Source organism: Triticum aestivum, chromosome 6D (genome assembly GCF_018294505.1).
Source record: "Triticum aestivum cultivar Chinese Spring chromosome 6D, IWGSC CS RefSeq v2.1, whole genome shotgun sequence".
NCBI classification, from domain to species: domain Eukaryota; kingdom Viridiplantae; phylum Streptophyta; class Magnoliopsida; order Poales; family Poaceae; genus Triticum; species Triticum aestivum.
Window position 1 is genome coordinate 454,533,300 of NC_057811.1, and position 72,089 is coordinate 454,605,388.

The window sequence follows — 72,089 nt, forward strand, 5'->3', positions numbered from 1 at the left end:
GTTGATAGTTATTTGATCTTGCTGAAAATTCCAGAAACTTTCTGTTCAGGAAAACAATTGTTAAAAATGGCCAGAACGTGATAAAATACTGATTCCAATTGCAGCAGATCATTAAAAAAATTGTCTAGGTCTTCCTATTTTGGTAGAAGTTTTGGAGTTCCAGAAGTTTGCGTTAGTTACAGATTACTACAGACTGTTCTGTTTTTGACAGATTCTGTTTTTCGTGTGTTGTTTGCTTATTTTGATGAATCTACGGCTAGTAAAAGAGTTTATAAACCATAGAGAAGTTGGAATACAGTAGGTTTAACACCAATATAAATAAATAATGAGTTCAATACAGTACCTTGAATTGGTATTTTGTTTTCTTTCGCTAACGGAGCTCACGAGATTTTCTGTTAAGTTTTGTGTTGTGAAGTTTTCAAGTTTTGGGTAAAGATTTGATGGATTATGGAACAAGGAGTGGCAAGAGCCTAAGCTTGGGGATGCCCAAGGCACCCCAAGGTAAATCCAAGGACACCAAAAAGCCAAAGCTTGGGGATGCCCCGGAAGGAATCCCCTCTTTCGTCCTCAACCATCGGTAACTTACTTGGAGCTATATTTTTATTCACCACATGATATGTGTTTTGCTTGGAGCGTCTTGTATGATTTGAGTCTTTGTTTGTTAGTTGCCACAATCATCCTTGCTGTACACACCTTTTGAGAGAGACACACATGATTCGGAATTTGTTAGAATACTCTATGTGCTTCACTTATATCTTTTGAGCTATATAGTTTTTGCTCTAGTGCTTCACTTATACCTTTTAGAGCACGGCGGTGGTTGTATTTTATAGAAATTATTGATCTCTCATGCTTCACTTATATTATTTTGAGAGTCTTAAACAGCATGGTAATTTGCTTTAATTGTGAAATTAATCTTCCATATTGAGTTCATTGAATGTTATGAGAAGTTAGATACTTGATAAGTGTTTTGAGATATAAAGGTGGTAATATTAGAGTGTGCTAGTTGATTAATTGTGAAATTGAGAAATACTTGTGTTAAAGTTGGCAAGTCCCGTAGCATGCACGTATGGTAAAAGTTGTGTGACAATTTTGACACATAGGTGTTCTTTTATTGCTTTCCTTATGAGTGGCGGTCGGGGACGAGCGATGGTCTTTTCCTACCAATCTATCCCTCTAGGGGCATGCGTAGTAGTACTTTGCTTCGAGGGCTAATAAACTTTTGCAATAAGTATATGAGTTCTTTATGACTAATGTGAGTCCATGGATTATACGCACTCTCAACCTTCCACAATTTTCTAGCCTCTACGGTACTGCGCATTGCCCTTTCTCACCTTGAGAGTTGGTGCAAACTTCGCCGGTGCATCCAAACCCCGTGATATGATACGCTCTATCACACATAAGCCTCCTTATATCTTCCTCAAAACAGCCACCATACCTACCTATCATGGCATTTCCATAGCCATTCCGAGATATATTGCCATGCAACTTTCCACCGTTCCGTTTATTATGACACGCTTCATCATTGTCATATTGCTTTGCATGATCATGTAGTTGACATCGTATTTTGTGGCAAAGCCACTATTCATAATTTTTTCATACATGTCACTCTTGATTCATCAGATATCCCGGTACACCGCCGGAGGCATTCACATAGAGTCATATTTTGTTCTAAGTATTGAGTTGTAATTGTTGAGTTGTAAATAATAAAATTGTGATGATCATCATTATTAGAGCATTGTCCCATGTGAGGAAAGGATGATGGAGACTATGATTCCCCAACAAGTCGGGATGAGATTCCGGACTAAATAAAAAAAAGGCCAAAGAAAAAAAAGGAGAAGGCCCAAAAAAAATGAGAGAAAGAGAGAAGGGACAATGTTACTATCCTTTTTCCACACTTGTGCTTCAAAATAGCACCGTGATCTTCATGATAGAGAGTCTCCTATGTTGTCACTTTCCTATACTAGTGGGAATTTTTCATTATAGAACTTGGCTTGTATATTCCAATGATGGGCTTCCTCAAAATGCCCTAGGTCTTCGTGAGCAAGCAAGTTGGATGCACACCCACTTAGTTTCTTTTGTTGAGCTTTCATATATTTATAGCTCTAGTGCATCTGTTGCATGGCAATCCCTACTCCTCTCATTGACATCAATTGATGGGCATCTCCATAGCCTATTGATTAGCCGCGTCAATGTGAGACTTTCTACCTTTTTTGTCTTCTCTCATAACCCCCATCATTATACTTTACTCCACCCATAGTGCTATATCCATGGCTTGCGCTCATGTATTGCGTAAGAGTTGAAAAGGCTGAAGCGCGTTAAAAGTATGAACCAATTGCTCGGCTTGTCATCGGGGTTATGCATGATAAGAACGTTTGTGTGACAATATTGAAACATAGCCTAACTATATGATTTTGTAGGGATAAGCTTTCTTTGGCTATGTTATTTTGATAAGACATAATTGCTTGGTTAGCATGTTTGAAGTATTATTGTTTTTATGTCAACATTAAACTTTTATCTTGAATCTTTCGGATCTAAATATTCATACCACAATAAAAAGATTTACATTGAGAATTATGCTAAGAAGCATTCCACATCAAAAATTCTTTTTTATCATTTACCTACTCGAGGACGAGCAGGAATTAAGCTTGGGGATGCTTGATACGTCTCCAACGTATCTATAATTTTTGATTGTTCCATGCTATTATATATTCTGTTTTGGATGTTTAATGGGCTTATTTATACACTTTATATTATTTTTTGGGACTAACCTGTTAACCGGAGGCCCAGCCCAATTTGCTATTTTTTTGCCTATTTCAGTGTTTTGCAGAAAAAGAATATCAAACGGAGTCCAAACGGAATGAAACCTTCGGGAACGTGATTTTTGGAACAAACGTGATCCAGAGGACTTGGAGTGGACGTCAAGCAACAGACGAGGAGGCCACGAGGTAGGGGGCGCGCCTACCCCCCCCCAGGCGCGCCCTCCACCCTCATGGGCCCCTCGTGGCTCCACCGACCTACTTCTTCCTCCTATATATACCTACGTACCCCCAAACCATCAGAAGCGACCACGAAAACCTAATTCCACCGCCGCAACCTTCTGTACCCGTGAGATCCCATCTTGGGGCCTTTTCCGGCGTCCTGCCGGAGGGGGCATTGATCACGGAGGGCTTCTACATCAACACCATAGCCTCTCCGATGATGTGTGAGTAGTTTACCTCAGACCTTTGGGTCCATAGTTATTAGCTAGATGGCTTCTTCTCTCTGTTTGGATCTCAATACAAAGTTCTCCTTGATTCTCTTGGACATCTATTTGATGTAATCTTCTTTTGCGGTGTGTTTGTCGAGATCCGATGAATTGTGGGTTTATGATCAAGATTATCTATGAACAATATTTGAATCTTCTCTGAATTCTTTTATGTATGATTGGTTATCTTTGCAAGTCTCTTCGAATTATCAGTTTGGTTTGGCCTACTAGATTGATCTTTCTTGCAATGGGAGAAGTGCTTAGCTTTGGGTTCAATCTTGCGGTGTCCTTTCCCAGTGACAACAGGGGCAGCAAGGCACGTATTGTATTGTTGCCATCGAGGATAAAAAGATGGGGTTTATATCATATTGCATGAGTTTATCCCTCTACATCATGTCATCTTGCTTAAAGCGTTACTCTGTTCTTATGAACTTAATACTCTAGATGCATGCTGGATAGCGGTCGATGTGTGGAGTAATAGTAGTAGATGCAGAATCGTTTCGGTCTACTTGTCACGGACGTGATGCCTATATACATGATCATACCTAGATATTCTCATAACTATGCTCAATTCTATCAATTGCTCGACAGTAATTTGTTCACCCACCGTAATACTTATGCTATCTTGAGAGAAGCCACTAGTGAAACCTATGGCCCCCGGGTCTATTTTCCATCATATTAATCTCCCGTTATTTCCATTACTGTTTACTTGCTTTCTTTACTTTTACTCTTTATCATAAATATACCAAAAATATTATCTTATCATCTCTATCAGATCTCACTCTCGTAAGTAACCGTGAAGGGATTGACAACCCCTTTATCGCGTTGGTTGCGAGGTTCTTATTTGTTTGTGTAGGTGCAAGGGACTTGAGCGTGACCTCCTACTGGATTGATACCTTGGTTCTCAAAAACTGAGGGAAATACTTACGCTACTTTACTGCATCACCCTTTCCTCTTCAAGGGAAAACCAACGCAGTGCTCAAGAGGTAGCAGACCTTTGAGCTTCAGTGGTAGGTATTTCATGGCGTGAAGGTCGTCGCCTCGTGTCATGTGCATGTGTAGTAAGAAGTCTTCTATCCATACGGCCGGATCCGTCGTTCCGTCGTAGGGCTTGATATTTACGGGCTTGAAGCCCTCCGGGAATTGGTGTTGCATCACTCTATCTGTGAAGCACAGAGGGTGAGCGGCACCCCTGACTCGGGCTGCGTCACGCCGAAGACCATCTGTCATTCGGGCTCGCTGTTGTTCCCGAGCTTTGTCGTTTCGGTCTAGCCAAGCTTGGTAATTGTCTTGACGAACATGAGAGTTGTCCTTGGGTCCATAGATGGACCTTGTGAGACCTGCGCGAGTATCTAGGTCGCGTCGTAGGTCGTACTCGTAGGTACGCCGAACTGGCTCCTTGCCTAGACGGCGAGGTGGAGCGAGAGGCTGTTCAGTTTTATCGGCCGGCCTATCCCGTCCTCGAGGGGACGGTCCGGCTGGTCCGCCCGAGTGTGCCGTGCAGGTGCTGGCTCTGCGGCCTCATCGTTAAATTGTGGCAGAAGCTTTCGCATTGGGTAACTTTTGGTCGTCCGCTCGTAGCCGTACCCTTCTTCGGCGGCTAGGACTTTAGTCCATCTGTCATTGACGGTGTCTTGCTCGGCCTTTATTCTCTGTTGTTGTTTCTTCAAGCTATGCGAGGTGGCAATGAGCTGCCGTTTGAACCGCTCTTGATCCAGCGGGTCTTCGGGGACGATGAAGTCCTCTTCGCCCAAACTAACCTCCTCTTCGGAGGGGGGAGGTAGTTGCTGTCTTCGGAATCGCCGAGGTCTTCTAGGTTGAGCGGGTCTTCCTCCTCGTGGTTGGCTTGAGGTTGCTCGTCGGCGCCATGGTCCTCGAGGTTATCCACGTTATCCGAAGTGTCGTTCTCTCCAATGTCTATGTTGCTCACATGGCTTCGGCATGCCTTGGAGCGACGGAGTTGTCTACGGCGCTTGTGCGTCTCATCGGCGGGCTTGCCGCTATCCTTCCTGGGGGTGTCGTCGTCCTTCGGAGTGTCCACCATGTAAATATCATAAGTGGACGTGGTTGTCCAGCGGCCGGTGACGGGGGGTGCGGCGTCGGTGTTGGCGGTGGCTCCGCTATCATCGTCCATGGAGTAGGCGTTTTCCGAAGTGTAGTCCAACATGTCGGTTAAGTCCTCAGTTGTGGCCACAAGGTGGGTGGTGTGTGGGACGCAAAATTCCCCAAGATATGCCTTAAAGGGCTGCTGAACGCAAGTCGAAGGCGGGTCCTCCCGAATAGCCATCATCTGGATTCGGTCCAACGCCTCGTTTAGTAAGGCGAGGGTAGTCGGACCGGTATGCGGTGGCCGCCGGGGGCCAGTTTCCGATGTGGCAGGGCAAGGGAATGATCTGGGCCGGGTCCGGGTCTTCGAGGGCCGAGTTAACCTCGAGGCCTGGGGCCGAACAGTTGTAAGAGATCGAGGGCAAGACCTGATCTTCGGATACTGCTTCCGTACTGGGGCTCAAAGCCAAATTGCCGAGGGGGAGTTCGGTTAGGGATGACTCCAGGCCGCCGAACATCGACCCGTCGCTGGGGCTCAAGGCCATAGGCGTGTTGCAAGGAGAGGGTTCGGCCAAGAGCGATTCTCGGCGTCCGAACATTGTTTCCGCACTATGGCCTGAAGATGAGTCTTTGGCGATCATTGCGGGAGTGGTCGAGAGGGATTCCTGGCCTTCGTTCAAGGCGGAGATGTCCGCGCTCAAGGCTGGCCGAAGGATGGGGGTCGATCATAGATTGGATCGAGGAAGGGTGCTGGAGCGGGTGCAGCAAATCCGGCGAAAACCAGATCGCCTCGAGTGTCCGCAACGTACTCCAGATTGCCGGTCGAATCCGGTGCTCGGGTGCAAAGTTGTTGATCTGATCTAGACGACCAGTTGGGTTGGCGTGCAGCACGATGTTGCCGAACGCGAAGAGTTGGCCAGGGACAAAGAGGTCCCGCAAGCCGACGCCTTCTCCGATGATCAGGCGAGCCATTGATCCTCTGGCGACCCAACAACGGAACTCTCAATGAAAGCACCAATGTCGGTGTCAAAATCGGGGGTATCGGGTAGGTGGTCCCAAGCTGTGGATCTAGGATCGATGGGGAACAGGGGACGATGAACACGGTATTACCCAGGTTTGGGCCCTCTCGAAGGGGTAAAACCCTACGTCCTGCTTGATTGTATTTGATGTATCGTATGGTTACAGAGTAGATCTACCTCGAGATCAGGTGGGCTAAACCCTAAGGTATGAGGTGATGAATGTAGCCCTCCCTAAAGCCCTAAACCCCCTAGTTTATATAGACACCAGTAGGGTTAGGGTTACAATCCATTAGTTACAATGAAGGAAAGATCACGCTAAACCTGACTTGGAGGACACACCACGACTCCGAAGATCTCATGTCCGGTCGCGAGTCCGCACTCTAGCTTGGGCCCCTAGTGGCCCATCAGTCCAGCCCATGTGTAATAGGTCGACGGCCCAGGGACCCCTTAGCCCAGGACTCCCTCAGTCATGCTAGCACACTTGCCCAGCATACAAAAAAGGGATGGCGCTCGCCTCCATAGATCACTCGTCGTCGAACTTGAGCATGTCGGTCTGCATCTTCTCGAACCACGGCCTCTTCCTCGGCGACACGGTGTTGAGGTCCACCTTCATGATCTCCACTCCTGTCATCATACTAGCGAGAGCCACTTCGCCTTGGTCTTGGCATTGGCGGCCTCGATCTCTAGCATCTTGGCTTGCTTCTCCGCCTCCATCTCAAACATCCTTGATTGCTTCTCCGCCTCCATCTCAAACATCCTCGCTTGCTTCTCCGACGCGCGGGGTGACTCTCGCAGCACCATCCGAGGAAACACGGAGCCGGTGCTGGCCGCGGCCACGGCGGCGTTGACGATCCCGTGCTGGCCAAGGTTAACCCTAGGTAGATCAGGGCCTCCCTCGTTGCCGCCGCGACCTGGGCGTTGGTTTCCTCTTGCTGCGCAGCGGCCGCTGCTTCGTCCCTTGCGCCCACCACGTGCCTCCGTCCCTTCCTCTTTGCCGACTTCGCGGCCTGCTCCTCGGGCATCAGCTGCTACTTCTTCTTGGGCGCCGCGGCGGTCTTGCAGGAGGCGGGGCTTGCCTTTGCTGGAGGCGGCGGAGGTGATGCCGAACGAGGCGAGCGAGGCGAGGCCGACGGCGGCATCGTGGGCATCGTCCATGGCGAGCGGCCGGGAGCGCGCGTGGGGCGGGATGGTTTTGGGGAAAGTGGAGGGAAATGATGGATGCTTCGCTACCGACTGGCGAGCCAGGGGGAGTAGTTGGCGCGCGCCACGCGCTTCCGTCTCGTGTCCGCGCCGACGCATATGAGGCTCAAAATTGGATCAGGAAAGGATCGGCACGTGGACGCGCGTCCGTTTGAATCGGCTCATTGGGCCGACTTTTCTGTCTGCGCCGACCCAAACGGACGTGGACGGACGAACTGGGTCGGCTCATTGGAGTTGTTTTAACATCCCTAATATTAATGTTCACGGTGGGACCTTGAATGCGCCACTGCTTTGCATACTACTGAAACTCTACGAAAGCACAAGTTTTACTGTTATAAAGATTCACGCGCAAACATAATAAAAATTACACCGAGGTCTATGGACAACCGAACGACCATTGCGGCCGCCAGAACGAGCCGCCGACGCGCCACTATCGCCGCTCCCATACTGGAGCCGGCCTGACCTTGTCGATGACAGCCGGAAGTCTTTGTGGACGTTCCCTAAGGACCAACGTCCCGGAGCCGCAGTCGTCGCCATTGAATCCTTGAATCGATCGGAATAATTTGACACCAAATATCGCCGTTAGATATGCACGGCGAGAAACCTTAACCTCGTTGCCGTGAAGAGCTGGCAGGAATCTACACCGGAATTCCGTCTAACCCATCCCAATGAACGAATTTGAGGAGGATCGGAGCCCGGAAGACTGACTTGAAGAAGAAGTGTCGTCATCCGTCCAAACACCGCCCCTACGAGGACTAAAACTCTACCTATCTGCTAGCCGGTTCTGAGGCACCAGAAACCCCCTCCCGCCGACGGCCGCCAGAGAGGCAGGTGGAGGGGAGGCGAATCCATGGACTCACCTGCAGAGATTGAGGGGAGAAAGGCTTTCCCTAGTCGCCTTGCGAGAGGGGAAAGAAAAGAAATATCTAGTCTAGCTGGTGTTGTGGGTTGAACGACCAGGACAATAGCAATTCAGAGAGAGAATGTTCCATCATAATTCATTTCCTCAAGATTCACGAACTGACATTCATCATTTTGTTCCACCTTCACGCTTCAACATTTATTTACAAATCAACTCCGCCATTTTCACATATTATATATATGGTTCCAAGATTATCGTAAAAACAAGAACTAGTCAAATAGTTCATTATGTATGCATGAAGGCACAAGAGGCGGCACAATTAACAGTCTTCGAATGATATAGCTAACACAAATTCTTCATAAATCTTTATATATGGGGCATAATTTACATTGTATTCATTGAACTCATGGAACATGAAATACTATACAAGACATATGTTTTTACATAATTTAGATACACATACAAACTATACTTAATTAAAGTGGACGTGTGCAATTATGTAATATTTTTGTTCATAGAAGTATATGCGGCATATGGCACTTCTTCTATGAAGTGGGGTAAGAAGGCTCCATCGCAAGGCCACACATGCCCCTCTTGTCGGTAATGTCCTTCTCCATTCTTAAATATCCGTTCTCGCCCCATGTTGTTCCCCATGAGTTCTTTAACAACCAATACTTTGTGCCATCGCTGGTCTTGCCATAACCAATAGCTGCAATTCCATGGTCTAGATCAGTGCCACATGAGCCAGTCATTACCCCACCTTTGTAAAACTGGAACGTCATATCTCCTCCATCTACGGCCACTGAGACAGGTTGACTTGCGACGGCTTGCATGAGGGCTCCCTCGTTGTTGGCTGGAACATCCTCATAGCTTTTGATGGTTGCGGCATCATTGGTTCCACTCTTGCACTTGTCATTTGCCGCAGTATATGGGTAGTTGGACTCGGTGGTGAGACCACCATTCTTGATTATGAACTTAAAGGCATCATCCATGAGACCTCCTTCACAACCTTGGTCTTCACCATGGACATCACAATCCACCAACTCTTGCTCTGACAGTGAGATAAGCTTGCCAGTTTTGAGTTTAACGATGCCCTCTGTAGCAGCGACCGCAGAAAATGCCCAACAACAACCTACACATGGTTATGTTTTAGTAGATACTATCAGACGACATTCTAAAAAAATAAACATATATGCAATACATATTATCCTTAATATACTCACCACATTGGCCCTGGTCCTTGATGGGAGTGACTGCACCTTTGGTCCTCCAGTCTACGGTTGCCGGAAGTGCATCGAGACTTAGATTCTCGTACCTGAATCCAGTAGGAACCCGCTGCAAGCTTGGTTTGTACCCCTTGTTAGCCTTTGTCCCCTTGAACTCCTCATTGGTGAGGTCGATGAACTGATTGATGCCCAAATAGAACTTGTGATTCTCGGCGTTAAACGACTCAATGAACCTGACATTGGCCTTGAAGACCTCAAATCGGTATGCCTTCTCAGTAGCATCTTTGTACACACGGTTGTACTGCGCCATCCAGCTCTCATGCCTTGCCACCATCGACAAGTCATCGTTGATCTCGCGAGCTGCTAGGACCGAACTATAGAAGCAAAGGCATCCGAGGAGGCCAATGATCAAAGATTTTGGGATGGCCATGGTATATTTGATGGATTGCTTGCAAGTACTAGTGTGCAATGTGTGCTCTGCTTTGTTTCTACGAATGGAACTGGGTGTCTTATATAGTCCATGCATGTATTTAGTTATAAATGATGGAGAAGGTCTCCAACGTAGCGGTGAAGTACGTCTAGTGGGCGGATGTTGTAAATCAAAGGTACTTACCGTCTGGTGTGGGGATGGTGGTATAAATCAAACAGACTTAGCTGGATGTGTTTGCACGGTGATGTTGACGGATTTTTCTGTCAATGCTATTCCTATGTATCTTTATAGTGTAGGGGGGGGGGGCAAAATATATAAGTGTGCTACCGTCTATGCAATGCATGTATAATAATTTGGAGTGTAACAATTTTAGATTCTGTATTTACATATTTGTGGGTACCTACCCCGCAACGAAAATATGGGTACCTACAAAGAATATAGGTAAGAATCCTTGTAGCATGCCAATATAAAATGATTAGATGTGCCGCTTGTAAGGACTAGGAGGGCAACACGGACATAATAAGTTGATTAAGACAACTTAGCTAACCATATCATCGTATATTAAAAATAACTAAAAATAGTTAACCGATCTTAAGTAATTTTATTCGGAGTCCAAACAATGCTTGGTACTCATCTTCTATTTTAAGTTCTATATGGACTGCGTGAGCCCCAAACGTACGTCTAGTGCAAGAATTTTAATACCACCGGACGTACTTCCCGACCACGCAGACGCTCCTATCGACTAACAATTTCACAGAAGTATTGTATCTCACAATCCCTGCGGCGGTCGTGGTGTGTGGGCGGTCACCCTAAGAAGCGTATGGTGCGGGTTGTTGGGTTGTGCGGCATTGCAGCTCAAGGCTGAACGGTAGTATGTAACGCCCTGCAAAGTAGACACACCGTGCAAAGCACCAAGCGACACACACAACCAACGCAGACAACACTTTTCTCCTCCTCCCCTTGATTTGTAGGGCTATGAAAATGATACGCAAGAACCGAGCAGAGTACACACACATGGATAGGTGGGCCAAGGCAAGAGAAACATTGGTGGGTAGTTGAGAGCCAAAGTGACCACATGACACACGCACATACAGATGGGACCAATGCAAGAGGAAAGGGAGATGGCCAACTGTAAAAGGCGACATCCACGCAAAAGAGTTACGAGGGCCTACAACCCTCGATTTCTGTCGTGCATAATAAGTTGGGATCCTTTGGCACCCCGAGCTTCATCGCCAACACCCCGGGTTGCCTTGACCTCATTGCTCCCCTCTTCGAGGGCCAGGTTTCCATCTTTGGGGGCCTGCATTTCATCATCGACGGAGTCGGTGAGACACGTCTCTACAACACGGCACTGCATTGGGCACAAGATCCAACGGCCATGCAATGTTTATGATCTGCATCAACAATCCACCAGCCCTCCTCAACTTGCCAGCTTGTGGCGACAGTGGAGTCCAACTTCCCTATCTTGGATGAATATGAGGCCGAGGGGACGAGAGCTTGAATAGCCAACTATTGCAAATATGATCTAGAGGCAATACTAAATGTTATTATCTATTTCTATGTTTATAACTAATGTTTATATTTCTATGCTAGAAATTGCTATGGTTCTTGAATGTAAGATTCAGAGGAAAACTCACATGCATGTGTGGAAACATAAACGCAAAATTGGTTCCTAGTCTCGCCTCTAAGGCTAGCTCATGTGTTGCATGATGATCCTATTTTCTTGACCATAGGACATTGTTAAAGTAACAAGGATGCCGGCAACAACGAGAGCACATTGTGAACGGAACAATGGTGTTGAACAGACCAACCGAATGATATACTACGAGAACACATCGTAACAATGTTATAAGTATAATCATAAAAGTGTTATCGTATCCTCACATCCTTAAACCATGAGAGTATCAAGTACATTCATGTCGGACGGTACACTTTGGTGTTTGTCAAACGCTACCCGTAATAGGGTGATTATAAAGGTAGCTTTCGGGCACACCAAAAAACTATGTCTAGAGATTTGATAGCTCAAGATTTGGATTTGCTCCTTCGACGATGGATAATACTCTCCGGGCCCACTCAATATTGCAGTATCCATCATCGTCTGGTTAGACATGGTGTGATTTGATCACGAGGGTACAAGAATACAGAAACGAGAAACAAGAACAAAACCGTAACGAGGATAACTTAGTATTGTGATCAAGTTTTTTATTCACAAGGATACTGACAAAAGTCTCGCCATGGATTTTGTTAAATATCATGAAGCAAAGGGACTTGTGTACGCAAAAAGAAGTGTGTATGTAGGAATCAATATGGGTGTCAGAATCACACTATTGATTATTGACCAGAAGGTGTTCCAAGTCATGTATGCATATTACCGAACCTGTAGGGTCACACACTTAATGGTTAGTGGTTTGTAAGAGAACTAGGAGATAACGGAAAATAGAGAATTGGCGTTGAAAGAGTTTCGTGTGGTTCTAGAAGTGCTCCGGATATTCCCGGAAATGTTCTTAGAGATCCTAGAGGGTCCCTGGTGCACGGTAGCCCGTAACCTTGTGGACAAATCCAGAGGGTCCTTGGAGCAAGGTGGCCCGCAAGGCCTTAGGTCGGTGCGCCAAGGGTTGACTAGGGGGCAGAAAGGCCACGTGCCCCAACGTTTCCAAAAACGCCACCGGTCCTGGCATTTCCACCTTGAATACAAGGACTCATCCACGTGATCTAGACCGACTTTGGTGAGGCCCCCTCCCCAATTTTCGACCCTAGGCGTCCACTTATATATACAGGGCTAGGGGTAACTCCTAGAACACACCAAAACCTTGGAGGTTGCCTCGTTGATGCCCTGTGCCCCATTCCTATCTCCCGTCTATTTGATCTGGCTGCTTCTCCCTCTAGTTTCTCCCGATGATCTTTCTCATGCACGGCGAAGTGTTACCAAATCACTAATACAGTACGCGTGGATACTAACAGAGGGATCGTAACTTTGACCCTAGATCGGGATAGTTCTTTCGACTAGGAGGTATAACCTTGGTTGTGGGAATCTGCAACTATCTTCACCAATCTCTTATTTGTGTTGCGTTCGTTGGTAAAGATCAAACTCTTTGCATCTTCATAGTGATCCGTGGTTATATTCGTAGGACCAATTTTTTTTCTACTATGTTTCCCAACACCGCATTTTAGCAGCAACACTGAAGGAGGTCCTAATGATCAACCAGACATTGACACTCCAAGTGTTGGTTCCGTCCACAACCCCGGTGGTGAGAATGCAAGTGACCCTGTGGAGGAGAAAACCACAACGACAGAGCTCGAAGTCCTTCACACGTCGATCGTTGGCGACGACCCAAAGGCAAAGCTCCTGGAAGCCCAGCGTAAATCCCTCGCATAGACGCAACTTTGTTTGCAGAGCGATCATGCCGCTCTAGCCAACAAGTGGACAACCACCATCACCATGGAGCAGCGGTGGAGGTCGCACCATGTGGCCCCCGCCGGCATCACTCCTTTGGTAGCATGGGCGGATGATATCCTACCTCCATCCTTGAAGGGAAGTAGGATGATGTGCTGGTTTCTCCCACGCCCGGTCTAGAACCTTATGGCAGCCGCGGACATTGTCAACAACATCCGGCTAGATTTGTATCACCTGGCTGCTGAGTGATTCAACGTCAACCGTCAGAGCCATGGTAGACGTTACGGGGCCCAACGGAAATGGAGACGCACAAAATCATGCGATAAAGGGCTGAAACCACTTCTCCTTTTGCATGGGTTCCTAACATGGGTATACAAGGATGGTGTAAAGAGTAAAAAGCCAATACACCATTTTGAAGTGGGAAAGTGGTGGTAGAGAGAGGACGGGAAACGTAGAACGGGGAAAAAAAGTGGCGGGAAATACGAACGAGAGAATTAATAAGTGAGAAAGACAGGGGGGAAGAAAATACAACAAAGCAAAAAATGAGGGGTAATAGTTAAAAGAATACTTTGTGCATTAAGAAATGGATTTATAATAATCAAAAATGCAAAAGAAAATATAAATACAGAAGGGTAACACGAGTGTTATATATAGGGTACTCCGCTTATACCTGTAACTGCATTATGAAACAGAAAATATAAATAAGTAAGCTGGGTGTTATTTTTTTCATTGTCTTTTTTTTCTGAAATGGGATTACCGGCTCTGCATCAAATGATGCACATTGTCGTTTTATTAAAAATGAACCAAGTTCAAGTCACCGAGTAGCACACAATATGAAACATAAAGATAAAAGGATGACCATAACCCGTCGGATCCAAGATACATAGCTCATCCACGTCATCTATGAGTGGCTCGTCAGTCAAACTGGTTGGATAAAACCTGGTGCAACTGTTTCCCACCGGCTGCACACAGAGGCCATAAGCGCTCGTATTTTTTTACAATGATGGCCATATATGGTTTGGTGTCGTAGTCTTGTAGATAACCTGCAAGAAATTAGGAATAGATGATTAGCTAAAAATGCACTCATTCTGACAATTTCATACTGCTCAGAGAATGGCACAAACTCCCACATGAATTTGGCCATTCGATTTATTATAAATCCCATCCAACCAGTTTCCAAACAAATTTTGAATAATTGTTGGTGTTGTTAAATTGTAAGTACTCTCTCTATTCCTAAATATAAGTCTTTAGAGAGATTCCACTATGGACCACATACGGCGTAAAATGAATGAATCTATACTCTAAAATGCATCTATATACATCTGTATGTGGTACATAGTAAAATCTTTACAAAGACTTATATTTAGGAACGAAGAGAGTAGTATGAATCATATGCCAATCAAGGTAGTAAAGGGGCATGATAGAAATAAATGATGAATCGTCTCATCTTCTGATAATCAGCGTACGTGTAACTGCATTTGGCTTATATTGCTCGTCGTCACGCGGCCGTTAAACCCGGCGGAGGGAGGCACGTGGCCTGAACTTTGTCGAGCCACCCGTGTAAGCCAAGTGTCTGTTTTTAACCAGACACTCAACAAAGATGCCACATTGCCAAGTATATTTTTTTAATGGCACATTACCGAGCATTGGGTTGTTGACGAGTGGTTTTACCAGACACTCAGCTTTACTGTCCGCATGCTGAGTACCCGTGAACTTACTCGGCACACAGCTGAACCAGGGGCGAATCTAGCTTGTAGCCTGTGGGGGCGAATGCCCCCACTCGTTTTCTCAGCCCACTTGTACTAGGCTCGTAGTACAGAGCGTTGCCCCCGCTCAGCTTAATATATTTGCCCCCACTCAATCATTTTTCTGCTCTAAATTCGAAGCCCATTTACGAGAAATAATGAGATACAACCCAATACGAAGAGGCTGCCTACTCGAATGAATGGAAACGAATTAACACAGCACGCACGTCACGCACGGGAGTGCGGGAGTTGCCGAGTCGGAGTTGCTCAGATGCGTTCGCCGCCTGGCTCCCTGACGTGACAAGCCGCAGACGCCTTCCGCCCTTTGCTGCACCTGCATGGCGTGCCTCTGGCGGTCGCCTCGATCCGCGGCCTGCAGGCCGGCTGGCTGTCCGTCAGATTAGCACAAGGAAGACGTTGCGCCATTGATCGATCAAGGTAAGTGGTAAACCCTAAGATGCGTAGGTTCAGTTTCTTTCTTCTAATTTCCAATTATTGTTATATTCCGATTTTCATGTTAGAGAGGCAATCGTATCAAATATCCATGTATTGAAATTTTAATATATGGATTGGTAATCGTATCATATATGGAACGCTGATTGAGTTAGCTTAGCTTAATAATTTTGTGTAAATAAGTACGTGGAATAGACTAAATCTATGAATGTTAAACTTTACTGTATGTCAAAATTTTGAACGCTCATATATTTGACATTGACAAGGAAGCTAATAAAGAGATTCTTTGGAAAATCAACAACCCACAATATGCCTAAAGAGGTGACAATTAAACGCTTCCTTGGGAAAAATCGCCGTGGGATGAAACAGAAGGAGGTAATGTGCTCAAGCTTATTTATCTATGAATTTTTACATTCTCTCTAGATTGAAACATGTTTCTATTTTCTTGCAGCTTGAAGACTACAAATTAATTCAAAACGGTCAGGAACAGCATATTGATATTTCTCAAGTTATTGCGCCTTAAATGGTTAGTTTATTTTTACTTTGGCAATGAACTTGACATAAGTATGTGTGTGTTGACATTATCTTATAAAGAAATATATGATTTTACTTCTTACACACTGTATTTTTTAGGGGTCTTACACACTGTGTATGCTTGTGTGTTTAGTTTTTTAAATGATCTAGCCATTAGTTCGTGCACATCCCTTTGAAGAAAAAAAAACATACACATCTTTGCCCCCTCTCAGTTTTCATCCTGGCTCCGCCCCTGAGCTGAACAATCAGGCAATGGCGTGTGCATTGTTTGGATTTAGATGTTTCATGTGTACCATCGATCCATGCATGGCTCGAAACACGTTGCTTGCCTGTGCGAGTCCCCTAGCCAGCTATCTACTCTGCTCAACATGATCTCTGGTGCTCATTTCTGATAGACCATCCTACGCCGCCGTTACACCAGCATGCAAGATGTTCAAAGGTTACGTGCGTGCGCCAACCCAGCAATCAAGCACGCCCATGGCGCCCGAGTCGAATGGGCAGCCCAATGGCATCATTATCCTCCCAGTATAACAAATTTTCATCTCTGAAAAAAAAAATTGAGACATAGGCCGTACCACAGTAAAAAGGCAACATATTACCTGGGCATGGGCCTGGGCCAGCATTTCCCCAAGTTCAGCGGAAAGCCAAATAGAAACAAGGGCGCGTCTACTGGGCAGCCGGCTGCCCAGTAGGCCGATCCAGTGGCCGGTCAAATAAGGTAAGTAGCTGTCCTTTTCACGTTCAGAAAAAAGAAATGAAGGAAAAGACCAACCGTCCCACCGTTTGGGCGGCCGCTGCATGCATGCGTCTAGTGCTTGCATGCCGATGCATTAATGTTCCTCACGTTGTTCTCTCGTGCATTAATTTTTGGTTTTCAAAATTATAAAAGACATATCTTCTAAACCGCGTGTCGAAATTTAAATCCGTTCTCACCGTTCAAACCCTCGCGACGCGCTTTTCAAAAGTAGATCCCGCATGGAGATGTTTCGACGAACTAGTCTTCCTGCCAACTAAACATCAATATGTGTGCAGCTAGACTACATACTGCGCCAGCTGAGCATATGTGTGTCAATAGTCCTTCTGCCAACTAAACATCAATGTGTGTGCAACTAGACTACATTCCCGCGACATTTGAGCATATGTGTGTGCCAATAGTCCTGCCAACTAAACATCAATGCGTGTGCAACTAGACTACATTGCCACGCCAACTGAGCATATATGTGTGTAACTAGTCCTGTCAACTAAATATCAATGTGTGTGCAACTAGACTACATTGCCGCGTCAATTGCGCATATGTGTGTGCAACTAGTGTCATGTCAACTAAACATCAATATGTGTGCAACTAGACTAAATTACAAGCCAACTGAGTATATGCGTGTGCAACTAGTCCTTCTGGCAGCTAAACATCAATGTGTGTGCAACTAGACTACATTATAAACCAACTAAACATCAATGTGTGTAAAACTAGACTAAATTACAAGCCAACTGATTTTAAAAAAAGTTGCACCATGTAGTACTAAAGTTGCACAATGCAGTATTTTAGTTGCACCATATAGCGCCAGAATTGGCATACAATTTTTTTTTGAAACATATTCATGCGGGATCTAGTTTTAAAGATCTCGCCGCGATGAATCCAACGGTGAAAACGGAACTGAATTCCGACGTGTGGTTTAAAAGATATGGCTTTAAAAGAATTTGAAATCCCGAAATAAAAGTACGTGGATCTGTTTCTTTAACTGATGAGACTAGTGTGAACACATTTAATGCCAGCACCCACATACGCTACGAGATAAAAAAATACACATGTGTGTGGCAGAGCGGCCGTCCGGAAACACCAAATAGCGCGCGGCCACTTTTTAGATTTTGGGTAGAAACAATACTGCATTTGCATTGTCAAGAGTGCTGACAGCGAGAAGAGCTGTAACTTCTCCAAGATAGAAAAAAAAGGACAAAAAAAAACCTTGGGACATCATCGCTACAATCCATAGATCAAAAGCATCAACTTTATACATGCAGACCGGCACCGCGAGCACCTATATGCTTATGTATCACCTCGGAAGATGGAAGGCAGACCAATCTAATGCATTTCAATCTCCTGCGTCGGTATTGACGGTACTGAATGGTCGATGTGGCGTGTATCAGATGTGCCCGATGAGCTTGCTATCTCGGCTTTGCACAGAGGGCAGAGGGCATTTATCTTTAGCCATTTGTCAACGCATTCCTTGTGGAAGCAGTGTGTGCAGGGAAGTTCACGAAGCTCTTCGTTGTGTGCATACTTGCAAGGCAGATGCAGCAAACCTGGAATCACAAGAAAAGGCAAGACGGTAAGTCCTTGCAACATGGAACTTCCATTTTGTTGCAATAAGCAGGTACTACAAAAGATACAAAGCAACAGGTCAACAACTCAACATACAGCATCTTCAGCAGAAAGCGATCGCTCCTTGTCAGTCCCTGCAGCCACTATACCTCCCTCTTGGCCTTCGGCGTCGTTATCTGAACCATGGCGGCGTTTCTTGGTTTTGAATTTATAAGTTGGCAAAGTATTGATGGATTCCGAAGTGGCCCCTCTTGTATTGTTTGTGTCTTCTCTGAAGCCCATGACGGATATAATGCAGGGGAGACAACAGCATATCATTGCGCAGAGGATGAAAGGCATGGCATACCCAATACAGCTGAAGGTGAGGAACACGATGCATAACCTGGTAGGGAACAACGTGAGCAGCAGGGTAAAGAAACACAACATCACATTCGAAGAAACATACATACATGTACAAGTTTGGAGCATCAACAGCCGAAGAACGCCCACCGAATATCCACACATTTCCTACAACAAACCACACGGCAAAGAAACAATCCAAGGCCATCTTGAAGTGGTCAAAAAGTGCATTAATCCAGCAAACAAGGGGCATCCGTCATCATTTATAAATTGGTTCGTATTATGACCCATCCATAACAGAACAGAATGGGGATGGCTCCAACGGCTCCTGTACGGAGTGGCGACCAGGGAGGCGATGGTGAGTGCGGCGTGGGCGCGGCGGAGTGGACGCTGGTCCAGGCGGGCGCGGTGCCGGCGTGCCTCCCGCCCAGGGAGGGGCAGTCGGGCGCCACGGCGGGAGCCGGTGGGTGGTCCGGCAGCCGCTTCTGGGCCCTGGCGGGGGTGGACTCTGACGACGAAGACGAAGATGAAGACGGTGGAGCAAGGGCGGCGCGCGGTCCGTCCCTGTGCTTGGTAGATGATTTTGTGGCCAGGGCAGAGGAGGTCGGGGGCTCGCTCCTGGCTGGTCGGCGGCGGGCGTTCGCGCCAGGTGGTCGCGGCCCTCGTCGGCGTAGATCTCAGCCGGGGGAGACGCGGCGTGCCACCCAGAGGGAGATCCCGCGGCAGGGGCCCGTTGTTCTCGTGGTCTCGGACGCGGAGGAGGGCCTCCTGCTTCGGGTCGCTTCGCAGGGCTCAGGGAAGGCTGATGTGCCAGCGGCGACGGTGCTGGTGGCACCGGCGCCGTCGGGATCGTCAGGCTCTAGGGTTGGGGATCCGGAGCAGGGGTTCAGTTTGCCCTGGGGGCCTGCGTGGATGCGCGGCCCGCTTATGGCTCTGGTTTTGCCCAAGTGACGGTGGCCGGCCCGGTTGGGTTGCGACAAGGGAGTCCGGATCCACGGGGTAGGCAGCCCAGCCCGCTTGGCCCTGGCCCAGTTGAGAGGGTACTTAAGTGGATCTGGCTGCCCAAAGGAGCCCTAGATCCATCGCTAGGGTTTCCAGCCACCAGATCGGAGGTGCGTCGCTTCGGTCCTTCCGCCTGTGTCCTCCTCCCCTCTCGTCTCCCGCCGCCCCTCGAGCGGTCCTTCGCCGAGGTGGTGGCCATGGGCTCCAAAGTAGATCGGCGGGCGGACAAGCGTCCCCTCCTTCCCCTCGACCCCGCGGCGGAGCTCAACCGCGAGCGCGAGCTGCGTGCGCAGGCCAAGGCGCAGGGCGCGGCGCGGGATGGCGAGACCGGGGGCCGCCGCCGGCGTGGTGGTTGAAGGAGCAAGAGCGCAAGAAGCGGAAGAAAGAAGAATACAAGAAGAAGGGGCTCGAGCTCAAGCGGATCGACGTGATGCCTGAGTTCCAGGGCGACCGGATCGGTGATCCCTACGCCGCTAAGAAGAAGAAAAAGTTCAAGTCTGCGGGGAAATCGAGCTCCAAGACGACGGCCGCGCCGCTCACGGGGTCCTCCAAGGGCACGGCCGCCGAAACCATACCGGTGGAGGAGGCCGACGACAGGGAGTGCTTCAAGTGCGGCCGGGCGGGGCACTTCCAGAGCAACTGCAAGTTCCAGCCCCTCTGCATCCTCTGCTCCCAGGAGGGCCACGTCTCTACCTGCTGCCCCTCCCGTGGCAAGCCCCTCCCGCTCCAGATGATGTGGCACGCCATTCAAGGGGGAGGCTTCTTCTGCCTCCAGTTCCCAAAGGATGCCGACGATGCGCAGAGCGGGTTCGGGATCAACGCGACCATCCTCTCCGCGGCCCCGGGCATGCTCTCGAAGGAGATCCTGGAGGTCGAGCTGCCTCCCCTATTCGAGGGCGCGTGGGACTGGCAGGTAGCGCAGGTCGACGCCGACCGATTTTTAGCGGTTTTTCCGGATCCGGCCATGTTGCGTATGGCCACTCGCAGCGGCAAGCTTTTCCTCTCCATCAACAACATTACTGCGCTGATTCGGGACGCCGTGGCTGATGCGCGTAAAGAAGAATCCATGCCAGAGATTTGGGTGAAGCTGTGGGGCATTCCTCCCAAGCACCGCAAGGTGGACAGACTGATGGCGGGGCTAACAATGCTGGGCAGGCCACTGGTGGTGGACGAGCTGACCCCGATCCGCTCTGGTCCTGTTCGGATGCGCTTTGCATGCCGCAAGCCCGAGCTGATGCGGGGCTCAGTCCAGATCTGGTTCAACGGAGAGGGGTTCCTCTGCAAGCTCGAGCCAGAGCTCGACCCACCCCGCCGCGGGGCTCCGGCGCTGCCGCCTCCCCCACCCTCCTAGCAAGGACAAGGGTCCGGACCGCGACGACAAGGACAATCATCAGGACAAGGGACACGACAAGGATCAAGTCGCGAGCATGGATGACGACTCCATTGACACCACGGCCTGGGAGAAGCTCGGTATTCGGGGTGCGGGTTCTCCGGTGGCCCGCACTCGCCCTGCTCTCGCCTCGGTCTCGGCGGTGGCGATGGAAGTGAAGGTGGCGAACCAGTACGGCTCCAACATGGGGCTGGTCTCCCCCCCTCCGTGGCTCTGCTCGACAAGGGGACGACGGCGTCATGTGCTACGGGCGTGCCAGCGGGGGAGCGCACGCCGCTGGTGCTGTCTGCCAGCACCATCCTCCCGCCTTTGGCTAGGTCGCCGGCCTCGAGTGGGCAGGGGGGCAGCAAGAGCGGCTCCGTGCGGCAAGCCAAGAAGCTGGCAGGTCGCAAGGTGAACACGAAGGTATCAGGCTCATGGACCCGCTGGGCGCGCCACCAACTCCCCGCCAGACGGTGATGGCGCTCGCCTCCCCCCTCGCGCAACCCATCGGAGATGTCTTGTCCCAGGATGCCTCCAAGGCGGCCCCGATCGTGCAGGCAAGGCGGTGCCCACGGCCCTGGTCCGCTCAAGCTCGCGGTCCAGGGGCGCCAAGGCGAGCCTTCCTGCGATGCAATGGGCCCAGCTCATCCAGGTCCAGAAGAACCTCGAACTCTTAGGTAACCCCCCTCCCCCCGCGCGCTTTACGGTTTTTGGATGCATTTTCCGACGATCACCTTAGTGAGGTTTTAGAGGAGAGTGGGGTGGACGTGTCGTGTCTCGGGGGCACGCGCGAGTGTCGGTGTACAAAAGTAGGGGCACACCTTTGTACCCCTTTACTTGTGCACGGGCAGTCGGAGCCGCACGCCACGGCCACACTAAGCAGGGCAGAGGAGGGGAGCCGGAGAGAAGCCGAAGCACAAGATGGCCAAGGCAACGCTAAGACCAAAGACACCAAAGAGCGAGAGGGTGAGGTGGACTCCCCCGGCAAGGCCCTTGTCAGGGCAACTTGCCGGATGCTAACAGAGCGAGCCACCCTTGAGCCCACGGGTTCCAACTCAACCAACCACATTGGAACTAGGGCTCGGGAGGCACCTCCGTGGTAGCATGGAAATCTTTGTCAAGACCATAGAGATATGAGATCAGATGAGAACCAGAAGACGGCGACCCTCGGCGGGATCCTTGCTGAGCAGATCCACAAGACCCCCGACAAGCGCCTTGCCGGGGACGACTGCAACGCCACGGCAAGACCCTTGCCGGTCCCCCGGCAAGGCCCTTGCCGAGGGCGTCAGCGGGGCCACAGCCAGGCCCGCGTCGACCAAGACTCCACCGCCGTCCCCGAGCAGCAGCTAGCTCAACCAGCTGGGCAGGCACCTGCGTGGCGACGGGCGGCCTCTACGCCAACTCAGCAAGCACCTGCGTGGTGGCATGCAGATCTTCGTGAAGACCCTACCACCGCGCCACCTGAGCTGCCTGCCTGCCTACATGGCGCCGCATGCACCGCTGGCCTGGGCGCGTGTCGAAGCAAGGCGAGGCGGCAACGGATGGGACGGGCCTCGTTCCCGTCCCCAATAAAGCTAAGGGACACCTAAGCTACGTATTAAATGTGTCTTGTCCTGTAACACGAGCGATAAGCTCGCAGCACTGTAGGCCTTTCCACCTCCTGTGTGCCACTGTGGCAGCCCCTTCCGACTATAAAAGGAGGCCCTTGGCATACTGTAGAGGGATTCGGCTCTCTTGAACTACGCAGCCACCATAGCTAGTTCGAGAGCTCAAGAATTCTCTCAAATACACACCAAAGCAGGACTAGGGTATTACGCATCCTCGCAGCCCGAACCTGGGTAAACGATCCTTGTGTTGACTGTTAATCCTGCTCTTCTCACAACCCCGCGCCCCGGCAACCGTAGTAGGGATTCTTGTGATCCCATAGGTGTCGTTTCCCACCGACATCTTTGGCCCGCCAGGTAGGGGCGCAATTGTGAGAATCTAGTCTAGTAGTTAGCCTAGTAGTCCTTCATCGCCATGGCTCCCAAGAAGAAGACGATCACGGCGATCGGCTCGTCAGGAGCCGAACGGCCCGTGCCAGTGCGGGCAAACAGCAGGCCGGTCGCAGATAAGACCCGGGCCGCAGTCCGCGAGCACCAGCATCGCTCTGGCAGTCAGAGCCTGGCGAGCAGCGTCGTTCGTGCGCCAGGCGACGGGCCGCACGCCGCCAAATCCAAAGACGGAGCTGGGCCCCCCACAGGCGGCGCGGGGCCCTCCAAGAGTGTCGTTGTGCCACTCACGGGCGGCGCAGCAACCTCCAAGACGCCCACGCCGGCGCCCACAGCGCGCTCTTCCCAGGGTGCGCGCGACGAGCAGCACCACCACGCTGGAGACCCCGGACACCGCCGTGGGATGAGCCATGTGCATCATCCGCGGGACGAAGGAGTCCAGCATGCTCGCCGAAGTGCTGGCGAAAATGGCATGCAGCCGCTGGGCCGTAGTAGAGCTCCTTCTAACGTAGTTAGAAGTCGAAGCGCGCCACGGTCCACGCAGCTGTCACCACCACCCACGCCAGCGGAAGCTTTGGCGCGTGCGCAGCTGCTCCTCGACTTCCCTCCTGCTGCGGAGAAGCTTGACGAGTGGAGCGCCACCATCCAGCGCCTCGTCGCCATCACCAATAAAGATGATCCAAGACCGGCGGGGCCTTCGGGCCGGCGCTCCGTCGAACCACCACATGCCAGCGGTGGAGGGGCCGGGGGTGCTGCGGCCACGGTGCACTCTCCTCCTCCACGCCAGCCACCGCGGGTGTCGGTCCGTCGCGATGACGCTTGTGATAATATTTCCATAGCGTCGTCCGACCCACGGACCCACCGCGACCAACGCCAAGTTCTTCAAGAATGAGCCCACGAAGATGCTCGAACCACTATCGAGCGCCGGCGCAATACGCGCCACCAGTCGGACAAGCGGGCGGGACCCGCTATGGACCACCCAGCACCGGGGAGCTCCGGCGGCCTATCTTACGAGGTGGGTTGCCCAGCTTTTACCCGTGAGCTGCGGTAGTTCCAGTGGTCGTCCCACCGCACGTTCAAGCCCGACGTTGGCGAGAAGTACAATGGCAAGACCCATCCGTCAGAGTTCCCCAGCATCTACACCATCGCGATGCAAGCTGCCGGAGCTCGCGACGACAAGGTGCTTGCCAATTACTTCCCGTTGGCACTGAAGCCCAACGTCATGTCTTGGTTGATGCACTTGCCGGAGGATTCTATCTCTTCTTGGTCGGATCTGTGCCATGAGTTCGTTGGTGCCTTCACCGGGGGTCACCAAGCTCATGGCCAGGCCAGTGATCTGCATATCATTCCCCAGAAGGAAGGGGAAACCCTACGCAAGTACATCCAGAGGATCAGCTGGGTGCAGTACAACATCCCTGATGTTCATCCTGCCGCCATGATCAGCGCGTTCCATCAGAACGTGCGCAACCGCAAGATGCACGAAGAGCTGGCGATGAACAAGGTTAAGGATGTGGCCGAACTTTCTGTTCTGGCCGATAGGTGCGCCCGGGCTGAAGAGGGAAGGAAGTACCCCGGCGAGGACGTCGGCGCGGAAACCGACTCTACTGATGAAGACACCGCCACCCCGACGAAGAAGGGCCGGCATCGCAACAGGAAACGCATGGGCAAGACCGTTCTTGCCGTCGAGGGATCCGACAGCACCGGCGCTGCCAAGAAGGCCAAGGCAGACGACCCCGGCAAGGAGATTGCCTGGTGCGCCGCCTGCCGGGCCTTGGCGGCTGCCGACAAGCCAGGAAGCTCCGACAAGCAGTACTGCAAGATCCACCGCACCAAGGGCCACGACCTCCAGAACTGCCGACAAGTCGAGCTGCTTGCTGAGAAGCAAAAAGCTGAGTACGAGAGGCGGGACAAGGAGAAGGGCCAGGATGGTACCGAGGGATCCTGCAAGAAGCGTGGCGGCCAAGGAGGCCGTCGCGGCAAGGATAACCAACAAGAGAGGCCCGCTCGGGGCCGCGACAAGAAGCAAGAAGATGATGATCATGATAAGGACGATGAGTCCGGCGAGCAAGAGTTCCAGAAGGCTATAGAGGCCATGTGCGTCGACGGTGGCGCCTCGCTGCATACTTCTCACCGCCAGCTCAAACAGTGGGCGCGTGAGATTACAGCGGCGGAGCCCTCGTTCGACGCTCAGAAGCCGCTGAAGTGGTCCAGCACGCCCCTCATCATTGACGCCGAGGATCACCCTGACCGCACAACTGTGGTCGGGTGTTTGCCGTTGTTGGTTTCACCAACGATACGCAACCTCAAGGTGAACAAGATGCTGGTTGACGGCGGGGCCGGTCTGAACTTGATCTCACCCGTTGTGATCAAAAGGCTGCAAATTCCTGATGGAGACCTCGAGGAAACGGGCACATTTCAAGGGGTCAACCCGGGGAGGAGCCAGCCAAAGGGGAAGGTCACGTTGCCCGTGACGTTTGGAGGCGAGCTGAACTACAGGACAGAGAGGATTGTCTTCGACGTAGCTGAGATCCCCTTGCCCTACAACGGGATCCTCGGCCGCCCGGCACTGGCCAAGTTCATGGCGGCGTTGCACTACGCCTACAACACGCTGAAGATGCCTAGGCCGATGAACATCATCACCGTCCCCTTCGACAAGAAGGACGCGCTGATCTGCGCCGACCTACTCTACCGGGAAGTAGTTGCGGCAGCTGCCGCCAAGGCACTTGCTCCTGCCGCTGAAGCCCCGGGAGGGAAGAAGAAGACCGGCAAGACCTCTCGCACCCACTCCGGCAAGCGCACCTCTTCGGAGTGTTGTGCTACCGTCGAGGACGTGCGAGAGAGCTCCACCGGCAAGAGCAAGAAATCCAGAGCTACGCCACCAGAGACCGAACGGTGTGAAATTGAAGTGTATTCCCCGGGAGGAAGGACTGGAGCTGTTGGCGGAGATACACGGAGGCATATGTGGCTCCCACATAGGGTCGAGGGCCCTTGCCGGCAAGGCGTTCCGACAGGGTTTCTTCTGGCCCACTGCCCTCCAAGATGCAACAGCACTAGTAACCAAGTGTGAAGCATGTCAGTTCCATTCAAAGAAGCTTCATCAACCAGCTCAAGCCCTTCAAACAATCCCTCTCTCCTGGCCATTTTCGGTCTGGGGGCTCGACATACTGGGCCCCTTCCCCCGTGCTGTCGGGGGCTTTGAATACTTGTACATTGCAATCGACAAGCTCACAAAGTGGCCGGAGGTGGAAGCAGTGAGGAAGGTGACAGCACAGTCAACCGTCAAGTTCTTCAAGGGACTAGTCTGCCATTTTGGTGTGCCAAACAGAGTCATCACCGACAATGGCACGCAGTTCAATGGCCACACCTTCATGCAATACATCCAAGACCTTGGCAGCAAGGTCTGTTTTGCCTCCGTGGCACACCCACGGAGCAACGGCCAAGCGGAGAGGGCAAATGCTGAAGTGTTGCGAGGCCTGAGGACAAAGACTTTTGACAATCTGCACAAGAGCAGAAGGCGCTAGATTGATGAGTTGCCGTCGGTTCTTTGGTCGATCAGGACGACGCCAAATCGAGCCACCGGCCAGACACCCTTTGCCCTGGTATACGGGGCGGAAGCAGTTCTCCCCACATAACTCACATACGGGTCACCTCGAGTGCTCGCTTACGACGAGCTTGAGCAAGAGCAATTGCGGCAAGATGACGCAACGCTCCTTGAGGAAGATCGTCTTCGGGCGGCTGTGAGAGCAGCACGCTACCAGCAAGCCTTGCGCCACTACCATAGCCGCAAGGTTCATGCCCGAAGCTTTGAGGAAGGCGACCTTGTTCTTCGGCGCGTTCAGTCGGCCAAGAATACCAACAAGTTGATGCCGAAGTGGGAAGGCCCTTATCGGGTAATACGAGTCACCAGGCCCAGCGCAGTCCACCTGGAGACCGCAGATGTTGTCCCATTGAGCAACTCGTGGAACATCGAGCATCTTCGCAAGTTGTACCCATAAGGCGCGGCTTGCCGGGCCCCCCCAGCAAGCCACCTTTTGTACAAGCTTTGCCAGCAAGGCATGTAACCCTCTGTACAAAGCCAGGCGCAGACCCTGAGCATAAATAAATGAAGCGCTGGCGCCCTAAGTTATAGCATGCATGCTATGATAAGTCTCTTCCTCGGTTAGGGTTGATAGTGCTTAGCGGCGACTAACCCCTAGCCTAGAGGTCGAGTGTGCGTCTTTCTGTCCTCTTTGGTTCGCAGGGCACGTGGACATATCTCCTGAGCCGCTTGGGAGGAAGAGGATGGACCGGCGCTCCGGCCCCGACAAGCCAGGATCACCGGGGGCTGAAGACACAAGGATCCAACCACGGCAAGCCAAGGTTGCCGGGGGCTACGGATTCAGATAAGTCTTTTATCCCCTGTTATGCACTTCCGTATAGAACTGGGACATATGAAACCTCGTTTATATTCTTAAAACCACCGTGCTCCCCTTTTCCCGTACCCAAGAGCTATCCCCTGGGTCGGAACTTGGTCGTAGTCGCGGTGGCAAGAGAAATGAACGAGGGGCCTAACCCTGCTTCGCCCCTGCCTCCGCCAAGAGCGTGAGAATGGTCGACCAAAGCAGGGGGACGGCAAGGCCTGTTGCCGGGCGACAATGTTTACCTTAGAAATAACAAGGATTCGTCCTTGGCATGGGCCTCGCTCACGCACAAAGAACCCGGCAAACACCCTTTTTCATTAAAAACGTCCCATACATGTATAGTTCGTACGGAATAAAAAACATGAGCAAGGGGATTACAAGTCTAAAAATTAACAAGTGCCCGCAGGCTTACAAACTAAAAAGAGATAAGGTGCCCGTAATCCCTTTATTGTCTCTCTCCTCAGGAGGTGAAACAAGACAGCAGGAGGGTGAAAGGAGCGCCTAGGCGACGTGCGAGAAGCAGAAGGTGAGGGAGTCCTAGATTAGCGGGTCCTCGGACAGCCGGACTGTTGGACTATGAAGATACAAGATTGAAGACTTCGTCCCGTGTCCGGATGGGACTCTCCTTTGCGTGGAAGGCAAGCTTGGCAATTCGGATATGTAGATCTCCTCCCTTGTAACCGACTTTGTGTAACCCTAGCCTCCTCCGGTGTCTATATAAACCGGAGGGTTTAGTCCATAGGACAACAACAATCATAATCATAGGCTAGCTTCTAGGGTTTAGCCTCTACGATCTCGTGGTAGATCAACTCTTGTAATACTCATATCATCAAGATCAATCAAGCAGGAAGTAGGGTATTACCTCCATCGAGAGGGCCCGAACCTGGGTAAACATTGTGTCCCCCGCCTCCTGTTACCATCCGCCTTAGACGCACAGTTCGGGACCCCCTACCCGAGATCCGCCGGTTTTGACACCGACATTGGTGCTTTCATTGAGAGTTCCACTGTGCCATCACCATAAGGCTTGATGGCTCCTTCGATCATCGGCAACGATGCGATCCAGGGTGAGGTTTTTCTCCCCGGACAGACCTTCGTATTCGGTGGCTTGCACAGCGGGCCAACTCGCTTGGCCGTCTGGAGCAGATCGAGAGCTACGCCCCGGGCCGTCAGGTCAGGTTTGGAAGCTTAAACTATACTGCCGACATCCGCGGAGACTTGATCTTTGACAGATTCAAGCCCATGTCAGGTGCGCCGCACAGTCACGACGAGCATGTCTTAGCTCTGCCGTCGGACGGTGTTCGGGAGATCACACCTGAGGTTACGCCGGCCCTCGATCCAGAGCAGATTGCGCCGTCCGAGGATGGGTGGATGGACCCCGCCACGGAGGCCGCACACTCAGCGGCGATAGAGCCGAATACTGACTTTACCTCCTACGAGACCTGTGTTGCCGGACCCTTGGATTCGTCCCCGGCCACGGGCTCCGAACTGCCTGCGTTCATGCCTATCGAATCTGATTGGGCGCCGATCACGGAGTTTTCCTCCGCGGATATCTTTCAGCACTCGCCCTGGGTGATGTGCTGAATTCATTAAGGTCTCTCTCCTTGATAGGAGGCCCTTGGCCGAACTATGTTCGGCTCGAGTGGGAAGCGGACGACGAAGAAATTCATTCCCCACCCACCACCCACTTAATAGCCACTGTCGACGACTTAACCAACATGCTCGATTTCGGCTCCGAAGACATCGACGGTATGGACGACGATGCAGGAGAAGAACAGGAACCACCGCCCACAGGGCGTGCTACCTCTTGAGCCCTGCGTTGGTTTTCCCTTGAAGAGGAAAGGGTGATGCAGCAAAGTAGCATAAGTATTTCCCTCAGTTTTTGAGAACCAAGGTATCAATCCAGTAGGAGGCCACGCACAAGTCCCTCGCACCTAAACAAACAAATAAATCCTCGCAACCAACGCAATAAAGGGGTTGTCAATCCCTTCACGGTCACTTACGAGAGTGAGATCTGATAGATATGATAAGATAATATTTTTGGTATTTTTATAATAAAGATGCAAAGTAAAGAAAGTAAAATAAAAATGGCGCCAGAAATAGCTTGTTGTCGGGAGATTAATATGATGGAAAATAGACCCGGGGGCCATAGGTTTCACTAGTGGCTTCTCTCAAGAGCATAAATATTACGATGGGTGAACAAATTACTGTTGAGCAATTGACAGAATTGAGCATAGTTATGAGAATTTCTAGGTATGATCATGTATATAGGCATCACGTCCGAGACAAGTAGACCGACTCCTGCCTGCATCTACTACTATTACTCCACACATCGACCGCTATCCAGCATGCATCTAGAGTATTAAGTTCATAAGAACAGAGTAACGCTTTAAGCAAGATGACATGATGTAGAGGGATAAACTCGTGCAATATGATATAAACCCCATCTTGTTATCCTCGATGGCAACAATACAATACGTGCCTTGCTGCCCCTACTGTCACTGGGAAAGGACACCGCACGATTGAACCCAAAGCCAAGCACTTCTCCCATTGCAAGAAAGATCAATCTAGTAGGTCAAACCAAACTGATAATTCAAAGAGACTTGCAAAGATAACCAATCATACATAAAAGAATTCAGAAGATTCAAATATTGTTCATAGATAAACTTGATCATAAACCCACAATTCATCGGTCTCAACAAACACACCGCAAAAGAAGATTACATCGAATAGATATCCACGAGAGAGGGGGAGAACATTGTATTGAGATCCAAAAAGAGAGAAGAAGCCATCTAGCTAATAACTATGGACCCGAAGGTCTGAAGTAAACTACTCACACATCATTGGAGAGGCTATGGTGTTGACGTAGAAGCCCTCCGTGATCGATGCCCCCTCCGGCGGAGCTCCGGAACAGGCCCCAAGATGGGATCTCACGGGTACAGAAGGTTGCGGCGATGGAAATAGGTTTTTGGCTCCGTATCTGGTAGTTTGGGGGTACGTAGGTATATATAGGAGGAAGGAGTACGTCGGTGGAGCAACAGGGGGCCCACGAGGGTGGAGGGCGCGCCCTGGGGGGTAGGCGCGCCCCCCTACCTCGTGCCCTCCTGGTTGATGTTTTGACGTAGGGTCCAAGTCCTCTGGATCAGGTTCGTCCCGAAAATCACGTTCTTGAAGGTTTCATTCCGTTTGGACTCCATTTGATATTCTTTTTCTGCGAAACTCTGAAATAGGAAAAAAACAGCAATTCTGGGCTGGGCCTCCGGTTAATAGGTTAGTCCCAAAAATAATATAAAAGTTTATAATAAAGCCCAATAATGTCCAAAACAGAATATAATATAGCATGGAACAATAAAAAATTATAGATACGTTGGAGACGTATCAAGCACCCCAAGCTTAATTCCTGCTCGTCCTCGAGTAGGTAAATGATAAAAACAGAATTTTTGATGTGGAATGCTACTTGGCATAATTTCAATGTAATTCTTCATAATTGTGGTATGAATATTCAGATCCTAAAGATTCAAGACAAAAGTTTAATATTGACATAAAAATAATAATACTTCAAGCATACTAACTAAGCAATTATGTCTTCTCAAAATAACATGGCCAAAGAAAGTTATCCCTAAAAAATCATATAGTCTGGCTATGCTCTATCTTCACCACACAAAATATTTAAATCATGCACAACCCCGATGACAAGCCAAGCAATTGTTTCATACTTTTACGTTCTCAAACTTTTTCAATCTTCACGCAATACATGAGCGTGAGCCATGGACATAGCACTATATGTGGAATAGAATGGTGGTTGTGGAGAAGACAAAACGGAGAAGATAGTCTCACATCAACTAGGCGTATCAACAGGCTATGGAGATGCCCATCAATAGATATCAATGTGAGTGAGTAGGGATTGCCATGCAACGGATGCACTAGATCTATAAGTATATGAAAGCTCAACAAAAGAAACTAAGTGGGTGTGCATCCAACTCGCTTGCTCACGAAGACCTAGGGCATTTTTAGGAAGCCCATCATTGGAATATACAAGCCAAGTTCTATAATGAAAAATTCCCACTAGTATATGAATGTGATATCATAGGAGACTCTTTATCATGAAGATCATGGTGCTACTTTGAAGCACAAGTGTGGTAAAAGGATAGGAACATTGTCCCTTCTCTCTTTTTCTCTCATTCATTTTTTTATTTGGGCCTTTTCTTCTTGTTCTTCTTTTATGGCCTCTTTTTTCGTCCGGAGTCTCATCCCGACTTGTGGGGGAATCATACTCTCCATCATCCTTTCCTCACTTGGGACAATGCTCTAAAAATGCTGATCATCACACTTTTATTTACTTACAACTTCAACAATTACAACTCAATACTTAGAACAAAATATGACTCTATGTGAATGCCTCCGGCGGTGTACCGGGATATGCAATGAATCAAGAGTGACATGTATGAAAGAATTATGAAAGGTGGGTTTGCCACAAATACAATGTCAACTACATGATCATGCGAAGCAATATGACAATGATGGAGCGTGTCATAGTAAATGGAATGGTGGTAATTTGCATGGCAATATATCTTGGAATGGCTATGGAAATGCCATAATAGATAGGTATGGTGGCTATTTTGAGGAAGATATATGGTGGGTATATGATACCGGCGAAAAGTGCGCGGTATTAGAGAGGCTAGCAATGGTGGAAGGAAGAAAAGTGCGTATAATCCATGGACTCAACATTAGTCATAAAGAACTCATATACTTATTGCAAAAATCTACAAGTTATCAAGGCAAAGTATTACGCGCATGCTCCTAGGGGGATAAATTGGTAGGAAAAGACCATCGCTCGTCCCCGACCGCCACTCATAAGGAAGACAATCAATAAATAAATCATGCTCCGACTTCATCACATAACGGTTCACCATACGTGCATGCTACGGGAATCACAAACTTTAACACAAGTATTTCTCAAATTCAAAACTACTCAACTAGCATGACTCTAATATCACCATCTTCATATCTACAAACAATTATCAAGCATCAAACTTCTCATAATATTCAACACACTCATAAGAATTTTTCCTTTTTCAAATCTTGAAGGCCTATCATTGTTAAAGCAAACTACCATGCTGTTTTGTAGGACTCTCAAAATAATCTAAGTGAAGCACGAGAGAACAATATTTTCTATAAAACAAATCCACCACCGTGCTCTAAAAGATATAAGTGAAGCACTAGAGCAAAAACTATATAACTCAAAAGATATAAGTGAAGCACATAGAGTATTCTAATAATTTCCGAATCATGTGTGTCTCTCTCAAAAGGTCTGTACAGAAAGTATGATTGTGGTAAACTAAAAAGCAAAGACTCAAATCATACAAGACGCTCCAAGCAAAACACATATCATGTGGTGAATAAAAATATAGCTCCAAGTAAAGTTACCGATGGAAGTAGACGAAAGAGGGGATGCCTTCCGGGGCATCCCCAAGCTTTGGCTTTTAGGTGTCCTTAGATTATCTTGGGATGCCATGGGCATCCCCAAGCTTAGGCTCTTGCCACTCCTTGTTCCATAATCCATCAAATCTTTTACCCAAAACTTGAAAACTTCACAACACAAAACTTAACAGAAAATCTCGTGAGCTCCGTTAGCGAAAGAAAACAAAATACCACTTCAAGGTACTGTCATGAACTCATTCTTTATTTATATTGGTGTTAAACCTACTGTATTCCAACTTCTCTATGGTTTATAAACTATTTTACTAGCCATAGATTCATCAAAATAAGCAAACAACACACGAAAAACAGAATCTGTCAAAAACAGAACAGTCTGTAGTAATCTGTAACTAACGCAAACTTCTGGAACTCCAAAGATTCAGCAAAAATAGGACGACCTAGAAAATTTGTTTATTGATCAGCAGCAATTGGAATCAATATTTTATCACGTTCTGGTGATTTTTAACAATTATTTTCGTGAACAGAAAGTTTCTGGAATTTACAGCAAGATCAAATAACTATCATCCAAGAAGATCCTATAGGTTTAACTTGGCACAAACACTAATTAAAACATAGAAAGACATCTAACCAGAGGCTAGATCAAAGATTTATTCCTAAACTGAAGCAAAAAGCAAAAAACTAAAAATAAAATTGGGTTGCCTCCCAACAAGCGCTATCGTTTAACGCCCCTAGCTAGGCATAAAAGCAAGGATAGATCTAGATATTGCCATCTTTGGTAGGCAATCCATAAGTGGCTCTTGATAGATTCATATGGTAATTTTATTTTCTTTCTAGGGAAGTGTTCCATGCCTTTCCTTAACGGAAATTGGAATCTAATATTCCCTTCCTTCATATCAATAATTGCACCAATCGTTCTAAGGAAAGGTCTACCAAGAATAATAGGACATGAAGGATTGCAATCTATATCAAGAACAATAAAATCTACGGGCACATAGTTACTATTTGCAACAATAAGAACATCATTAATTCTTCCCATAGGTTTCTTAATAGTGGAATCCGCAAGGTGCAAGTTTAGAGAGCAATCATCAAAATCACGGAAACCTAGCAAATCACACAAAGTCTATGGAGTCATGGAACCACTAGCACCCAAATCACACAAAGCATATCATTCATGATATTTAATTTTAATTTTAATAGTAGGTTCCCATTCATCATAGAGTTTTCTAGGGATAGAAACTTCCAACTCAAGTTTTTCTTCATAAGATTGCATCAAAGCAACAACGATATGTTTAGTAAAAGCTTTATTTTGACTATAAGCATGAGGAGAATTTAGCACGGTTTGCAACAAGGAAATACAATATATCAATTATCATAATTAAATTCCTTGAAATCCAAAATAGTGGGTTCATTAATATCTAATGTTTGATCTCTTCAACCCCACTTTTAGCATCAAGATCTAAAAACTCCGAATTTTTGGAACGCCTTCTAGGTAAAGGCGGATCATATTTAGTCCCATCATTATCAAGATTCATATTACAAAACAAAGATTTAATAGGGGACACATCAATAACCTTTAGATCTTCATCTTTATTTTCAAAGTTTTCCGGCTTGGCGGCCATCTTATTAACTAAGGTGGCCTGCTTATCCGAAATTTCAGCTATTAACTTCTCAAGATGAGCAATTTGGGATCTCAAACCATCAAATTCTTTAGACATATCATCGAGCTCTTTATTCATATAAATCATAAAGCCTTTCTGTTCCTTAAGCTCGTTTCTAAAGAGATTGTTATGTTCAAATTGTAAGACCATGAAACTCCTAACGTTGCTTTTGATCTCTTCTAGCCTTTTAAGGTGAGGATCACCAAATCTTGGTAGAGCCATCGAGATAAACAAGCAATCCAACACACGAGCAAACAAAAGACGGGCAAAAGAGGCAAACGGAAAAGAGAGGGCAAATAAAATGGCAAGGGTGAAGTGGGGGAGAGGAAAACAAGAGGCAAATGGCAAATAATGTAATGCGGGAGATAAGGAGTTGTGATGGGTACTTGGTATGTTGACTTTTGCGTAGACTCCCCGGCAACGGCGCCAGAAATCCTTCTTGCTACCTCTTGAGCACTGCGTTGGTTTTCCCTTGAAGAGGAAAGGGTGATGCAGCAAAGTAGCGTAAGTATTTCCCTCAGTTTTTGAGAACCAAGGTATCAATCCAGTAGGAGGCCACGCACAAGTCCCTCGCACCTACACAAACAAATAAATCCTCGCAACCAACGCAATAAAGGGGTTGTCAATCCCTTCACGGTCACTTACGAGAGTGAGATCTGATAGATATGATAAGATAATATTTTTGGTATTTTTATAATAAAGATGCAAAGTAAAGAAAGTAAAATAAAAACGGCGCCAGAAATAGCTTGTTGTCGGGAGATTAATATGATGGAAAATAGACCCGGGGGCCATAGGTTTCACTAGTGGCTTCTCTCAAGAGCATAAGTATTACGGTGGGTGAACAAATTACAGTTGAGCAATTGACAGAATTGAGCATAGTTATGAGAATATCTAGGTATGATCATGTATATAGGCATCACGTCCGAGACAAGTAGACCGACTCCTGCCTGCATCTACTACTATTACTCCACACATCGACTGCTATCCAGCATGCATCTAGAGTATTAAGTTCATAAGAACATAGTAACGCTTTAAGCAAGATGACATGATGTAGAGGGATAAACTAATGCAATATGATATAAACCCCATCTTGTTATCCTCGATGGCAACAATACAATACGTGCCTTGCTGCTCCTACTGTCACTGGGAAAGGACACCACAAGATTGAACCCAAAGCCAAACACTTCTCCCATTGCAAGAAAGATCAATCTAGTAGGCCAAACCAAACTGATAATTCGAAGAGACTTGCAAAGATAACCAATCATACATAGAAGAATTTAGAAGATTCAAATATTGTTCATAGATAAACTTGATCATAAACCCACAATTCATCGGTCTCAACAAACACACCGCAAAAGAAGATTACATCGAATAGATCTCCACGAGAGAGGGGGAGAACATTGTATCGAGATCCAAAAAGAGAGAAGAAGCCATCTAGCTAATAACTATGGACATGAAGGTCTGAAGTAAACTACTCACACATCATCGGAGAGGCTATGGTGTTGATGTAGAAGCCCTCCGTGATCAATGCCCCCTCCGGCAGGACGCCGGAAAAGGCCCCAAGATGGGATCTCATGGGTACAGAAGGTTGCGGCGGTGGAATTAGGTTTTCGTGGTCGCTTCTGATGGTTTGGGGGTACGTAGGTATATATAGGAGGAAGGAGTATGTCGGTGGAGCAACAGGGGGCCCACAAGGGTGGAGGGCGCGCCCTAGGGGAGTAGGCACGCCTCCCTACCTCGTGCCCTCCTGGTTGATGTCTTGACGTAGGGTCCAAGTCCTCTGGATCACGTTCGTTCCGAAAATCACGTTCCCGAAGGTTTCATTCCGTTTGGACTCCATTTGATATTCTTTTTCTGTGAAACTCTGAAATAGGAAAAAAACAGCAATTCTGGGTTGGGCCTCCGGTTAATAGGTTAGTCCCAAAAATAATATAAAAGTGTATAATAAAGCCCAATCATGTCCAAAACAGAATATAATATAGCATGGAACAATAAAAAATTATAGATACGTTGGAGACGTATCAGGGCACTGGACTGCCACCTCATCATATGATATATATACATGGTGGACACCCCCAAAGAAAGCGATGGCAATAAGGCAATAGAGGATAATCCCCTCGAGAAGCAATCTAAGCACCGGCGTCATCGGCGCCGCTCTAAGTCTCGCCATAGCAAAAGCAGCGATACCGACACAAGAGACAATAATGCTGCAGATAGTGCCGAAGACAAAGACAATCCCCTCCAGCCAGGCTTCGAGCAGGAGGATGGGCAAGCTAGCCCTAAGAAACAGGCGATAGATGGAGAATCAGAAGATGACACTTACATGTCCCTCTCCGAAGACAGGGCGAGCCTCGGCGACGACGAATTTATCGTGCATGAGGATCCCGTCGAGCAGGAGCGCTTCAAGCACTGGCTTATAGCCACAGCAAAAAGCCTGAGGAAAAAGCAGCAGCAGCTTCAGGCTGATCAAGATCTGCTAACGGATAGATGGACCGAGGTCCTGGCAGCTGATGAATACGAACTCGAGCGCCCAACCAAAAGTTACACAAAGCGCAGGTTGCTACCCCAAATCGAGGAGGAAGCATTAAAGCCTACGCTCCCAGCGTATGATGCGGCTGACCGGCCACCTCGTGGCCGAGACAAAGCGGCATATCAGGCCGAAGTCCAGCCCGCACCCCGTCGCCAGTTAAACAAAAATACCAAGGCCCGGGGTAACACGCAGGACCTGCGAGACGTATTGGAAAACAAATCAGGACATATTAAAAGATCGGTCTACGGATCACGGGGGCGCGCCCCAACGCGTGACGACAACCATCATGCCGGATATACTAAAAGCAAATCCGGCCGGGCCGATCACAGCAGACAAGACTCATATGAACTACATCATGATATAGCCCGCTACAGAGGCGCCGCACACCCCCTATGCTTCACTGATGAAGTAATGGATCATGAATTTCCAGAAGGGTTTAAACCCGTGAATATTGAATCATATGACGGCACTACAGACCCCGCGGTATGGATAGAGGATTTCTTCCTCCACATTCACATGGCCCGCGGGGATGATCTACACGCCATCAAGTATCTCCCGCTAAAACTCAAAGGGCCGGCTCGGCATTGGCTGAATAGCTTGCCGGCAAACTCCATTGGAAGTTGGGAGAACCTGGCGGACGCATTCCTGGACAACTTCCAGGGCACTTATGTGCGGCCACCGGATGCTGAAGATTTAAGTCACATAACACAACAGCCCGGAGAGTCAACCAGGAAATTCTGGACTCGGTTCCTAACTAAAAAGAACCAAATTGTCGACTGTCCGGATGCCAAAGCCCTAGCGGCCTTTAAACATAACATCCGTGACGAGTGGCTCGCCCGACATCTCGGCGAAGAGAAGCCAAAATCCATGGCAGCCCTCACGACACTCATGACCCGCTTTTGCGCAGGCAAAGATAGCTGGTTGGCCCGTAGCAACAACCCAGCAAGCAACCCTGGCACATTAGAAGCCAGAGATAGCAACAGCAAACCCCGACGCAACAAACACAAGCGCCGCAAAAATGGTGAAAACGCCGATGATACGGCAGTCAATGTCGGATTTAGGGGCTCTAAGTCCAGTCAGCGGAATGGTCCACTCAAAAATGACAATTCGGGTCCGTCCAGTCTGGACCGCATACTCGACCGCCCATGCCAAATTCATGGCACCCCAGGAACACCAGCCAATCATACCAACAAAGAATGTTGGGTCTTCAAACAAGTTGGCAGGTCAGGCGCCAAAAACAAAGATAAGGGGTCTCAAAGCGACGACGGTGACGAGGAGCCCAGATCATCAAGTACAGGAGGGCAAAAGAAATTCCCCCGCAAATCCAAACGGTGAACGTGGTAAACGGCACCTACAACCCGGACCGGATGCGCACCCTTAGGGATGTCGACTTAACGGAACCAGTCGTCCCACAATATAAACTAGGGCCGATCACCTTCAACCGCACGGATCGTCCTGTTAACACCAATCAGGGCAATCCAGCCGCACTAGTCCTCGACCCAATAATTGACGGGTTCCACCTCACAGGAGTCCTTATGGACGGAGGTAGCAGTCTAAACCTGCTTTACCAGGACACAGTGCGCAAGATGGGCATCGATCATTCGGTGAACAAGCCCACTAAAACCACCTTCAGAGGTATTATACCAGGTGTGGAGGCCAGCTGTACAGGCTCCATCGCCCTTGAGGTAGTCTTCGGATCACCAGACAATTACCGTGCCGAAGAGTTAATCTTCGACATCGTCCCCTTTTGCAGTGATTATCAGGCACTGCTCGGACGAACCGCATTTGCTCGATTCAACGTGGTACCACATTATGCCTACCGTAAGGTCAAGATGCCCGGTCCGCGCGGCGTCATCACGGTTAATGGCAAGGCCGAACTTTCCCTCGATACCAAAGAGTATACCGCTGCTTTAACAACAGAAGCAACGAGTGGCACCTTTCAATCGAACCTCGAGTCGACGGCCAGGCTCCCGGACACCGCCAAAGGACTCTGAACTACTTCGCGGCAGGATAGCCCGGCTCGTCCAGAGCTCAATTAAACACTCCGGCGAAGGCCAGGACAGGCCACATACCGCGGCTCAACCGCTCTGTGGCACACACGCATTTCTTACATTTTGTTTGCAGGTTCAACTTTGCGCAGACCAGGACTGGCGATATGGAAGCAGCTCGAACGCGCAAGGGAATCCTTAGATATTCCCCGCGATAACCATCCGACTATACTCCGGATCCACACACAGCTTCTTCCCCCCGGTCTCAACAAGTTCCACAGTCATTCTTTTTGTCACATTACCTGTACTCATACGCATCGACGTACTATTCAAAATACAACATGTGGATTTATATAACGCTTATCTGTTGTTATTTATTATTAAAATTATTTTTTCAAGTGGCATCCGTACACCGTGATATGCCTTAAATATGCCAGGGCCTTCGTTTTACCCATAATACGGCAATAAAGTCCGAACACCTTCATGGAAGTTCGGCACCCCGAACTTATAGCATTATATGCATCAGCTCCGAATCATGTCTTGGGTCAAATGTTGGGTTTGCCCGGCTCCCATGTTTTGCTGCCTTACGTTCCGCTATATCGGCTAAGGCGGCACAGGGAGAACTACTGCGATTGTGTCCCGGTTCTTCCGGACGAGCACCTCAGTAGAGAAAGCCGAAAACTGACTGTCATGATACGGCGAGAGCTGGTCAGCTGTTCGAGAGGTTGTAAAATCTTTAAGGATTCCTCCCGCATAATGCCATAACCAATGCAGCGTGCGATGGATCGGCTTTTCTTCCGATCAGGTGCCTATAGAGCCCCTCGTGCGGTCTTCCGAACACCAGGGGTTGCGCCTACCTTCCTTTTCTAAAGCTCCTATGGCTAAGTGAGAGTGATAAAGCCCTATAGTCCGATTGCATGGTTCGTTGTGCTGAACACCTCCTTCGAAGGACCCAAAACTGGGATAAAGAGTGATCAGCTTTATCCCGAACACCCCCGTACTTCCCACGTGGGGGCAGAAGCCGACGACTGGCCAACTCTCAGGATTAATATATAAAACGGCCGTGCAGGAGGATAAACTTTTATATAACAGGCAATAAATAATAGAAATGACCTTGTTCAACATTACAAAGGACAACATGATTGTATTCATGGAAATATAATGTCCTTGGTGCATTGCTCCGCCGCAAGGCAGGATCCTATCAGGACACTTTCATAATATAATTCGGGCTTGTGGTGCTCCTTCTCCTCTGGCGGTCCTTCGGTCATCAGCTTTTCAGCATCCATCTTCCCCCAGTGCACCTTTGCGCGGGCGAAGGCCATTCGCGCACCCTCTATACAGACCGACCGCTTGATGACGTCAAGTCGAGGGCAGGCACTTACAAGCTGCTTCACGAGCCAGAAGTAGCTTCTTGGAATCGGCTCGGCAGGCCATAGCCAGATAACCAAATCCTTCATGGCTAGTTCCGCCGCTTTATGCAGTTCGATCAGCTGTTTCAGTTGATCAGCAAAAGGCAACGGATAATTCGGTGCCAGATACTGCGACCAGAAGAGCTTATCCGCAGTGTTCCTTTCTTCGGCTCGGTAGAATTGGGCGGCATCCGATATGCTGTGGACAGTTCCGCAAACACCCCTGGAGAAATCAGAACTCAAAATTAGAAACATGATTTTCTCCTCAAATACTTGATTTACATGGAAAAGAGCCTTACCCGCCGCGATCTTCCTCGCCTCTTGGATCTCCTGCAGGGTGCCTTGGGTTTCCCCCTAGGCATCGCGCGCGGCCTGATGAGCCCTGGTGAGTTCGGATTCTTTCTCCGTTAAACTCTGCTCCAAGGTCTCGCATTTTTTAACGGCCTCTTGAAGCTCCTGCTCAGCTTCAATAACCCTGGCCTCGTGCTTCTCACGAAGAGCCTGCTCTGCGGCTGCCTTTTTCTCGGCCTCGGCCACAGCCTTCTTAAGAGCCTCGACTTCGGTCATCGTCCCTAGCGAAAATCATGGAACATATTTTATCATACTGGAAATTCGTTCGCACGGAACGCGAACAAGGCTTACGCATAACTTGTTTATCTTCCAACTGCCTTTTCAACTGGCCAAGTTCTGCTTTGGCCCGCTCCAGACTTCGATTCAGTCCGGAGACCTCCGCAGTATGAGAGGCAGCAGCCACTGCAGATGCCTGCTTATAAAAGAAGAGAGATAGATGTCATCAAGTGAGTCTTCCTGCGAACATAAAATTGATCCTCTGTCAGTGTATCAGGGGCTACTATCCATACTATGACACTCTTCGAAACCTCATAAAACATGCCTCAAAGCCTCTTATAAGCTGATACAGGCTTCATTCAGTCCACTCTCAGCAGACTGAATCTCCTTAATCACCGCACCCATCAGGGCACGGTGTTCATCGACGATGGAGGCGCTCTTCAGCGCCGCCAACAAAACATTCGGCACCTCTAGTTGGACAGAGATTGCCGGTGGAACAGGCACGCCCCCTCCAGCCGAGGGAGGCTGCCTGCTTGATTCTGGAGCCGTATTGGTCTTCGGAATTGCGTCCGACTGGGAGCCGAATTCAAGATGGCTCCTGTCGTCGACTCCCATGGGAATATCCCCCCCCCCCATGTCTCCGGCCCCTGAAGTTTGACCTCCAGGCGCCGCTTTCACGATCTCTTCCCCCCCTCCTTGGTCGGGGTCCTTCTGGGACGAAGCCTCGGTATTATTAACATATTTGGGGGAAGGGGCCTTCGGGGGCGTCCCGCTCTCCATAGCATCCGAGCTCAGCAAATCCTCTGATGAGGATCGTTCGGTGCGGGACCTCGCCGGACTACAAAAATTATGGCTCAGGTTAAAATATTATGCCATGATGAGTCTGGATGCATAAACGTGTTCGGATTTTATACTCACGAGTTCACCAGGGGCTGGGCCCTGGGATGCCACCCCGGGCTGCTGTCGGCGGCGGCAGTGGACTCTTCCGGAAGAGGAGCTTTCCCCTTTTAGCGATTCAGCCTCCAAATGTATGGAGGTCGCCCTCTTCTTTCTTCCCCCCGCTGGGAATTCGTCTTCCTCCTCCTCCTCGTCCTCTTCGGAGGCAGAATGGACGTTGGAGCCTTCGGATATTGTGTCTGAAGTGCCGCGGCGACGAAGGCCACCCCGGGTCTTTTTGGCCTCCTTCTCGGCCTTCTTCTTCGGCGCCGGGACCAGCATCTTCGTCAGAAGTGGGCCGACCGGCTCTTCGGGCAGCGGGGCCGGACAGTGGATTCGTCCATCCCTAGGGGAGTTGAGGAAAATATATTAAGCATTTCCCTTGGGTTATGCGGATAAAACATATAATAACTTACTGAGCTTGCAGGGCGGGACAGTTGGTACCCGTGGTCCTCGGTCGAGTCCGGCCATGATTTGCCGGACTTGAAAAGCACCTTCCGGATATATTTGTGTGAGGAGCCAAAGAGCTCTCACATGGTCTGGTGCTTGGCCGGATCGAATAACCATAGATTGCAAATCCGGTGTTGACAAGGCAGGATTCGGCGAACTAACATCACCTGGACTACATTGACAAGTTCGATTTTCTTTTCTTCCATATCTTTAACGCGTGTCTGGAGCACTGACAGTTCGTCGAATGAAGACCAGTTCAGGCCCTTCTTGGGCCAGGACGTAAGCCGCAGATGGGCTCCGGATCGGAACTCTGGAGCAGCGGCCCATTCCGTGCCGCGCGGCTCAGTGATGTAAAACTACTGCTGTTGCAACTCTTTGACGGAATCATTAAAAGTACCTGTTGGCCATGTGACATTGGGCATCTTGCTCACCATAGCGCCCCCGCACTCGGCATGCTCGCCGCTCACCACCTTGGGCTTCACATTAAAGATCTTCAGCCATAAGCCGAAGTGTGGCGAGATGCGGAGAAAAGCCTCGCACACGACGATGAATGTCGAGATGTTGAGGAAGGAATTGGGGGGTAGATCATGAAAATTGATCCCGTAAAAATACATGATGCCGTGAACGAACGGGTGGAGGGGAAACCCTAGACTGCGGACAAAATGAGGGCAGAATACAACCCTCTCGTGGGGTTCCGGAGTAGGGACAATTTGTCCCGCCGTCGGGAGACGGTGGCTGGTCTTCTTGGCCAGGTACCCGGCCTCCCGAAGCTTTTTGATATCCTTCTCCTGGACGGTAGAGGCCATCCACTTGCCTCCTGCTCCGGATCCGGACATTTTCGGAAGACCTTGGTGGGCGGAGAAGACGAACGCTCGGGCGTTGGAGCTCGAGCGAAGGGGAATGGATCGGGAAGAAGAGAGCGTGGGTGTGAAAGGGAGTCCTTATCCCCTTATAAAGGCAGCAGGGATTCTACGCCTCCCCACTTGCCTGGTAAACTCGTTTATTCCCCAAGCGCCGTGATTGATGGCGCGGTTGGGTTACCCACACCCGTATTAATGAGAATCCCGTGATAAGGGGACACGATCTCTGCTTCGACAAGACGTGCCAAGAAAACCGCCTCGCAATATGTGCAGTAGCTGGTTGAGAAAAACGGTTCGAATAATGACCGGGCCATGGCGTGATGTCACGTTATGAAAAGTTGTCAGCAGATTAGATTTTTGGAAATATTATACTCTCTACGATGGTATGTGGAATTTCTTTTGCAGAGCCGGACACGATCCTTGTGTTCGAAATATTCTATGGAGTATTCGGAGGAGGAACCCGCCTTGCAATGCCGAAGACAATCTAAGCGTCGGACTTATCGTCATTGAAGCCTGGTTCAGGGGCTACTGAGGGAGTCCTGGATTAGGGGGTCCTCGGACAGCCGGACTGTTGGACTATGAAGATACAAGATTGAAGACTTCATCCCGTGTCCGGATGGGACTCTCCTTTGCGTGGAAGCCAAGCTTGGCAATTCGGATATGTAGATCTCCTCCCTTGTAACCGACTCTGTGTAACCCTAGCCCCCTCCGGTGTCTATATAAACCGAAGGGTTTAGTCCATAGGACAACAACAATCATAATCATAGGTTAGCTTCTAGGGTTTAGCCTCTACGATCTGGTGGTAGATCAACTCTTGTAATACTCATATCATCAAGATCAATCAAGCAGGAAGTAGGGTATTACCTCCATCGAGAGGGCCCGAACCTGGGTAAACATTGTGTCCCCTGCCTCCTGTTACCATCCGCCTTAGACGCACAGTTCGGGACCCCCTACCCGAGATCCGCCGGTTTTGACACCGACAGAAGGCGCCAAGAGAGCATCCCGGTGCCGGCGGAGGGGCTGGAAGATGAGGCAACGGCCCGGCAATACGCGACGAAGGCGTCGGTGCCCGCGTACACCGGGTTGACAGTGCTACCTCTTGAGCACTGTGTTGGTTTTCCCTTGAAGAGGAAAGGGTGATGCAGCAAAGTAGCGTAAGTATTTCCCTCAGTTTTTGAGAACCAAGGTATCAATCCAGTAGGAGGCTACGCGTGAGTCCCTCGTACCTGCACAATACAAATAAATCCTCGCAACCAACGCAATAAGGGGTTGTCAATCCCTTCATGGTCACTTACGAGAGTGAGATCTGATAGATATGATAGGATAATATTTTTGGTATTGTGATAAAGATGCAAAGTAAAAGCAAAGGAAATAACTAAGTGTTGGAAGATTAATATGATGAAGATAGACCCGGGGGCCATAGGTTTCACTAGTGGCTTCTCTCAAGAGCATAAGTATTTTACGGTGGGTGAACGAATTACTGTTGAGCAATTGACAGAATTGAGCATAGTTATGAGAATATCTAGGTATGATCATGTATATAGGCATCACGTCCAAGACAAGTAGACCGACTCTTGCCTGCATCTACTACTATTACTCCACTCATCGACCGCTATCCAGCATGCATCTAGACTATTAAGTTCATGAAAACAGAGTAACGCCTTAAGCAAGATGACATGATGTAGAGGGATAAATTCATGCAATATGAAAAAAAAACCATCTTATTATCCTCGATGGCAACAATACAATACGTGCCTTGCTGCCCCTACTGTCACTGGGAAAGGACACCGCAAGATTGAACCCAAAGCTAAGCACTTCTCCCATTGCAAGAAAGATCAGTCTAGTAGGCCAAACCAAACTGATAATTCGAAGAGACTTGCAAAGATAACCAATCATACATAAAATAATTCAGAGAAGATTCAAATATTGTTCATAGATAATCTTGATCATAAACCCACAATTCATCGGTCTCAACAAACACACCGCAAAAAGAAGATTACATCGAATATATCTCCACGAGAGAGGGGGAGAACATTGTATTGAGATCCAAAAAGAGAGAAGAAGCCATCTAGCTACTAACTATGGACCCGAAGGTCTGAAGTAAACTACTCACACTTCATCGGAGAGGCTATGGTGTTGATGTAGAAGCCCTCCGTGATGGATGGCCCCTCCGGCGGAGCTCCGGAACAGGCCCCAAGATGGGATCTCGTGGGTATAGAAGGTTGCGGCGGTGGAATTAGGTTTTTGGCTCAGTATCTGATCGTTTGGGGGTACGTAGGTATATATAGGAGGAAGGAGTACGTCGGTGGCGCAACAGGATGCCCACGAGGGTGGAGGGCGTGCCCTGGGGGGTGGGCGCGCCCCCTACCTCGTGGCCTCCTCTTTTGTTTCTTGACGTAGGGTCCAAGTCTCCCAGATCATAATCTTCCTAAAAATCATGTTCCCGAAGGTTTCATTCCGTTTGGACTCCGTTTGATATTCCTTTTCTGCGAAACTCTGAAATAGGCAAAAAACAGCAATTCTGGGCTGGGCCTCCGGTTAATAGGTTAGTCCCAAAAATAATATAAAAATGGATAATAAAGCCCAATAATGTCCAAAACTGTAGATAATATAGCATGGAGCAATCAAAAATTATAGATACGTTGGAGACGTATCAGACAGCCGCCGCCCGCCTTCTTCGCCTTCTCCGGCCCTCCTACGGCAGCTGCCCAAGGAGGCGATGGGGAACGCGCCGATGGAGAGCTTGATGAGGAAGGCCCTCGGCAGGGCGCGAGGCCGAGGGAGGGGCGACGCGATCAGTCAAAGTCGGGGTTGGCATCCTGCCGCCCGACTCCCTCGTCGTCGCTGTCGCTGTCCTCCTCGTCACTCTCGCTCGAGGAGGAATCTTCATCGTCGGAGGAGCTCTCCACACAGCACTTCAAGCAAGATCCAAGATCTCTGAAGACCTTGACGGAGAGTAGGCCGCCCTGCATTAACTTGAAGTAGAGGACGAGCCCCACCGTCAGGCTATGGATGCGACCAAATGTCTTCCATCCACGACGGAGATACATAACATGCGGAGCGGGGAAGTTGACGTCGACCCACGTACCGCCGGTCCCGCAGCCCCTCATGTGCAATCTGAGGGTCTAGGGCGGATCGAGCTCCATCTCCTTAGCGAAGGGGTGGGAGATGGAGACGACGATGCAGTGGCGGCGCAGCCTGATGAAGAACTCGCGGGGCTGGTCCCAGACGTGACCCTCCATCGCGGGAGGCACCGTTGGCAGAGGCACGACCGCCGCACCACCTCGTCCCCCTCTCCCCCAACCGCCTCGGCGACCTCGGCCACGCCCCCTCCCCCTTCCTCTCATGGCTGGCTCCGCCGCCACGGGTTCATGGGAAGGAGGGACGCGCTGACGAGCAGCAACCCTCGCCGCCTACGTCGAAGGCCCAGCGCCTCCTCTCGCCATGGCAGGTGGAAGAAAGAAGCGGAGGTGGAGCAGGATGGATGCTGAAGGAATGTGGGACGACGCCCCCTCCCCCCTCCTTATAAAGGGGCGGGGTCGAGGCTCGGCCAGCCCACTCAGCCAATCCAGCCGTCAGAGGCGCAGGGAATCAGGACCGACCCACTGCACCAATCAGCGGTTTCCCGCCTCCAATGCCCGCCACTCGCATGAAGGACACGTGGCGAGCGAGCAGGGTCGAAAAGACGGGTGAGGCGACCGTTCCCCGCCCCGTGATGGGGGGGGCATGGGCGCCTTGAAGACTGCGACCCAAGTCCATCCAGTAAATGAACCGCGCCTCCACGCCTCCCTCTTTTTATGGGGAAGGCGCGAGCCGCCTCTTTACCGCGATGTGACGCATGTGTGCGAGAGCCGCCCCACGCATGCCCCCCATGTCACGCACGATCCTCCATGGCGTGCGTTCAACACGGGTCGTGGGGAAGCGCAGCGGACGAAGAGTTACTGTGGTGAAAATCCACCCCGCCTGCCCGCGCACCGTTCTGGGCCTGGCCCAACAACATGTCGCGCTTATGTGTGGCCCAGGCCCGGGGGCTCCTGTCGGTGTACAAAAGTAGGGGCAATCCTTTGTACCCCTTTACTTGTGCACGGGCAGTCGGAGACGCATGCCACGGCCACACTAAGTAGGGCAAAGGAGGGGAGCCGGAGAGAATACGAAGCACAAGATGACCAAGGCAACGCTAAGACCAAAGATACCAAAGAGCGAGAGGGCGAGGTGGACTCCCCCGGCAAGGCCCTTGCCGGGGCAGCCTCTGCAGCCCCGGCAAGAGCCTTGCGGGGGCAACTTGCCCGATGCTAACAGAGCAAGCCACCCTTGAGCCCACGGGTTCCAACTCAACCAACCACATTGGAACTAGGGCTCAGGAGGCACCTCCGTGGTAGAAGGCAAATCTTTGTCAAGAACATAGAGATATGAGATCAGATGAGAACCAGAAGACGGCGACACTCGGCGGGTGATGTCTACTACGCAACCTTCTCCTTGTAGACGTTGTTGGGACTCCAAGTGCAGAGGTTTGTAGGACAGTAGCAAATTTCCCTCAAGTGGATGACCTAAGGTTTATCAATCCGTGGGAGGAGTAGGATGAAGATGATCTCTCTCAAGCAACCCTGCAACCAAATAACAAAGAGGCTCTTGTGTCCCCAACACACCCAATACAATGGTAAATTGTATAGGTGCACTAGTTCGGCGAAGAGATGGTGATACAGGTGCAATATGGATAGTAGATATAGGTTTTTGTAATCTGAAAATATAAAAACAGCAAGGTAATTAATAATAAAAGTGGGCGAAAACGGTATTGCAATGCTAGGAAACAAGGCCTAGGGTTCATACTTTCACTAGTGCAAGTTCTCTCAACAATAATAACATAATTGGATCATATAACTATCCCTCAACATGCAACAAAGAGTCACTCCAAAGTCACTAATAGCGGAGAACAAACGAAGAGATTATGGTAGGGTACGAAACCACCTCAAAGTTATTCTTTCCAATCAATCCGTTGGGCTATTCCTATAAGTGTCACAAACAGCCCTAGAGTTCGTACTAGAATAACACCTTAAGACACAAATCAACCAAAACCCTAATGTCACCTAGATACTCCAATGTCACCTCAAGTATCCGTGGGTATGATTATACGATATGCATCACACAATCTCAGATTCATCTATTCAACCAACACATAGAACCTCAAAGAGTGCCCCAAAGTTTCTACCGGAGAATCAAGACGAAAACGTGTGCCAACCCCTATGCATAGGTTCATGGGCGGAACCCGCAAGTTGATCACCAAAACATACATCAAGTGAATCACGTGATATCTCATTGTCACCACAGATACGCACGGCAAGACATACATCAAGTGTTCTCAAATCATTAAAGACTCAATCCGATAAGATAACTTCAAAGGGAAAACTCAATCCATTACAAGAGAGTAGAGGGGGAGAAGAAACATAAGATCCAACTATAATAGCAAAGCTCACGATACATCAAGATCATGCCAAATCAAGAACACGAGAGAGAGAGAGAGAGAGAGAGAGAGAGAGAGAGAGATCAAACACATAGCTACTAGTACATACCCTCAGCCCCGAGGGTGAACTACTCCCTCCTCGTCATGGAGAGCGCCGGGATGATGAAGATGGCCACCGGTGAGGGATCCCCCCTCCGGCAGGGTGCCGGAACAGGGTCCCGATTGGGTTTTGGTGGCTACAAAGGCTTGCGGCGGCGGAACTCCCGATCTATTTTGTTCTCTGATCGTTTTAGGGTATATGGGTATATATAGGAGGAAGAAGTACGTCAGGGGAGCCACGAGGGTGGAGGGCGCGCCCTAGGGGGGTGGGCGCGCCCCCCTACCTCGTGGCTCCCTTGTTTCTTTCCTGACGTGCACTCCAAGTCTATCGGGTAGCTTTCCTTCCAAAAATAACTTCTCCAGAAGGTTTCATTCCGTTTCGACTCCGTTTGATATTCCTTTTCTTCGAAACACTGAAACAAGGGAAAAAACAGGAACTGGCACTGGGCTCTGGGTTAATAGGTTAGTCCCAAAAATAATATAAAAGTGTAAAATAAAGCCCATAAACATCCAAGATAGATAATATAATAGCATGGAACAATCAAAAATTATAGATACGTTGGAGACATATCAGCATCCCCAAGCTTAATTCCTGCTCATCCTCGAGTAGGTAAATGATAAAAACAGAATTTTTGATGTGGAATGCTACTTGGCATAATTTCAATGTAATTCTTCTTAATTGTGTTATGAATATTCAGATCCATAAGATTCAAGATAAAAGTTCATATTGACATAAAAATAATAATACTCCTAGCATACTAACTCAGCAATTATGTCTTCTCAAAATAACATGGCCAAAGAAAGTTATCCCTACAAAATCATATAGTCTGGCTATGCTCTTCTTCATCACACAAAATATTTAAATCATGCACAACCCCGATGACAAGCCAAGCAATTGTTTCATACTTTTGGTGTTCTCAAACTTTTTCAATCTTCACGCAATACATGAGCGTGAGCCATGGACATAGCACTATAGGTGGAATAGAATGGTGGTTGTGGAGAAGACAAAAAGGAGAAGATAGTCTCACATCAACTAGGCGTATCAGCGGGCTATGGAGATGCCCATCAATAGAGATCAATGTGAGTGAGTAGGGATTGCCATGCAACGGATTCACTAGAGCTATAAGTGTATGAAAGCTCAACAAAAGAAACTCAGTGGGTGTGCATCCAACTCGCTTGCTCACGAAGACCTAGGGCATTTTGAGGAAGCCCATCATTGGAATATACAGGCCAAGTTCTATAATGAAAGATTCCCACTAGTATATGAAAGTGATATCATAGGAGACTCTTTATCATGAAGATCATGGTGCTATTTTGAAGCATAAGTGTGGTAAAAGGATAGTAACATTGTCCCTTCTCTCTTTTTTTCTCATTTTTTTGGGCCTTCTCTTTTTTTATGGCCTCTTTTTTTCTCTTTTTTTTATTTTTCGTCCGGAGTCTCATCCCGACTTGTGGGGGAATCATAGTCTCCATCATCCTTTCCTCACTGGGACAATGCTCTAATAATGATGATCATCACACTTTTATTTACTTACAACTCATGAATTACAACTCGATACTTATAACAAGATATGACTCTATATGAATGCCTCCGGCGGTGTACCGGGATGTGCAATGACTCAAGAGTGACATGTATGAAAGAATTATGAACGGTGGCTTTGCCACAAATACAATGTCAACTACATGATCATGCAAAGCAATATGACAATGATGGAGTGTTTCATAATAAACGGAACGGTGGAAAGTTGCATGGCAATATATCTCGGAATGGCTATGGAAATGCCATGATAGGTAGGTATGGTGGCTGTTTTGAGGAAGGTATATGGTGGGTTTATGATACCGGCGTAAAGTGTGCGGTATTAGAGAGGCTAGCAAGGGTGGAGGGTGAGAGTGCGTATAATCCATGGACTCAACATTAGTCATAAAGAACTCACATACTTATTGCAAAAATCTATTAGTTATTGAAACAAAGTACTACGCACATGCTCCTAGGGGGATATATTGGTAGGAAAAGACCATCGCTCGTCCCCGACTGCCACTCATAAGGAGGACAATCAATAAATAAATGATGCTCCGACTTCATCACATAACGGTTCACCATACGTGCATGCTACGGGAATCACAAACTATAACACAAGTATCTCTCAAATTCACAACTACTCAACTAGCATGACTCTAATATTACCATCTTCATATCTCAAAACAATCATAAGGAATCAAACTTCTCATAGTATTCAATGCACTTTATATGAATGTTTTTATTATACCCATCTTGGATGCCCATCATATTAGGACTAAATTCATAACCAAAGCAAATTACCATGCTGTTCTAAAGACTCTAAAAATAATATAACTGAAGCACGAGAGTTCATCTATTTTTTCAAAATAAAACCACCGTTGTGCTCTAAAAAATATAAGTGAAGCACTAGAGCAAATGACAAACTACTCCGAAAGATATAAGGGAAGATCGATGAGTAGTCGAATAATTATGCAACTATGTGAAGACTCCCTAACATTTAAGAATTTCAGATCTTGGTATTTTATTCAAACAGCAAGCAAAACAAAAGAAAATAAAATGACGCTCCAAGCAAAACACATATCATGTGGTGAATAAAAATATAGCTCCAAGTAAAGTTACCGATGAACGAAGACGAAAGAGGGGATGCCTTCCAGGGCATCCCCAAGCTTAGGCTCTTGGTTATCCTTGAATATTACCTTGGGGTGCCTTGGGCATCCCCAAGCTTAGGCTCTTGTCACTCCTTATTCCACAGTCCATTGAATCTTTACCCAAAACGTGAAAACTTCACAACACAAAACTCAACAGAAAATCTTATGAGCTCCGTTAGTATAAGAAAATAAATCACCACTTAGGTACTGTTGTGAACTTATTCTAAATTCATATTGGTGTAATATCTACTGTATTCCAACTTCTCTATTGTTTATAGACTATTTTACTAGCCATAGAGTCATCAAAATAAGCAAACAACACACGAAAAACAGAATCTGTCAAAAACAGAACAGTCTGTAGTAATCTGTATCAAACGTAAACTTCTGGAACTCCAAAAATTCTAAAATAAATCGGTGGACCTGAGGAATTTGTCTAGTAAACATCTTCAAAAATAATAAACTAAAAAGCACTCTCCAGTAAAAAGTTGAAACAAATCTCGTGAGCGCTAAAGTTTCTGTTTTTTACAGCATGATCATAAAGACTTCACCCAAGTCTTCCCAAAGGTTCTACTTGGCACAACACTAACTAAAACACAAAACCACATCTAAACAGAAGCTAGATGGATTATTTATTCCTAAACAGAACAAAAAAGTAAGAAACTAAAATAAAATTGGTTGCCTCCCAACAAGTGCTAACGTTTAACGCCCCTAGCTAGGCATGATGATTTCAATGATGCTCACATAAAAGATAAGAATTGAAACATAAAGAGAGCATCATGAAGAATATGACTAGCACATTTAATTCTAACCCACTTACTATGCATAGGAATTTTGTGAGCAAACAACTTATGGGAACAAGAATCAACTTGCATAGGAAGGTGAAACAAGCATAACTTCAAAACTTTAAGCACATAGAGAGGAAACTGGATATTATTGCAATTCCTACAAGCATATATTCCTCCCTCATAATAATTTTCAGTAGCATCATGAATGAATTCAACAATATAACCAGCACCTAAATCATTATTTTCATGATCTACTAGCATAGAAATTTTATTACTCTCCACATAAGCAAAATTCTTCTCATTCGGAATAGTGGGAGTATCATAAGAGACTTGAATACTATAAATTGTTTCCACATTAAATGAGTAATGTTCAGAGAAAGGGTACTCATAATCATGACAAGTTTTATAAATATAATCATCACTACTTTTTATAGCATAAGTTTCATCACAATAATCATCATAAGTAGCAACTTTGTTCTCATCATAATCAATTGAAACCTCTTCCGAAATAGTGGATACATCACTAAATAAAGTCATGACCTCTCCAGATCCACTTTCACAAATATTATAAGATTCAACATCCTCCAAAATAGTGGGATCATTACTTCCTAAAGTTGAAACTCTTCCAAACCCACTTTCATCAATATAATCATCATAAGTAGGAGGCATGCTATCATCATTATAAAGTTGCATATCAAAACTTGGGAGACTAAAAATATCATCTTCATCAAACGTAGCCTCCCCAAGCTTGGGACAAACATTAATTGCAGCAAATATATTCTCAAAAACATCATCTTCATCAAACATAGCATCCCCAAGCTTGGGCCTTTTCATATCATAAGCATAATCACTCTCATCATTAATAGTATGGATAACACCAATAGTATAGCAATTATCATATTCTTACAAGCAAGTGCCAAAAAGATTTTCAAGATCATAAGAAGTATCATTATCTTCCAAATCATAATCATCACAACAAGCAATAGGCATAACGAGATCATCATCAAGTGCATCATCTTCCACAATTATTTTTGATTCATTTTCATGAGGCACAACAATAATAGGAGCAACATTATTTGGGAGAGATATCTTTTTACCTCTCTTCCTTTTCCTTTTCTTCTTCTTCACCACATCATGTGTGGGTTCAATCCTCTTTTTGGAACTCCTTATTGATGAGATTGGTTGAATAGAAGTCTCCTCCTCGTTACCTGATTCATCATAAGAAATAATAGGAGGATATTGGGAAGTCTCTTCCCTTTCATTAGTATTCTCTTCATCTTCTATTTGCTTTATTTTCTTTATGTAATTGGCAATATAAGGATTTTCAATGCAATTCACCGCACAATACATATAAATTTCCTCTACATCAAAGTCAAGAAGTTTATAACGGGAAAATTCTGGAAGATGCTTAGTTATACGTTTCATTTCTTCGTAGCCCATAAGCAAACTAAGTTCATTATAATGTGCAAGGGAAATCAAGTCATCACAATTTTTGGACATGATTAGATCATGAAACAATTTGCATCGGAAAGCTAAATGACCCTGTTCATTGCAAAGTACACAAGTACGGCCAAGAAAATTTAAATTTTCAGCACAATCATCTAGCCTTTCTTGCAACAATTTAGTTTCTAAGTACTTATGCCTCTTGCAATATCTATCTTCCCTATTTGGTGTGTACTTGCAAACCTAATGCACTCCACAAAAATTTACATGTTTATAGGAGACATTTTCATCATAACTAGTGCAATCATCATTAGTACCATGGATATTCAAGGAGTTCATACTAACAACATTGCAATCATGCTCATCGTTCAAATATTTAGTGCCAAGCATTTTAATGCATTCTTCTTCTAACACTTTGGCACAATTTTCCTTTCCATCATACTCACAAAAGATATTTAAAAGATGAAGCGTATGAGACAAACTCAATTCCATTTTTTTTGTTTTATTTTATAAACTAAACTAGTGCTAAAACAAGAAACAAAAAGATTCGAATGCAAGATCTAAAGATATACCTTGAAGCACTCACCTCCCTGGCAACGGCGCCAGAAACTGCTTGATGTCTACTACGCAACCTTCTCCTTGTGGACGTTGTTGGGCCTCCAAGTGCAGAGGTTTGTAGGACAGTAGCAAATTTCCCTCAAGTGGATGACATAAGGTTTATCAATCCGTGGGAGGCGTAGGATGAAGATGGTCTCTCTCAAGCAACCCTGCAACCAAATAACAAAGAGTCTCTTGTGTCCCCAACACACCCAATACAATGGTAAATTGTATAGGTGCACTAGTTCGGTGAAGAGATGGTGATACAAGTGCAATATGGATAGTAGATATAGGTTTTTGTAAGCTGAAAATACAAAAACAGCAAGGTAACTAATGATAAAAGTGAGCGAAAACGGTATTGCAATGCTAGGAAACAAGGCCTAGGGTTCATACTTTCACTAGTGCAAGTTCTCTCAACAATAATAACATAATTGGATCATATAACTATCCCTCAACATGCAACAAAGAGTCACTCCAAAGTCACTAATAGCGGAGAACAAACGAAGAGATTATGGTAGGGTACGAAACCACCTCAAAGTTATTCTTTCCAATCAATCCGTTGGGCTATTCCTATAAGTGTCACAAACAGCCCTAGAGTTCGTACTAGAATAACACCTTAAGACACAAATCAACCAAAACCCTAATGTCACCTAGATACTCCAATGTCACCTCAAGTATCCGTGGGTATGATTATACGATATGCATCACACAATCTCAGATTCATCTATTCAACCAACACATAGAACCTCAAAGAGTGCCCCAAAGTTTCTACCGGAGAATCAAGACGAAAACGTGTGCCAACCCCTATGCATAGGTTCATGGGCGGAACCCGCAAGTTGATCACCAAAACATACATCAAGTGAATCACGTGATATCCCATTGTCACCACAGATACGCACGGCAAGACATACATCAAGTGTTCTCAAATCATTAAAGACTCAATCTGATAAGATAACTTCAAAGGGAAAACTCATTCCATTACAAGAGAGTAGAGGGGGAGAAGAAACATAAGATCCAACTATAATAGCAAAGCTCGTGATACATCAAGATCGTGCCAAATCAAGAACACGAGAGAGAGATCAAACACATAGCTACTGGTACATACCCTCAGCCCCGAGGGTGAACTACTCCCTCCTCGTCATGGAGAGCGCCGGGATCATGAAGATGGCCACCGGTGAGGGATCCCCCCTTCGGTAGGGTGCCGGAACAGGGTCCCGATTGGGTTTTGGTGGCTACAGTGGCTTGCGGCGGCGGAACTCCCGATCTATTATGTTCTCTGATCGTTTTAGGGTATATGGGTATATATAGGAGGAAGAAGTACATCATGGGAGCCACGAGGGGCCCACGAGGGTGGAGGGCGCGCCCTAGGGGGGTGGGCGCGCCCCCCTACCTCGTGGCTCCCTCGTTTCTTTCCTGACATGCACTCCAAGTCTATCGGGTAGCTTTCCTTCCAAAAATAACTTCTCCAGAAGGTTTCATTCCGTTTCGACTCCGTTTGATATTCCTTTTCTTCGAAACACTGAAACAAGGGAAAAAACAGGAACTGGCACTGGGCTTTGGGTTAATAGGTTAGTCCCAAAAATAATATAAAAGTGTAAAATAAAGCCCATAAACATCCAAGATAGATAATATAATAGCATGGAACAATCAAAAATTATAGATACGTTGGAGACGTATCAGCGGGATCCTTGCCGAGGAGATCCACAAGACCCTTGCCGGGGATGACTGCAACGCCACGGCAAGACCCTTGCTGGGCCCCCGACAAGGCCCTTGCCGAGGGCGTCAGCGGGGCCACAGCCAGGCCCGCGTCGACCAAGACTCCACCGCCGTCCCCAAGCAGCTGCTAGCTCAACCAGCTGGGCAGGCACCTGCGTGGCGACGGGCGGCCTCTACGCCAACTCAGCAAGCACCTGCGTGGTGGCATGCAGATCTTCGTGAAGACCCTACCATCGCGCCACCTCAGCTGCCTGCCTGCCTACATGGCGCCGCATGCACCGCTGGCCTGGGCACGTGTCGAAGCAAGGCGAGGCGGCAACGGACGGGACGGGCCTCGTTCTCGTCCCCAATAAAGCTAAGGGACACCTAAGCTACGCATTAAATGCATCTTGTCCTGTAACACGAGCGATAAGCTCGCAGCACTGTAGGCCTTTCCACCTCCTGTGTGCCACTGTGGCAGCCCCTTCCGACTATAAAAGGAGGCCCTTGGCATACTGGAGAGGGATTCGGCTCTTTTGAACTACGCAGCCACCATAGCTAGTTCGAGAGCTCAAGAATTCTCTGAAATACAAACCAAAGAAGGACTAGGATATTACGCATCCTCGCGGCCCGAACCTGGGTAAATGATCCTTGTGTTGACTGCTAATCCTTCTCTTCTCACAACCCCGCGCCCCGGCAACCGTAGTAGGGATTCTTGTGATCCCATAGGTGTCGTTTCCCACCGACAGCGAGCTGCTGCCTCTATTGCGCGCGACAGAGCGGGCGCAATCAGTGCTTGCAGCTACGGCTGCGGCGCGTGAGGATCAGCTGGTGCAGGAGGCAGGGGCTTCCCATTCATTGGTGGTCCGTCCCGATGAGGGGGTTTTGGCAACAGGGGTTGCCCCCCTCCCTCGCCTTGCCGAGCCAAGGTGAGGTGTGTGGCGAAAGCGGTGTCCTCGAGAGGCATCCGCCTTCGCAATAGAATTATTTAGATGCGGGCTATATTTTGGAATATTCGTGGGTTCGGCCACGTGGGTCGTCGTACACAGCTCAAGGAGTTTATGAGAAAAGAGGGTATAGACATTGTGGCCTTGCAGGAGACCATCAAGGTGGACTTTCGCCATCATGAGCTGCTGGCTATTGACCCCCTGGAGAGGTTTTCTTGGAATCACTTAGCTGCGATCGGGCACTCCGGGGGAATGCTTCTTGGCTTCGACCAAGCAGTATATGAGGTGCTGGCATGGGATGCTGGCGCCTTTTTCCTAGCCGGCCACATTCGCACCGTCAGTCTCAGCAGGAGCTGGTAGTGATCCAGGTATACGGTCCGGCTGACCACTCGCGTTCGCCCGAGTTTTTGGGCGAATTGCAACAGAAAGTCCTCTCTGTGAGCTCTGCGCTCATTCCTCTAGTGGTCAGGGGGGATTTTAATCTGATTCGCTCGGGAGCGGATAAGAACAATGACAATATTAACTAGCCAAGGGTGGCCATGTTTAATAATGCTATCGCATCCATGGCTCTCAGGGAGGTGGCTAGGTCGGGGGCGCGCTATACTTGGACGAACAAGCAGCTGGCCCCGGTGCGATCGGTGCTAGATAGGGTATTCATCTCGCCTGAGTGGGAGCTGGTGTACCCTCTATGCTCGCTAGTCGCTGAGACCAGGATCGGGTCAGACCACGTCCCCCTAATTCTATCCTCAGGGGAGGATAGGATTCGTAGAACCCCACGTTTCTTCTTTGAAACTGCTTGTTTTGAAAACCCAGACTTTGACTCCATCTTCAGGGCGAAGTGGCACTCTTGTGTTAGCCAGGTGGGTAACCAGCGGGGCCTGATGGAATTTTGGATCGCGGTTGGGAGCCGCCTCCGGGCCAGCCTCAAGGGTTGGGGGGCCAACGTGGGCTGCCAGGAAAGGATGCTCAGGGAGGGTATCCTTGGCGAGATTGCAAGCCTTGATCAACAGGCGGATGCGCGGCCTTTTTCAGAACAAGAATGGGCTCGTCGCTATGCGCTGCAGCACCAGGTGTAGTCCTTGCTTCGTGCAAAAGAGGAGTACTGGAGGCGTCGGGGTCGCCTTAAGTGGACACTCAAAGGGGACGCTAACACGAAATATTTCCACGCCTACGCCAACGGGGGACGGCGTAGATGCACGATTCTCCGCTTACAGTCTGATCAGGGGTTATTGTTGGCTTAGGCGGATATAGTGCGGCATGTCTATGATTTCTACGTGCAGCTCATGGGGACGAGCGAGGAGCAGCGTGCAGGGATACACGCTGACCTGTGGGACCCCTCCCAACTCGTCACCGACCGGGAAAATGAGGAGCTGGGGCTCGCCTTTTTGCCCGAGGAAATTGATGCGGCTCTTAGCAGCATGAAATCTGATACTGCGTCAGGCCCGGACGGGTGGCCCGTGGCCATGTTCAAGCGTTTTTGGCCTATCCTGCAGGGGCCTCTGTTTGAGGTATGCAACGGTTTTATGCGCGGGATGGTTGATATTGCCAGGCTCAACTTTGGGATCCTCTCGCTAATCCCTAAGGTAGCTGGCGCTGACAACATACGACAATTTAGGCCGATCGCGCTTATTAACGTCCCTTTCAAGATCTGCTCCAAAGCAACCACAACCCGACTTGTTCTGATTGCTCACTCTATCATTAGCGGCACCCAAACGGCTTTCATCCGAGGTCATAACATCTTGGAGGGCTCCCTCGCGCTGCAGGAGATCATTCACGAACTCAAACGCACTAGGGAACCGGCAATCCTTCTTAAATTAGACTTCGAAAAAGCGTATGATCGCGTTAACTGGAACTGTTTGCGTCATGTTCTGTTGTGCCGGGGTTTCTCGGCCATGTGGGTCCACCGAGTCATGCTGCTGGTCTCGGGTGGCCAAACTGCGATCTCGGTCAACGGGGAAGTGGGTAACTTCTTCCGGAACAAACGGGGTTTGCGTCAGGGTGACCCAATGTCCCTGTTTTTGTTCAATTTTGTGGTAGATGCCCTCGCGGCTATGCTACGGAGGGCAACCTCGGCCGGACACATCAAGGGTGTGGTCGGCCACCTGATCCCAAGGGGGTCTCGCACTTACAGTACGCAGACGACACACTGCTACTGTTCCAGCCGGATACTCATAGTATTGCAACGGTGAAAGCACTACTACTAAGCTTCGAACTGATGTCCGGCCTCAAAATTAATTTTCACAAGTGTGAAATGCTGTCTATGGGGATAGACAGCGAGGAGGGGCGACGCATCGCTGATCTTCTCAACTGTAAAGTGGGAAAATTCCCATTTACGTATCTAGGCATGCCTTTGGCGCCACGAAGAGTGACAATCGATGAATGGGCTCCCCTCACGGGGAAAGTGGGAAAGAAAGTGAGTCCCTGGCGTGGCAAGTTCATGTCCTCTGCGGCAAGACTGGTCCTGACCAACTCTAGTCTTTCCTCGCTCCCAATGTTCGCTATGGGCCTGTTCCTGTTGGCAGAGGGGGTTCATGCCAAAATGGACACGCCGCGTGCCTGGTTCTTTTGGGAGGGGACGGGCCTTAAACGCAAATACCATATGGTCAAATGGGCTGCGGTGTGTGGGCCCAAATCCTTGGGAGGACTTGGGATCACCAATACCAGGCTCCAAAACATTGCGCTCATGTGCAAGTGGATCTGGAAGCTTTCGCAAGGGGCGACTGGCTTGTGGGCTGATATACTAAGGGTCAAATATTTCCCTAACGGGAATTTCTTCGAAGGGGTAGCAAGGGGCTCTCCTTTTTGGCAAGACTTACAGGCGATCAGACCCGCTTTTGACCAAGGGGCCAAATTCAACGTCGGCAACGGGCGTTCCGCCCGTTTCTGGTTAGATTATTGGGTGGGCTCGGGCCCCCTTTGGGATGATTTCCCTGAGTTGTACGCGCTCGTGGTACATCCAAATCAAAGTGTGGTCGAGGCTCTGGCCTCCCCCCAGGCCATCGTGTTCGGCCGCAATCTGACCGCCTAGGAAACAGCAAGGTGGGATACTTTGCTCGACTTGGTAAATCCCGTGGTGCTCTCTGAGGAGCCTGACAGGGTATCGTGGCACCTCAATGCCTCCGGGAAGTTTACCGTCAAGTCCTTATACCACAAACTGTGCCAAGGCTCGGTACAGCATGAGGTGAAAGGTCTTTGGCAAGCTCGCGTTCCGCTGAAGATTAAGGTTTTTCTTTGGCAGTTGATCCGAGACCGTCTTCCCACGTCCATCAACATAGCAAAACGGAACGGCCCGGCCACGGGCCCCTGTGCATTATGTGGGAATCCCGAGAACGCAAACCATGTCTTCTTCAGCTGCCCCCTCGCGAGGTTTGCGTGGAGCGTTGTGCGTGAGGCAGCCGGTGTCCCCTAGGACCCGCGCTCCTCTGCCGATCTTTTGGACCTGCTTGACTCGGTCCAGGGCCAGCACAAACGCGTGCTTTGGGCTAGTATAGGAGCAATGCTATGGTCCCTATGGCTCACTCATAACAAATTTACCATCGAAGGATCATTTCCGTCGCACCCGGCTAACATCATATGCAAATGCTCTATTCTCTTGCAGCAATGGAGTCCGTTGGCGAAGCAGAAGGACTCTGAGATCATGAAGCAAGCGCAGGAACGTCTTCACCAGGTCTACGTAGCGGCTAGGGAGCCGACACCTCCCACCTAAGGGTGGATGTGTTAATTTCTCTTGCGAGCCTGCGCGCTCCTCTTTAGGCCTCGGTCTTGTAATTTGCTCGCAGCCCGGCTTCGAACCCATCCTGTGATTAGTTGCTACTTATGTCGTGGGCTTTTGGTTGTGCCCGTGTAATGATCAACTGTCAATACTCTAACTGTTTCCGTTGTGGTCTTTATTAATTTAAAGCCAGACGCCCCTAGCGTCTTCGTTCTAAAAAGGAAATAACAGAACAGAACTATTGACTTTGTAGTATTCATCATAAGTAGATGCGTGGAGGGCAGGCATAAACTAGCTCCCATATACCGTAACCTAGCTGAGAGCAACATCTAGTAATATTTTCCTGGTCAAATAGCAAAAACAGCAAAGCTAGCCAGCTTTCAACCATATAATGATTCAACAAAAGTTACTATGATACAGAAATGCATTTGTGAGCTGGAATAGTGAATTTGACATGCAAGCTATGACCATTTCATATAAAAGCAACAAACATATTGAGGACTATATGTTCATGCAAAAAGACACAAAGAATGTACCTCGGGTTGGCCAGAACTGCATTTCGTGTCGCATTCCTTCGCCGTTCTGATACACTTGCAAGAGTGGGCTCAGTCGAGTTGTTCTGCGAGGAGCCCTTGTGGGCATTGACGATGGCACGTCAGGATGGTCCTTCCATCTGCATTGCTGGGCTCTGAAAGTGTGGTTGTTAGATTTCCTCCAGTGCATGAGTTGGCTGTTGGATTAGCTCTTGTTAGTGACAGAAGATGTGTTGGAGCTCATATAGTCAAATTACAACCAAAGATAGACATATTTTTACTGTAAAGTATATTGAGCGGGTATCTGTTTTGGCTATCTCAAAGATAATGTTATATCCGCAAAGATAAATATGATTTATGAAGGTACATAGACTTGAATATGAAGTAAAATGAATGATAGTTTGGATAGAAAAAGAAGTTAGGAAATTCCTGAGTATGAAAGAGTCTAGATTGAAGTAGAAGTTTGCTTAGAATTTTGTGCACAATGTTCATATGGCTTAAGCTCAACCATAGAATCTTCTAGATACTATACGTGAAAGAAACTGGTGAAGTAATGAGAAGATCCAATGGTCAGTAACACTCGAATTTGCCACGTCTCCACCGTCGGATCGGCTTCATTCAATGGTTGTTATTCAAAGTTATTCGGACACTATATAGCGGTATATATATGATGGTTGCAGCCTGGACCATTAGGTGTGATGCCGTGTCACGTCTACTGAATCTGTTGACAGTTTGTCACCTTTGAGGGCATGGCCATCGCTCCAACATGGACCGCTGCCCCGCGTATCCATGTAGGTCGGATGCCAAATGGATGCAACGGTGCAGCCTTGCAGGTGGCCGGTGCATCCTGCAGAAGAGCCGGCTGCTTCGTCGGGAAAAAGGTAAAAGTATCAAAAAGATGAGAGGAACCGGATAAAGAAAGGATAGAGTAGGGTCCACTTTGATAGATGCTAGTACTGCAGCCTGCGTTGGGTGTTGATTAATCCACTCAGGTGGTTTCACCACGAATTAATCTACGTAACGGCTGGGGCATCACGTTGGTGATGCCTTCATTGTACATGCCCTGAGTGTGCCATTCAATTTGGTCTGGTCATGGCTTCCGTACCTGTGGACTGCCGCGGCCGGCATGGGCGCCCCTCGAAGACATGGACGGCGATCAGGGAGCCGTCTGCCTCCTCCGGCCTTGCTCACGGCCTACAGGCCTTCAAGCCAGGCCAGTACCTACGGAACAGTTTAGAACGATCCAGGCTTCAAAAATCACAACCCAAAGCGGCGGCAAGAAAGACCAACACCAACTTTTCATATCTCTCGCACTCCAAAGGCCACAATCTAGGAGCGGGAAAACAACTGCACCATGCCACCCAAGTCTCATCAATCTTACACTTCTCTGTTGTATAAACCCAAGTCTGCAGTTTTTAGGCTAGTGTCGTTTGTTTTCTTCAGTTTCGTCAAGTAGTTTCAGGCAGCGAGATTAGCTCGTTTTCTGTTGGAGTTTGAACGAGTCCTGCGCCCCCTCCAGATCGCTCGTGGGATGGCACGAGCACCACGATCGGTGGTGGCGCAATGTAAGGGGCCACGACCCGTTTTCCTTGTTGCTTTCGGAAATAAAGAGGAGAGAAGAAGAGCAGAAAAGCTGCAAGTTTTACGCAGCAACAAACCTCCCTGTTCTTCCTGTTCTCGTTATTCTTCAGAGAAAGAAAGAGAGATCGACGCGAGGTGAGGGAGATAGGCTAGAGTTTGCCAACAATTGGTATCAGGGCTGTGTTCTGATCCTGGGCATGGCGGGACCAGACGATTCCGGTGGTAGCAAGTTGCCGCCAACTCCGCGAGCACGGGTCTCCGACGGCAACGAGCTTGCCGTGGCTGGGAGGTCCATGGCGCGGATGGCTCGCGACACCGGCAGCGCGGCGTGGCCACAGCTGACGCGGACGAACTACACCGACTGGGCCGTGCTGATGCAGGTCATGATGGAGGGGCGATACCTCTGGGACGCCGTCCAGACGGGCACGGCCGAGCGGAGCGAAGATCGCCTGGCACTCGAGGCAATCCTTCGGGGGGTGCCACCGGAGATGGGGCCTACCCTGGCAGCCAAGGCCACGGCAAAGGAGGCCTGGGACTCCCTGAAGACGATGCGGCTCGGAGTGGCGCGGGTGCGGGAGGCAAAGCTCGCGACCCTGGCCAGGCAGTACGGCGACATCAAGTTCGCCGACGGCGAATCCGTGGACGAGTTCGCCATGCGCCTCACGACGATGGCGGCACAAATGGCGCAACTAGGTGAAACAATTCCTGAGAAAAGAATTGTGCGTAAATTCCTGTCGGTAGTGCCCAAGCAGTTCTCGCAGATCGCTCTATCGATCGAGACTCTGGTGGATCTCGACACACTCTCCGTCGAGGAACTCACCGGAAGGCTCAACGCGGCGGAGGAGCGCCACGAGCTACAGCAGGCCACAGATGGGATGGGGTGGCTCCTCATGACAAAGGAGCAGTGGAACGCCCGCCTCAAGACCGGCGATCAGAACGCCGGCGGCTCTGGGTCCGGCTCATCGCAGGGCCGACACCAGAGAGGTCGTGGCCGCGGTCGCGGCGGCGGCGGCGGACGCGGCCGGGGCGCCAGCTCTGGCAAGGGCAATGCAGGCAACGACGACGATCGCGACCGGTGCCACTAGTGCAACATCCCGGGGCACTGGAAGCGCGACTGTCGCAAGAAGAAGCGCGATGAGGACGCCAAGGCTCTCCTCGCGCAAGGGAATGGCGGTGACGACGCCGACCCGACACACCTCCTCATGGCGCAGGTGTGCGAGCTGTCCGTGGACGTCGGCGTCAACGGCGATCGTGTCGAGCTGCATGAAGAGCGCGTCGAAGCTCACCTCGGCCTGGCCACGGACGAGCACACCGGCGTGTGGTTCCTGGACACGGGCGCCAGCAATCACATGTCCGGCGAGGAGGGCTCCTTCAGCGAGCTGGACCGCCGCGTTTCCGGCACGGTCAAGTTTGGCGATGGATCAGTTGTCGACATCAAGGGGCGCGGGAGCGTGCTCTTCACCGACCACTCCGGCGGGCACCGCGTGCTGAGCGGGGTGTACTACATCCCGCGTCTCCGGAGCAGCATCATCAGTGTGGGGCAGCTGGATCAGGTCGGGTGCAGATCGGAGATCGAGCATGGCGTCTTCACCCTCTCCGACCCGCAGTGGCGTTGTACCCGTACACGCTCCAGCTCGCGCGCCCTGTCTGTCTGGCTGCACGATGCGCCACAGACAAGGCGTGGATGTGGCATGCCAGGTTCGGGCACCTCAACTTCCAGGCTCTCCGCAAGCTAGCTCAGCAAGGGCTGGTCCGAGGCATGCCCGCCATCGACCACGTCGACCAGGTGTGCAACGGGTGCCTCGCCGGCAAGCAGAGGCGAAACTCTTTTTCCGCGGAGGCAAACTTCAGGGCTCAGGACACTCTGGAGCTGGTCCATGGCGATCTGTGTGGACCAATCACGCCCGCAACCGCTGGAGGGCGCCGCTACTTCCTCCTCCTCGTCGACGACATGTCCAGGTACATGTGGGTAACTGTGCTCAGGTCCAAGGACGAGGCAGCCGGCGCGATCGCGCGCTTTCAAGCGCGGGTGGAGACGGAGACAGGGCGCAAGCTGCGTGCCCTGCAGACGGACCGCGGCGGCGAGTTCACATCCGTCGACTTCACCGACTACTGCGCGGAGCGCGGCGTACAGCGGCAGCTCACAGCGCCGTACTCGCCGCAGCAGAACGGCGTTGTGGAGCGGCGCAACCAAACCGTGGTGGCCATGGCTAGGAGCATGATGAAGGCCACGGCCATGCCCGGAGAATTCTGGGGGGAGGCCGTCACCACCGCCGTGTTCGTTCTGAACAAATCGCCGACGTGCTCAGTGATCGGCATGACGCCGTATGAGGCGTGGCACGGCGAGCGGCTAGCAGTGCACTTCCTCCACACGTTCGGCTGTGTGGTGCACGTGAAGACGGTGAAGCCGCACCAGAGCAAGCTCGACGATCGGTCCACACCGATGGTGTTCGTCGGGTACGAGGAAGGAGGCAAAGCTTATCGAGCGTACAACCCATCATCCAAGCGTGTCCATGTCACCAGGGATGCAGTCTTCGACGAGGCCGCTCGTTGGAACTGGGTGGACACCGCCCATGGAGCTCAGACGGAGCAGAGTGAGTTTTTCACCATTCAGTACCCTGTCTACAAGGTGCAGATTACTCACAACGGCGGCGAGGAGAGACCGGAGCCGCAAACGCCATCGACGCCGCAGGCCCCAACTGACACTGATGCCCAGTCAGCAGCCGGGTCCGCGGCCACGGCGGCGCACACGCCCTCGACGGCCGACAGCAGTCAGGCAGCCTCCTCTGCAGAGAGCACTCCTTCAGCGATCACCACTCCAGTGGGCGTGGAGTTCGTCTCTCCGCCCTCAAGGACCCCTGTGCTCGATGTGCACGACCTCGTCCGCGCCACACACCGCTTCCGCCGCATCGCCGATCTCTTCGACGAGCCTGGAAGCCCAGAGCAGCACTCTGAGAAGCTGCTGATCGCCTCTGCTGAAGAACCGAACACCTTCAGAGAAGCGGAGCGTGATCCTAGCTGGCGGCGGGCGATGCTTGAGGAGATGGGGTCCATCGAGGAGAACGGAACGTGGGAGCTGGCGGACCTTCCCGCCGGCCACCACGCCATCGGCGTCAAATGGGTTTTTCGCGTGAAGAGGGACGCCGTCGGGAACATCGTCAGGCACAAGGCCCGGCTCGTCGCGAAAGGTTTCACACAGCGGCAGGGGATCGACTTCGACGAGGTCTTCACTCCAGTGGCTCGACTGGAGTCAGTGCGCGTTCTGCTCGCACTCACCGCGCACGAGGGGTGGGCGATCCATCACATGGACGTGAAGTCGGCGTTCCTCAACGGCGACCTGGCGGAAGAGGAGTACGTCCAGCAGCCGCCGGGGTTCGTCGCCGCTGGCCAGGAGCACAAGGTGCTTCGACTGCGGAAGGCGCTGTACGGCCTGCATCAGGCTCCGAGAGCTTGGAACGCCAAGCTCGACGCGACGCTTGTCGCCATGGGCTTCCACCGCTGCAACTCTGAGCACGCCGTCTACGCACGTGGGTCCGGCCACGAGCTCCTTCTTCTGGGGGTGTACGTGGACGACCTGGTGATCACCGGAGCAGACACGCGGGAGATCGACAACTTCAAGACGGAGATGAAGGGCACGTTCAAGATGAGCGATCTCGGGCTGCTCTCCTACTACCTTGGCATCGAGGTGCGCCAGGAAGCTGCCGGGGTGACCATCGCTCAGAGCGCGTACGCTGACAAGATTGTGGAGAGGGCTGGACTGACTGGCTGCAACCCGAGTCCGACGCCCATGGAAGCACGTCTGAAATTGAGCAAGGGCAGCACGGCGGCTCCGACCGACGCAACAGAATACAGAAGCTTGGTGGGGACGCTGCGCTACCTCACGCACACACGGCCTGCATCACCTATGCTGTCGGCTATGTGAGCAGATTCATGGAGGCGCCCACTGTCGAACACCTGACGGCGGTGAAGCACATCATCAGATACGTCGCGGGGACACGCAGCTTGGGCTGCCACTTCCCTCGCCGAAGAACTGGAGGAGCCAACCTCTTTGGGTACAGCGACAGCGACATGGCCAGCGACATCGACGATCGCAAGAGCACGACGGGAGCGCTGTTCTTCATTGGAGAGAGCCCCGTCATCTGGCTGTTGCAGAAGCAGAAAGTGGTGGCCCTCTCATCTTCTGAGGCAGAGTTCATAGCAGCCACCACTGCCGCCTGTCAGGGGGTGTGGGCGGCTAGATTGCTCGCAGAGATCACCGGCGGAAAGCTGCAGGTGCCTATGCTCCTGGTGGACAACAAGTCCGCCATTGCACTTTGCAAGAATCCTGTTCTGCATGACAGGAGCAAGCATATTGACTTGCGCTACCACTTCATCAGAGAGTGCGTAGAAGAGGGGAAGATGGAAGTCGACTACATCAGGACTGAGGATCAGCTAGCTGACATCCTGACCTTTGGGACGAATCAGATTCATTCAGCTGCGTGACAAGATTGGGATGAAGAAAATAATGTAGGCAGACTAGAGTTTAGGGGGTGATTGTTGTATAAACCCAAGTCTGCAGTTTTTAGGCTAGTGTCGTTTGTTTTCTTCAGTTTCGTCAGGTAGTTTCAGGCAGCAAGATTAGCTCGTTTTCTGTTGGAGTTTGAACGAGTCCTGCGCCCCCTCCAGATCGCTCGTGGGATGGCACGAGCACCACGATCGGTGGTGGCGCAATGTAAGGGGCCACGACCCCGTTGTCCTTGTTGCTTTCGGAAATAAAGAGGAGAGAAGAAGAGCAGAAAAGCTGCAAGTTTTACGCAGCAACAAACCTCCCTGTTCTTCCTGTTCTCGTTATTCTTCAGAGAAAGAAAGAGAGATCGACGCGAGGTGAGGGAGATATGCTAGAGTTTGCCAACATTCTCATCTCTTCTTAGATAGTAGAAATGAGAAAATAAAAATATTAAGGGCCAGCTACAAGGACTTAAATCACTAACACCCAACAGCAAGACCTTAAACACACTCACAACCAAGAGAACAACGAAGGGAACTGAAATCAACACAGCTAAGCACGCATATCGGCGTGTGCATGAATAGGCAGAGCAAACTTAAACACCAGTGGCTGGAGCACTTGCAGCGGTGTCATCGGGCCTGTCGATGATCCCGATGTGGGTGAGCAAGGCCCAGAGGAGCGTGATCAGCTCGCCGCCCCGGTCGATGGCCTGCAGGTGCCCTTTGATGTTGTCCGACGGAGCCAAGTAAAGTATCATCTCCGACCAAAACCCTGCCAGCAACTCCCACGCCATCTCCTCGCCTCCGGCCAGCTCCCCGAGCTGCGCCGCGAGCTTCGCCGCATCCTTGAGCACCTCATTTCCGAAAAGGGGCGCTTTATTACTTAAAAGGTTTAAGCATTACACCCGGCCTCTGCATAACTAAGATGCACACAGCCAACAAAGTTCTCACACCAAGGCAAAATAAAAGAATAAGGCGATATACAAGGAAAATGAATCTGTATAACGCCTAAACTGAAGGTGGCCCAATCCTAAGATCATGCTGCCACCCACGTTGGATAAAAATATCCCTCGCCGAAGCCTCCAATCGTGTACACACCTCCATAAACAGGTCTCGATTCTCCACTTGTTGTAGAGAGGACCATAAACGAAGAGTCCCGGTACATCTATAGATAACCTGCATAAGAGAAGTACTTTTATCACTAAAAACCTTATCATTTCTACATAGCCAAAGCGACCAAATCACGGCAAGCGCTCCCACCCTGATAAGAGTTCTAAACTTGTAATCAATCCCATGTAGCGAGTTGCCAAATATATTAGCAACACTACAAGGAGGATACAAGCCAGACGCTATTTGGATGACTGACCATATAGAACGAGCCAATTTACATTGGAAGAATAAATGTTTTATTGTCTCATCATGCGGACAAAAGACACATTGTGTACTTCCATGCCAATTCCTCTTAATAAGGTTATCTTTAGTAATAATGACTCCGCGACGAAGATACCATGAAAAGATTTTATTTTTAAGAGGTATCTTCATCTTCCAGATTTTCTTATTATTATCAACAGGCACGTTAGACTGGATCAAGGCTCTATACATAGAATCCACTGAGAATTTCCCATTCCCATGTAGGTTCCGACGAAATACATCGGACCCTTGTGACAACTGTACCGTGGCTAACCGCTGGAGTAGTATGTTCCACGATTGGAGTCTAGGTCCAATTAAATCCCTTCTGAACGTCACATTTGGCGGAAATGATTCCAAAACCTCGGCGATAGTATCACCCTTGTGACGCACAATATTGTATAGAGCTGGATATTGTTCACGGAGTGTAGCATTACCTAGCCACTTATCCTCCCAGAATCTAATTTCTGAGCCATCCTTAATCAAGAAGGACCCATAGCGAAAGAAATGTTTCTTTGTTGCCATTAGTCCCGCCCAAAAATGGGAGTCCCCAGGCTTCCAGTATACTTGTGATACCGCCTTTGAACCCACATATTTTCTTCTAAGGAGGGTTTGCCATACACCATCTTCCGTCAATAACTTAAACAACCATTTGCCGAGAAGGGCCCTATTCTTAACCTCAAGGTCATGAAATGCCCAACCTTCCTTGGTCCTTGGGACGGCAAACCACACTCCATTTAGCCAGTCGATATTTCTTTCTCTCGCTAGCTCCTTGCCAAAAGAATCTCGATCGGAAGTAATCCAATCTATGTAAAACTCCTTTCGGCAACTGGAAGAAGGAAATCATATATAGTACCATATTACTTAGTACTGAATTTATGAGGACCAACCTTCCACCCAGAGATAGCAGTTTACCTTTCCAACTGCTAAATCTTTTTTGTAGTCTCTCCTCGACGTATTTCCATTCAGCATTTGTGAGTCTCCGATAATGTATCGGTATCCCCAAATAAGTGATCGGAAACTGGCCCAACCCGCATCCGAATAGGTCAGCATACAGATGGGCCTCGTCTTGAGCCTCGCCAAAACAAAACAATTCACTTTTATGGAAATTGATCTTAAGCCCTGAGAGTTGCTCGAATGCTGATAAAATTAATTTCAGATTTCTTGCTTTCTCGAGGTCATGATCCATAAAGAGAATTGTATCGTCAGCATATTGAAGGATGGAGAGACCACCATCAACTAGATGATTCACCACCCCATCAATTTGGCCATCAACCTTAGCACGCTCAATCATGCCCGCTAGCATATCTGCCACTATATTGAATAGCATGGGCGATGCTGGGTCACCTTGTCGCAATCCTTTCTTCGTTTGGAAATAGTTACCAATGTCATCATTGACTTTAATGGCAACACTACCTCCAGTCACGAAGCTATGGATCATTGTGCGGCACTCTGCAGAAAATCCTTTCATACTGAGAGTCTGTTGAAGAAAAGACCACTTGACTTTGTCATAAGCTTTTTCAAAGTCGATTTTAAGAACTACCCCATTCAGTTTTTTCCGATGCAATTCGTGGACTATTTCATGAAGTACAACAACCCCATCTAGGATGTTTCTGCCTTGCATGAAAGCAGTTTGAGAAGGACGAACCACATGTTCAGGAACCGAATGTAGTCTAAACGTCGCAACCTTCGTGAAGATTTTAAAACTAACATTACGGAGGCAGATTGGCCGATACTGTTGTATCCTTTCAGCCTCATTAACCTTAGGTAATAAATTAATTTCACCGAAGTTTAATCGAAACAACTCTAGTTGGCCAACGTGAAGGCAGCCAAACAAGAGTAGGAGATCATGTTTGATGACATCCCAAAAGTTTTGGTAGAACTCAGCGGGAAAACCATCTGGACCCGGAGCTTTATTGTGCTCCATTAGGAAAATCGCCTTTCTAACTTCCTCCTCAGAAAATGGAGGTGTTAGAAGGCTATTTTCTGCATCAGAAACTTGTGGGATGTCATCTATTCGAGACTCATCCATCGAGAAGTTTCCTTCCTCAGGGGTTTCGAATAGATTTTTGTAATAATCTATTATATACTTAAAATAGAAGTCAAATAAGACACCACGTTCTTTCACATAAGTTAAAATAATATGCATCGTTGATCAATAATATTTATGGCTGAGATTTAACAATATTACGTTACGTGCCTAAAGTTATATATGTTGCACGACACGTACATAGGTCATGTACAAAGGTGCAAGATTATTTAAAAAAAGGTGCACGATTAATCCAAAAAGGTGCAAGATTACGTTGGAAAGAAAGAGAGAGTTTGATCATGTACGTAGGATGTACGGATTACCAGAAGCTGGAAAGCGATAAAAAAGCTACAACTACAAGCGAACACCAAAAAAGGAAGTCCTATCCTACTAGGACACGTACATCTCTTTATTTATTTTGACAACTTGGACACGTACATCTGATCAACTATCTATACAGCATCCGTGTTCCTCATCTTTCCCAATGCATCTCTACCATCACGTTTTCGACTTGATCGGGTAGCCATCGTCCTCCTATCTTTCCTCGCTCCAGCTATTGTTTCTGTCGCACCTTCTCAGGATGTCTACGGATTCAAGTAGGGAGGTAATTATTTGTAACCTCTTTAATGAAAAAAGAGCAGCCGATGTGGGCTGAAGCTTCCCAATCTGCAATCCCATCAATTGTACGTCATTGTCTTCCCAGCCTAATCATCGCCGTTATTGTCTCTTGGCGCAGGTCCACACAAGCACATGTGGCTTCTTCAATAAGAGACCTTGATCTGCTCACTAGAAGATAGATGTGGCAAGGAGGGCGCATCGAAAACCAAGCATCTAGCCTAGAGAAGGTGAGTATGTACGTGTTGTCTTGATGGCTTGATGCTAATGTATGATATGTTTCCTGAAAGAAAAATCCCCTTCAAGGCATGCTGGATTGATGGTTCCAAAATCTACTTGTTAATATCACCGGCATGACTACATATCATCACCATGCCTTATTCCAATTAATTATTGTCTATTGACACATGATACAGACACAAGCTGCTTTGTTCTGGAGATCAAGGACTCCAGAACCAAGCGTGCTTTTGTGCTCCATGAGGACGAGCACCATCATGACGTCTAGACCGAGCCGCAGCACAATAGTGAAATGCTGGAGGTCTTGCAGTAGCGTGCCAACATGTACCTTGGGAGCGACATTGGCTGCACGTCCGGCGTTGCCATCTTGGAGGCCACTACAGAAACGGAG

The 72,089-nt window shown here is 49.0% G+C and overlaps 1 protein-coding gene, 1 long non-coding RNA gene and 1 pseudogene across 2 annotated transcripts in view; 1 reads left to right on the top strand and 2 right to left on the bottom strand.

The window, feature by feature from the left end:
• Positions 1 to 8,916: 8,916 nt before the first annotated feature.
• LOC123142842 (senescence-specific cysteine protease SAG39-like) lies at positions 8,917 to 10,077 on the bottom strand. Its single transcript, XM_044561571.1, has 2 exons — positions 9,595 to 10,077; positions 8,917 to 9,503 (listed from the first exon to the last, which is right to left on the bottom strand). The coding sequence occupies exons 1-2, from the start codon at positions 10,025 to 10,027 to the stop codon at positions 8,917 to 8,919; spliced, it is 1,020 nt and encodes a 339-aa protein (XP_044417506.1). The 5' UTR covers positions 10,028 to 10,077.
• A 7,977-nt stretch (positions 10,078 to 18,054) lies between these two features.
• Positions 18,055 to 19,042, bottom strand: LOC123141965 (E3 ubiquitin-protein ligase At4g11680-like; annotated as a pseudogene).
• Positions 19,043 to 71,309: 52,267 nt separating this feature from the next.
• The window catches only part of LOC123141966 (uncharacterized), a 1,504-nt gene continuing 724 nt past the window's right edge, over positions 71,310 to 72,089 (top strand). Inside the window, exons 1-3 of the long non-coding RNA XR_006470483.1 lie at positions 71,310 to 71,450; positions 71,583 to 71,691; positions 71,878 to 72,089. The exon at positions 71,878 to 72,089 is cut by the window's right edge and continues 724 nt beyond it. This is a non-coding gene — a long non-coding RNA (uncharacterized lncRNA). The remainder of the gene's footprint in view (positions 71,451 to 71,582; positions 71,692 to 71,877) is intronic.

Bases quoted from the DNA above. Each gene is read 5' to 3' on its own strand.
- LOC123142842 (XM_044561571.1), bottom strand. From the start codon at position 10,027: ATGGCCATCCCAAAATCTTTGATCATTGGCCTCCTCGGATGCCTTTGC. The intron at 9,504-9,594 runs GTGAGTATATTA...AACCATGTGTAG, and splicing joins CAAGGACCAGGGCCAATGTG to GTTGTTGTTGGGCATTTTCT.